This window comes from Puccinia triticina, chromosome 2A (genome assembly GCF_026914185.1).
Source record: "Puccinia triticina chromosome 2A, complete sequence".
In the NCBI taxonomy this organism is placed as follows: domain Eukaryota; kingdom Fungi; phylum Basidiomycota; class Pucciniomycetes; order Pucciniales; family Pucciniaceae; genus Puccinia; species Puccinia triticina.
The window spans coordinates 2340773-2412186 of NC_070559.1; the positions used below are offsets into that span (position 1 = coordinate 2340773).

Sequence of the window (71414 nt, forward strand, 5' to 3'; positions counted from 1 at the left end):
CATTTCATCCTCCACTAACTCAAATCATCCATTGACAAACTCAACAACAACTAACAACATTCTCATTCTTTTCTTATCCTATCATCTCATCAAATGTACATAGAATTAAATCCCTCTTGCGCGCGGCGAACCTGAATGTAGCCTAAGCAATGCAAACTCAATTTGGTTGCTAGGCAGGAAAAAAAACAATATTCAAATCCATACAGCCAAAATGGGTATGAAAAAAACACATTTGAAGGTACCTAGCCAACGAGCCGGGATGAGCCCACACATAGAAACCGGCCCTCAGAGCCAAGCGACCAAGCGTGATTCCTCACCAGCATGCCGGTGGTGCTGGCTGCCCGCCAAGGAGAAGGTTTCCTGAGACAGCCGGGTATGTATCAGGCGAGCGGGCACACCCCGTACATAGCTGCTCTCTGCAAGAACTTACGATGATATCGCCGAGGAGGAGGCCTCCGGCGAGCGGGTCTTTTGACTGCTTGCTGTGGAGGAATCTTCCTCGGAATCATCCCCGGCGAGCGGATCGCCACTTGCCCGTGAGGATTCCTCCTACGCGAGCACCTTGCACCTGCTTGCCAAGAAATCTTCCTGGACAAGCAGGTACAAGTGATCCGGGGCAATGGAAGAATATTCATTCCGGCCGAGTACAAAGGGCGCCAGTGGAAGAAGCCCCAAGTGTATGTATAACATGTATCTGCTTGACCAAGATAATTCCTAGACCTTGGCAAGCAGGTGTCATTTCCACATCCAAGGGCAAGAGGAAGCCTGCTGGGCGAGCGGAAGGGAATCCATCTTTGCCGAGTGTGTGCAAAATTGCTTGCCGAGGTCCTCGGCAAGCAGGCACTCATTACTCCCGGGGGCAAGCCAAAAATTTGTCTCCACCAAATAGGTACAAAGGTGTTGCCCGCTTGGTTGGCCAGGGACCCAATTGGGAGGTTCAATAGCTGAGGTTGATCCTCCATCAAGTGCATATCTATGGTGGATTCTCTCAATCCAGAATTGTTTAGGTTAGATTCAACTTGCCTTGCGCGCGTCCCTCAACCAAATCAACCAAAAACATCAAAAACAATCCAACTGCGTTTACCGCAGGTATGCCTGTCATTGTTGTCATTATATTAACTCATCTTCTTATTTACTTTCTCATATTTTTTTCTTTTCACTCTAGGTGTGTGTGCTGAGAGTCATTGTTGTCGTCGTTTATCAGAGAGTGTCCATCTTATCTTTGTTCTTCATCTTTAAGGTTAGCATAAAAAGAAATCAATATAACGCGTTTACATTATTTACTCGTGAGGAAGAGACTAAATTAAATCCCTCTTGCGCGCGTTCCTCAACCGAATCAACCAAAAACATCAAAAACAATCCAACTGCGTTTACCGCAGGTGTGTGTGCTGAGAGTCATCGTCGTCGTCGTTTATCCAAGAGTGTCCATCTTATCTTTGTTCTTCATCTTTAAGGTGTGTGTGCTGAGAGTCATTGTTGTCGTCGTTTATCCGAGAGTGTCCATCTTATCTTTGTTCTTCATCTTTAAGGTCCTCATCAAACCTTCAACCGTTGCTGTTCAGATTCTGTCAATTATTACAGCGGAAAGTGACTCACAGATTGTGAAGCACATGATGAACAACATCTGGATGTCAACCAAATGAGTTGTTAATACTCAGCTCTCAAAGAATCTCTTTTTCATTGAACAGAAGTTTTGTTAGCAACTGATCACAATTATCCCTTCCTCAGCTGTTGCGGGAAAGAATAATATCACATTTTTGTGCCAAATCCAGCTGGGTGTCCCAGAAGAGGTTGACCGGTCATCGATTGGAGGGTCCACTCCAATTGATGACCGGTCAACCCCTTCAATTGATGACCAGTGTTGATCGGTCATTGATTGGAGGGTGTACTCCAATCGATGACCGGGCAACATCGGTCATTGATTGGAGGGTGTACTCCAATCGATGACCGGGCAACATCGGTCATTGATTGGAGGGTCTACTCCACTCAATGACCAGTGTTAGGTCATTGAGTGGAGGGTATGACCAGTCATCCTGGTCATTGATCGGAGGGTGTGTAATCCACTCAATGGCCGGGATGAGATGTCATTGAGTGGCGGGTATGACCAGTCATCCTGGTTGTTGATAGTGGAGCGCACACCTTCCAATGGATGACCGGGATGAGTGGTCATCAATTGGAGGGTGTACTCCACCCAATGGCCGGGATGAGCGGTCATCAAGTGGAGGACTTGACCAGTCATCCCGTTCATTGAGTGGAGTGTATACCCTCTGATTGATGGCCGGGGTGAGTGGTCATCAATTGGAGAGTGCTCCACCCGATGGCCGGGATGAGCGGTCATTGAGTGGAGAGTCTGACCAGTCATCCTGGTCATTGATTGGAGGGTGTGTACTCCACTCGATGGCCGGGATGAGATTACATTGAGTGGCGGGTATGACCAGTCATCCCGGTCATCGAGTGGAATGTATACCCTCCAATTGATGGCTGGGGTGAGTGAGTGGTCAGCAATTGGAGGGTCCCAAGTTCGCACCCTCCCCACCAAGGAGAAATGGTTTCTTGAAGCTGGAGAAACAGGGGGACACCTGTTTCTGGAAACGCTTGTTTTTTGATGAAAATCTATTCTGGAATCTACCCAGAATTTGTGTGCTATGGTACGCAATTCTGATTCAAAATAGATTCTCGCAAAAAAAAGTTGAAACTCGCATGAGAATCTATTTTTTTTTCCGCTATGGTACGCAGCCTAAGTTTTCACTTTGTCAGTAAATCATTCTCCATTGGCCTGTCACAAGTTTTCGCAAACCCTTGATCCGCCAGCGTCTTGAAGATGTTTTACCTCAGTATTGTGATCCCGTTCTACATAAGAACTTGGATGGGACATTATGCTGGAGTTAACATCTTCTACAGCTGGTGTTTCAAGGGTTCATGGCTACATAAGCATTCTAACATGCTCACTCCTTTTTCATCTAGCTGAGTTTTCGGGTGTGTCACCACTAACAACTTCTCTCTGAGTTTTTGCTCTAGAACGTCTAAGCCCCCAGATAGCTCGCTTAATTTATTGACACATTCTTGGGATTTAATCCGACCCGCCCGATTGGAACAGCTGTACACCTCAAACTCAAGCTCAACCCCAAAAGAAGTCGAGGTTTCCAAACACAGTTACTCTCGATGACCACCGTCTCACCGGGGCTAGACCATTGCAAAATGGGTCATGTGACCCAGATGAGGAGATCAGTGCAGATCAATGACTTGGCTGGTCAAACGGTGCCAACAGGAGAACCACAAGGGCTTTGGCTTTGTCAACCGTGACAACAATGAAAGCATCAACTCAGATGAAGCTGATGGCGAACTCGATCAGCCAAAGAAGAGCTCAAACAGGAGTCTTCTTCAGTCGCTTCACTCTCTTCAAGGATTTTGGACGGTGAACTTGGAGTCCTAAGTTTTTCGTGCTGAGTGGCGCCAACAGTTTGGTCCCATCTGCTCTTATGCTCTTGTATGTTATCTCCAGTTCTACACACTACTCGAAGGCCCGATACTAACAACTTGACCAGTGCCATGGCAGCATTCTCACAAGCCATACACTGTCTTGTAGGCCACCACCCATCGGACTTGTACAGGACAATATGCGCGCGTGGATTTGTCTCATCACCTTGCTCGGCGAAATCACCCTTCTTATGTCAGTCACCAATGCAATTCCACTTGGGAACGTATCTACGAGCTATCCTCAACCCCCGCGCCACCAGGATCAGTTTGGAAGCGCACCTGCGAGCTATTGGAACTGCTAGAAAAGAAAGGAATGAATAAGCTGGAATATCACTTGCCCGAGGCAATGCATGATTTTTTGGGTCAGTTGATTTACTCTTCAAGGTGGTCTATTGGTTCTCCCCACGGCCATGTTGCTTTGACTCTTTGTGAATTGATCTAAGCTCTCAGTTCTGATTGTCTGTTCCTCATCCCTTCCTCTATGGCTGCTCCGACCTTGGCAGCAATGCCGGATACAGTGTCCATCAGCCACCGCTCCAGAATTATCAAGGCCCACCTCTCCTTGTTTCAGCCTTAGAGTCAACTCAGCTGACCTAAAGTCTGCCTTTATCTACTTTTTACATATGAATTACTTTGTATCTTTTTCATCTTGTGAGATAACCTTGTTTTGAATTCATATTCTGTTTCCCCACGCAATTTTAACCCTAGTTACAACTTACCAATTCTTTGTAACTATACTCCTTCCCTGAGTTATTGAGTTGTGGCGCGCACGCGCAGTTGTGACGTGTCAGCGCTACCAGGCGCGCCAAACCACATGTACATATGTAAATTACATAAGCAAACTGTGAAAATTTTTGTAGTCAGGATCCCCCTTTCCTGAGGCGGATCTACAGACTTCAGCACACCAGAACCACACCCCAGATAACCCCAGGATCACCACCAAAGAGTTTACAACACTCCCAGTATACCTACCGTCACAGGCGCCTAGGATATTGACAGTAAGTAACCTCTTTCACTGAACCTTGTTTATCTCAGAGGTACAACTCTGTGTCTTGCTTGATCTGCTCTTTTCTGCTGGCCTTTGCCTCTTCTTGATCACAGGGCTGTCCCTACATATCTGCATTCTTTTTCTGTGGTTTTTGCAAGAAAAAAACCACATAGGTTTCCCTTTGAAGAACCTTGACTATCCAGAAGGAAGCTAAAAAATTGTGGCTGGATTAAACTTATCTAATCCCTCCACGTTTCTTTGGTGAGAGGAGGCTGTAGCACTCTCTAGCACAGCTTGGCAGCACTCTTCTGAAGAGTTAGCATTGCCAGTGTACGTGCATTCCCACCAGAATAACCTTGAAAATCTGCTTATCTTGATCTTGCTCAGTTTCTCTCTCTTTTTCTCTCTCTCTTTTATATTTGTATTTTCTTTATCCAAAGAAATCCAAATATTTCCCCCTTCTTTCTTGTGTCCTGCTGTCACTATAGAGACTCAGGCTCACAATTGGGGGCCTCATTGGGAAAATTACTCACCTTTTCATAATTCTAGACTGCTATAAAGCCAAAGGACTGATCATCCAAGTTTATTAAAGACACAGTTTTATCTGAATTGTAAAAAAAAAGATCAAGGGTTCCCCCTATAAAATAACAAAAGAGCAAAAAAAAATCAAGGGTTTCCCCTATGTAAAACTTCCAAAAAATGACGGCAATAATCTCCATACAATAATTATTCAAAAAATAAAATCTCGACCTAGCCCCCCAACAACAGCAGAGCTGTGTACTCAGGCTCACCCCCCAGCCCGCGTCTAGCGCGCGGGTCAAAAGGGATGGACATGAAGGCCCCCGGCCAGCAGCTAAGGCTACGGACCAGTGGGGGGGCCACTCTTTGCCCCTCAGACTGCGCATGTGCAACAGCGGAGGGGTTGAGGGTGATGGATAGTTGGAAGTGCAGCGTTTCCAATTGCCCTGGGGAATCAATAATCTCAAACGCTGCCTCTCTTTTAAGCAGTTTGTCCTTCGCTGCGTTGCTGGACTCGCCGCCGCCGTTCTCTCAACTCGCGCTGAATCAAATTCACCGTTACCCTCGCCACGACGTTGTACATATCCACCGTCGCTATCTGCAACCCACCGCCACACCACCCTATCATTGCTGTGCACTAACAAACCACAGTGGCGCAACCTGACTCCAGGGGCGAGGGGAATTTGTGTGAGCTATTATTGCTGCTATCAATGCCCATCTAGCATAATATATGTGTCGCCTTATTATCATCCTCAAAGAAAACATTGCCCATCTTTGCACCAGAAATAAATCCAGGACATGGGGAAAAGACGGCTGGAAGAAATTGGTGGTCTGCATCGTTGCGGATGGGCGGAAGGTCATTCATCCACGAGTTCTCGACTGGTAAGCTCTCCTGGTCACCGTACATACATAGTCCTGTCAGCACTAATACACGGTTTCTTTGTGCTTCTCGAGGTGGGCACCAAACCGGGCCCGCGTAGCTTGTACCATCTCTGGAAATGCATGGATCTCAACTCAAACGTTGGTGGCGCGTGTGGTGAGATTTGTGAAATGAAAGGCAAAGGCTGGCTTGGACTACTCAACCTGTAGTTCAGAGAGATCTTTTGTTTTTAATTGCAAACTCTTAAAAACCAGTAGTAGTAAAACTAACAAAAAATAATTGTTAATATCAAACAATAAGAAGGTGAGAACAGTGATTGATTTTACCTATTGACTTGAGTTTTATTAGTTAAACAGGCTGTTGATGATGGCGGTGAATGAAGAGAGTATGTAGAAACTAAAGAATAGTAGAAACATTAATATGATAGAGAACATGAGATAGAAAAACAACATCAAGTGATTAAGTACCTCTCCTCCCCCTGATCAATTATCCTCTGATGTCTTGCGGATTTCACCTGAGTTTTGTCTAGTTGCACTGATAATGGTATAGCCGGATGAGTGTTGAGTTACAAGGGCTCGGTGATGATGACTTTACCTTGACTAGCGACGGGCAAGATTCAGTTGGTCGGATGAGAGGTGTTCTTGATGGTTCTGGATGAGTACGCTCAGAGATCTTGAGTTCGGGGATTGTAGGATCTTGAATTCGAGAATTTGAAATTACTAGAACATGTGACATGTGGTGGACATTTCATCCAACACTCCCCCTAAATGTCACTCGCATGCACCATGTGAAGTTGATTCAAGGCTGCATCCATTTTGTTTGGTCCGAGTGCTTTAGTGAGAACATCGGCTGTCATTTCATTTGTGGAGACTTGCTTTACTTCTAGGCGTTTCTTCTGAACTTGATCCCGTACGTATTGATATCTTACTTCAATGTGCTTCGAATTCGGATTTAGCTGAACTTCCTGACTGATACAATTCGCCCCTGAGTTGTCATTGAAGATTATCGGTGCCTTTATTGCGATCTTCATTTCTAGAATAAGATTTGACAGCCATTGAATTTGTTTAGCGCATACGTTTATTAAAATGAATTCAGCTTCTGTGGTAGACTGAGCAACAACCGGCTGTTTCTTTGTGAGCCAGCACACCGGGTTTCCTAGAAATTCCACAAAGTATCCAGAAATCGACTTCCTAGACGGTATGATATTAGCGTAGTCCGCATCCGCCCAGCCAACTAGATGAGATCCACCCGAGTTTGCCGGAGTGGTTCTTCGGATGTGTAGTCCAAGCGATTTAGTTCCCTGTAGATACCGTAGCAGATGTTTTACTAGAAACCAATGCGTGCGTGTTGGATTAGAGGTGTATCTGGCCAGTTGATTCACCGTGAACTGGATATCCGGCCTAGTGTGTAGAGCAATGTGATTTAAGCTTCCAACCACTCGTTGCATCGTGGTAACATCAAACGGAGGATCGGGCTTATTAAGGAGTTCGTGAATATTGGTCGGTGCCGGCGTCTTGACACTCTTGCAGTTCTTCATGCCGAAATCTTCAATTATTTGATGTATCATGTTTGAGTGATGCAGTACCAATTCGCCGTTGTCTAGCCACTTGAGTGTGTAACCGAGGTGTTGAGTCGGTTTCTTGGTAATCTTGAGTGTATACGTCTTCTGGAGATCAGTCAGGAACAACTTGACAAGTTCATCCGTTTCTCCCACTAGTAGACCGTCATCTACATGCATATGCAGGAAGAGCGTTTTCTTTTCATTTGCAAACACAGCATCATCAGCATTTAAAGGGTACATGCCAATTGAGCGAAGTGTTTTTACCAAATGAGCCTTCCAGCAACGCGGGGCCTGCTTTGTGCCGTAGAGTGATTTCTGGAGCTTCCATACCCAATTCTCCTTCCCCGGTTCTTCGAATCCTTTGACTTGTTGTACATACACAGGAGCATCGATTTCTCCATACAAGAAAGCTGTCTCGACGTCGAACTGACAGATCTTCATGTTTTTGTTGATCGCCAAAGAAAACAAAATCTTCAAGGACTCATTTTGGCCCACCAACGCGTATGTGTCCCAGTAGTGTTTTTGATACTCTTGATTATTCCCGAACGTAACCCATCGAGCTTTATGCTTGTACACTTCATTGTACTCGTTGCGTTTGCAAGACAAGAGCCACATGCCGCCGATTATCTTCTTGTTCGCCGGCAGAGGCGTAAGACTGCCCGTGTTGTGGAATGAAAGGGATCCGAATTCCTTAGACATCGCTTCTTCCCAGATTGGTCGTTCCCTCTTGTCAGCCAAAGCTTTTTTGACCGCAACTTGATCCACCAACGCAATGAAATGGCATCGCTCATCGTCTTCTCCTTCTGGGATTTCTTCATCAGCCGTAGCGCCCGAAGGTATGATATTCTCCTTTGAGATTTTACTGCTGATCTCCTTAGGAGCTTTTTCATTAGGATCACAGACAACGTACTCCCAGTTTGGCCTGCAAGAACGAGGAGGAACCATAATTAGATCTTTCAGGGTTGCTACTGGCTTCGGTTGAGAGGATCGGGTGACTGGTGGTGGAGGAGGTTGTTTGGCTTGACTGGGTTGACTAGAACCTGCTTGCGAAGGATTCTGAGCATTCTGAGCGTTCCCCGGAAACAAGCCTGGGAATACTGGAGTGTTTGTGACTGACGACTGAGAATTTCCGACAAGAGGTCTAGCGGGAGTTGCTGGAGCCGGTCGGTGAGGCAAAGGTGCCACTTGTCGTTGAGGTGGAGCTTCATCCTCATTGCTTGAGTTCTTACTGGACTTAGGATTAAAAGCAGGCAGGGTAACCCATTCAGACGTGTTGTAACTGGATTTTTTCGCCGTAGGAAGATCTTCTGCCGTCTTCTTGGATGAATATAAGTCGGATATACTCTTTGGCGCAACTTGAGTGTAGTCTTGGCTTAGAATTACACGTCCGGTCAATTTGTCCCAGAACCTCATAGCGTCTGAGAAAGGCTTGAAACCAAAACAAACCATCCGCACACCTGACGGTTGAATTTTCGATTCTGTCTTTTGGTGTACAAAGGTGATGGCTCCGAAAGGTATCATTTCAGCAAGATTACGCTGCGGCTCAATGCATGAGTTTGCTCGAGATAGGAGTTCGGTTGGAGTTGCCCATTTGAGAGTCTTGTGCGGCGAGTTGTTGATAAGAACCGTCGAGTACAGTGCAGCTTCATGCCAGTAGCATAATGGCACATTAGATTGAGCCAATAAGCACCTCATCTTGACAAGCAAGGTTTGGTTGAATCTTTCGGCAACACCATTTGTTTGAGGAGAGTAAGGAGCACCTCGTTCCAGCGTCATTCCGAGAGATTGGACGTTTTCCAGGAATTGTTTTGAGCTGAATTCTGAGCCATGATCGCTGTGCAAATACGCAGGATACCAATTTAACTTGCTGTGTATTTCTTCGAAGAAGCTCATCAGTTTTCCTTCAATCTCGGTTTTTGATCAAACCACATGTATTCGCACGTATCGACTGAAGTCATCCACGATACCTAAAATGTACCTAAGACCGTATTTGGCAGTAGCATTGATCTCCATGGTGTCAAAATGAAGCTTTTGGAATGGTAAAGAAGCGGACGGTATGTGATTAACATGGGGGGCTTGCTTGAGTTTGACAGCGCGACATACATCACAATACTGTTGCGCATCAAGAATATCACTCGTAGCTTTCACACCAATCTTCTCCAGGATGATCTTCAAATACTGATCAGACGGGTGCCCCAGAAGAACGTGCCAGTCTTGTCGCTGCGGAGGTTGGCTTGATTTTGGTTGAATGGCGTTGACGGAGACGGTTTCACTGGATCCGATGTATAGCCGACCTCGACGTTTGAAAGATTTGACAACTGTATTTCCACGCTTTAAGAGAAATAGTCCTTCCTCGTGTACCACACGTAGTCCATGATCTTCGGCTTGAGAGCAAGATAACACATTTACACTCGCTCCTGGGACGAATAGCACCGGAGATATGTTCATGTCACCTAATCTGAGAGTACCCGAGTGTGTAGCGAAGAGAGGGGATGAGAAAGTAGCTATCTTCTTGTGTGGAATCTCTTTAACATCCAACAGCATCAATAGGTTGCATACAGCCGATCCCGTAGCTCCGGTGTCAAAAATCAGTTCTGTGTCTCTGACGGCTCCAGAAGTCATAATCGTCTCAGGATCAATGTCGATGTGAAACCAGGATTTGCCTGCATCGTAGTTATCGGACTGCGAGGTAGACCCTTGTTGGTGTTGGTCATCCATGATGCGTACAGAAGTATTTGTGGAGATTTGACTTGCTGCAAGAGCTTTCTCTAGGTACGCCAGTTGTTGCTCCATCAATGATCCCTGATTGGCATGAGTGTGAAATGTAGGAGCCACTCCGCGAAAACCTCCGCGCCCTCGTGAGCCACCACGTCCGCCTCTGGACGATCCAGAATTAGATGATTGCCCTTTCCCTTTAGATCCGGCAGTCAAGACACTTTCTTTGTCACCTCCACGACGGATATGTTCCATACCAATACGTTCCGACACTGTTGGTAAGTCGAAAGGTTTGACATCGTACAGATTTTGAACCAGAGCGGATAGCTTCTCGTCCTGTTTGATGCTTCTGAGGAAAAATGCAGCTGAGAGTCCGGAAGATATCTGCATGAATTCCTTGTTTGATTCGGTGAGAACCAAGAGTTCCGTGTTGAGTGTCTTGAAGGCGGCAATGTGAGATTGCAGAGAGGAAGACGGGTCGTATTCGAGGGACAAGAGTTCAAAGAGCTTTTTGCAGATGAAAACTATTGAGTCCTTTCCACATGCTCGTGCTAGTGCGTTCCAAGCGTCAAGGAAGGTGGAGTGAGTGCGGATTTCAGGGTTTAGCTCTTCAGAGACCGTGCTCAGGAGGAGAGATATGCCGGCCGAGTTTTTCTTTTTGTATTTCTTTGGCACGGGTTTCTTGTAGAACTTAGTATCAAAGAGATCGTCATCGCCACGTCCATTTAGGTATTGCTCCAGATGATAGCACCACGCCGCGTAGTTTGTGCGACTGAGTTTTTTGATGCGTATTTTGCTTGGAGAAATCGAATCATCGGAGTCGGACGACATCGTATAGCCTGTACCTGTTTTCTATCTCTGGTGGTTATGCAATTATTTAACTCTTGCTACCATGTAGTTCAGAGAGATCTTTTGTTTTTAATTGCAAACTCTTAAAAACCAGTAGTAGTAAAACTAACAAAAAAATAATAGTTAATATCAAACAATAAGAAGGTGAGAACAGTGATTGATTTTACCTATTGACTTGAGTTTTATTAGTTAAACAGGCTGTTGATGATGGCGGTGAATGAAGAGAGTATGTAGAAACTAAAGAATAGTAGAAACATTAATATGATAGAGAACATGAGATAGAAAAACAACATCAAGTGATCAAGTACCTCTCCTCCCCCTGATCAATTATCCTCTGATGTCTTGCGGATTTCGCCTGAGTTTCGTCTAGTTGCACTGATAATGGTATAGCCGGATGAGTGTTGAGTTACAAGGGCTTGGTGATGATGACTTTACCTTGACTAGCGACGGGCGAGATTCAGTTGGTCGGATGAGAGGTGTTCTTGATGGTTCCGGATGAGTACGCTCAGAGATCTTGAGTTCGGGGATTGTAGGATCTTGAATTCGAGAATTTGAAATTACTAGAACATGTGACATGTGGTGGACATTTCATCCAACACAACCCCATAGTGGCCGCTCAAAACTTCGAATATAAAATGTCAAGTGAGCACGTTATTAGGCACTCACACCTGCGCTATGCCTTGTGAGATACTGATGATGAGAATGGATGACTTCCCGTCATCATTTAGAGAGCTCTATATGCCTCTCTAAATCCTAAATTAAGATACCTATCAAAAACTCAACCAGTGCACATGGAAGTAATGAACTGTAGGGCTAGGAAAACATTTCCCTTTTTGTCAAAAATGAGGAATTTGGGTGTATAAATTGAGATCTGGGAGGCTCCCAGACTCGACGGGAAGTCCTCCAATGTTGGTTGGTCTTCTAGACATCTTGGATAAACCAACGGAATCCGTATTTGCCTATATATCTGTTCTACCCGGCGCATTCTCAGCCTATCAATACATTGCACTCAAGAACGATGAGATCGGGCGAGGACCGCTAGCGTCGTACTTCAAGGGCAAAACGCTTGCCGGTCGGGATGCGGATGTGTTTACGTCAAACATGTATCTGGCCGACAACCGGATCCTGTGCTGAGAGCTGGTGGCCAAACGCGGGCACAACTGGGTGCTCAAGTACGTCAAGAGCGCCTGGGGCGAGACCAATGTGCCCAACGAGGTCCCAGAATTCATCAGTCAGCGCCGTCATTGGCTCAACGGAAGCTTCTTCGCCGCTATTTATTCCTTGGCACATATAGGCCAGATGTCTCGCACCAAACAGTCCCGAAAGAAAGCTCTTGCACTCTACTTTGAAGGACTCTAGAACTTTTTAAATCTTTTATTTGCTTGGTTTGGATTGGCAAACTACGTGAGCATGATCTCTCCCCCCCTCTCGGCTTTTCTCAGTTATTCCAGCGTGAGCTAACATACTGCTGTCCTACATCAGTACATTTTTTTTGCACTACTATCATCCTCACTCGAAGACCCATCTCTGAAAATGCCCAAGGCGATCACAATTATCAATACTTTATTACACGTAAGATTACTTGCTCGCTTTAGTCGCATACGAGAGTAAGATGATTAACATGTGTAGAATGCTATTGCTTACTATCTCTATACTGGAACTTTGATAGGGTGCTTATTATAATTTTGCTATCCATGGGAAACCGGCCACAAGGGTCAGTGAGGTGACTTTCAGTTACCAGCCTGAAAACAAATAGTTGACTTTCATTCTATCCTTCCCAGGGCCAAGTGGAAATATATTTCTGCTATGATCATTTTTGGATTCCTTGCACTCTACATGTTGGTCGCGTGTGTGTTGATAATGAACCTGAAAACTTGGCCGAAATTGGTCAAAAAGAACCGGTCGGACAAGGAGAAACTACATATTCCGAGAAGGAGCAGAACCACCAGGAAGCAATATACAATCTGATCCGGACGGAGGTGGTCTTTGTCGAGATCTACTAGATCTTCTCGTAGGTGTTTTACCGTGAGCTTGAGCTGCTGATTAGCGTGCGAAGGGTGCCGATCATCTTTGAAAACATTGAGGAGATTTTGCTTTTCCGGAAGCCGTTTGTGAGCGCGCTGGAGGGCCGCCAGGCCCAGACGGCCGGCGCTCAGTCACTCCCTCGCCAACTTGAGACTCCAAATCCATTCCGCGCGTGAGGTACTATCTTCTAGTACTCGTGTCGAAGAGGTAAGAATAAAAACAACTTAAAAATTTTGTTGTAATTCTCTTTTAGTTTCAAACTCTCTTCTAGAGTGAATAGGAAATGAAACGTTTAAATTTTCCTTCTCAGTTCACTCGAGTCTAGGGAAGAAATTGAAGCCCCGTTGTTTTTGGGTTCAATTCAGGCTAGAAGTGTACGGTGCATCTCTTAGTTCTGTTCGTGAATCTAAACCAAGGAGGGTAAGCAAGGCAAAACACCCAAAACCCTCTGAGGTTTTCTAAATTGAATACCCTCCCCGCCTCCAAAAAAGAAAAACTTGGGCGGGTGGGATGGTTTTTTTTTTTAAATTAAAAAGATGTTTTTATGTCCGCTTGATGTGTCGGAGATAAAAACAAAGATAGTCGTGTAAAAGGACTGGAGTGGAGGGTGATGGAGGGGAAACTTGTCTGACCGAAGTCTGCTCCATATACCTCTCACTCGTCCCAGTGCTCTAGCAACCGCACGGGCCTGTCACTATGTTTGGTCCCTTGGTTTGCTATCAACCAGTCCGTTTACTCTAACGCTCATGGACTTAAGTACTCTCCTGCGTACCTGGATCGCGTACTCTCAAACTCCGTCTTTGACCCGCTCAATGGTCTCAAAGTTAAGGGCCTCGACTTCAAGCATTAATTGCTCCAGCCTATGTAGAGGAGAATTGCACACTACCCGCTGCTGATTGACCAGTTAAGCAATGCCTTACTCTTCCATCCGCCTCCTCACCATCTAATACTCAGAGGAATCCCTTTCTCCTTGTGTCTATCCAGGTCACGAAATGGATGGATGAAGGATTGTCAGAATACAATTGTCTGGCTCTGACTATTCCCCTCTGCCGTTCCTCAATAGGTCCTCCATCAGACTCATCACATAGCCCCCCCTTCCTCCCTCCAAAAAACAACACCATCTTGTGCCAAATGCTATACACAGCTGGTGTTTTGTATACTCTCTGCATCCCTACCCTCATATTTATTTTTATGTGTTTTTTTTCTCTGTTACTTTGCTGGTTGTATCTCCCTTTGGTGGATCATGGCGCCCGCACAAAGGTAGATTCCTCTTGTTTTATCTCTGAGCAGAAGTAACAAACACATATTAGGCTGCCACAAGCCCTCCATTCCTAAAATTTCATTATGGATCTAACCATATTGACGCTGCTACTGATCAAATTTTGAATGCTGCACTGCAGCACAAGACTGAGTACCCACAAAAAGCCTTGTATCTGCACAAGACTGTGAATGAATATGATTAATAAAATGGTGTTGGAAGCAATCTGTTGAATGTGATAAATCCATGCAGTTAGTTGAAGAAAATATTTGACAGGTTAAGTCTACCTTAAAGTTAGGGTTCTTCAAAGTTTTGACATACCAGCACATTTCAAAAAAAAAAGATCTTCTTTCCAGCAACTGTAAACTATTTGCTTATTTAATCTGTTTACTTTCCTGAAGAGAAAGTGATTACATTAGGATTATGCCACAATGTGAGAAGTTTATACGTTTTCAACTTTGAGAATCCAAAGTGACAACACCAACACATTCAGATTAATTCATTTTCCATGAATTTTTTGTTTGACAGATCAGGATTAGAAATTGAGTTGTTTCAAACAACAACATACAATAATTTATCTAGCTAAAATAAAAATCAAACTGTGAAAGCATGCTCTGGGGGGTTGCAGAGGCGCAGCCGCCTTGGACTCTAGTCCTGACTAAATCAAACAAAAAACTCTTAAAATTTGAAAAACTCACTTTAATTTTTTTTCTACATATCCTACTAACGCTAAAATTCTTCCAAAATTATCCAAAATTGCTCTTATATTGATAAATTTCCTAACTGAACCCTTGAAAAAAAAAACATGTCTTGTGTACTCGTGAAAGTGCAGAATTGCAACTCTTCCGCACCACTATTTATCCCTTCGTCGGACTTATCCTCCCCAGAACCCTCTATATCTTTGGATCAAGAAGAGATAGTGAAAAACGGAGTGTGCTCAAAAGATTCTCCTCCTTTTGAACTACAATTACCGCAACTGACAGTAAAAAAAATTGTGACGGCGCAGACTAGCGCAGACGAAGAAAACTACGACAACAGAGTAGTAGCAGATCCGTGTAACAGCAACTTGATTAGTAGCACCTTGTGGACCCCTATTGCTACCGCAAAAGCGCCAAAAACTCGCCGAAAGAAGACTATAGCTCCTGTTAATATAGCCGAGTGGACCTCTAATTCCACAGCGAAGTCAAGCGCAAAAGAAATCAAGAAAAAATCATCTTCTACTACAAGGAAAAGCAAAAGAATTTCTGCTAAATCTAAACCTTTAGGTATTCAACATTGAATAATTCTTAATCCTCCCACTTTCCCGAGTGATTATCCTCCTTCTTACAAATAATCACTATGCCTCCCCACCTTAGAAATGGCAGAGACCTCTCAGAAGAATTGCGCCACCGCTACCGCCTCAGCCCAGCCGCAGAAGAACGGCTTCGAAGAGCTAGAATCAACCTTGCCGCCTCTGCAGGAGGATTTCTTCAAGCTCCCGGAGGAGGAACCACTTCCCCCAGACACAGGGATCCCCCCGGCGCTATACCAGCCGAGAGAGACGTCCATAGCCCTAGCGTCGAGCAGATCCACGCCAGTTCCACGGCCTATAGACAGGGAACACATAGATCTTACGGTGAACCTTCCTCCGACGAGTCAACCGCTCTCCCAGCCTACCAACCCCGAGGGTATGAGACCCACGGCGCCGCCCAACCTAGCCCTCCTTCCGTACACTCAGAGCCCTCGACGAGAGGCGTCCTCAGGGCCTATGGATCTTATCCTGGAAAAGGAGGAGCTATCCAGCCTCATCAGTATGTTCAACGAGCAATTCGACCTATTTGTCCGCGCCAGGGAGGCGCAGAACCCATTAACTATGAGGCGCCTCCTCTCCCAAGCCTCTCTGACACAGGAAATGATAATAGAACTGGTTGGAAGGAACGACGGTATCCGTCTTTGTCAAGAATGGATACCCAGGGACGAGCTACACAACTTAGAAGCTTCCCTAATGACTCAGAACAGCGGCCAAGGGCCGCGAAACTTGACGGCGCAGATGATCCGACCTCCTTCGCAGATAGCAATGGTGCCGCACGCCAGTCAACAACCCATTCTAGCAATGCCGACGCCAAAACCCACGGGCTCTCAACTACGAGCTATGGCGCAGGACTTCCAGGGTCCTATCCCCTCCAATCAGCCTCAGTTTCAGCCACAGCCACAACAGCCGCGCCTAGAGAGCCAGAATTACCAAGGACCTCCAATGGCGCCACCGCCACCGCCGCAGACGCTCCAAGTGAGGCCGCCACCAGCTTCTATACCGCGAGAGGTGGTTCAGTTATTCCGCCCCAGCCCGCATCTTCAAACTGGCGGGTACAATCCACACCCTTATCCTCACATGCCGCAAGGATTCGCAGACCACAACCCCCCCCCCCCCCATCCTCAAAACAACTGGAGAGCATCAGAGAGGAACTGGAGACGCCCACGGGACAACACTCAGAGGGTTCTAGAAATAGTAGAATACCTAATGAGAGCCACACAAGGAGTGAGGAGAGGCTATGGACGTGGGAGAGCCAGGGGGAGAGGCCCTTATTAGATGAATCTTTGCGAAAAAGTTCCTTAAGTAGTGATTCCCCATTAGGCCTTAGTTTAGATATTGACAATCTCTCTGATCCTTCAAATAGAGAATTTTTCCTCAATAATCTCAACACTGAAATTGTCAGCCTTAGAGTCAACACAGCTGACCTAATGTCTGCCTCTTTTCTACTTATTACATATGAAATTACATCATATCTTTTCCATCTTAAGAGATATCATTGTTTTGACTTCATATTCTGTTTCCTAATGCAATTTTAACCCTAGTTACAACTTACCAATTCTTTGTAACTATACTCCTTCCCTGAGTTATTGAGTTGTGGCGCCCATGCGCAGTTGTGACGTGTCAGCGCTAACAGGCGCACCAAACCACATGTACATGTGTAATTACATAAGCAAGCTGTGAAAATTTTTGAAGTCAGGATTCCCCTTGCCTGAGGAGGATCTACAGACTTCAGCACACCAGAACCACACCCCAGATAACCCAGGATCACCACCAAAGAGACTCCCACACTCCCAGTATACCTACCGTCACAGGCGCCTAGGATATTGACAGTAAGTAGACTCTTTTCCCTGAACCTTGCTTATCCAGAGTGAAACTCTGTTGCTCTTAATTGCTTCTTCTTTTCTTCAACTTTTCCAATCTTAAAAGATCAAAAGGTTATCTCTGGTTAAGACCTACAAAACCAGAGCAGAGTAGTAACCCTACTTCTGAATCCCACCAACTTTTCCTTGTTGTGAGTGGAGGCTGTTGCACTATTTATTGACCTTGCACAGCTGGCATCCAACTTTTGCAGGTTGAGAATAGCCCAGATCAATTAATTAAGACTTAAAGTCTAGGCCTGATCTTCTCTTTCTCTCTTTCTTTCTTCTCTCGCTGTTTGTATTTCTTTATCCCAAGAAATCCAACCAGATTCCCCTCATTTTTCTTGTGTCCTGTTGTCACACAAGAGACACAGGCTCACAGAAATGTCTAGAAATGGTCCTTTGTTTTTAGAAGAAAAATTACAAGTCTTGTTCTCAAAATTTCTCTCTGAATTATCTGGTACTGTTGAAACCATTCCTGGTACTCTTCTTGAATCTTGTGTCAGCAATTTTAAAGATGTCTTGAATCATTCCATTCTTGATCTGTTTAAGAATGAATTCATTCCCTTTTTACTTGACCAAATCCTGAACAACATAGGTGAAAGTGCCAGAGAGAAATCCACAGTGAGTAACAATGTGTTAGAACAACTGAAGAAACACATAGATGAGAAATTTGATTCAGTTCAAGATTTGATTCTGGTAAATGAATCTCAATGCCATTCCAACATGGATACAATTGGTCAAAATCTGAAATATTTTGAGGAGAAAGTGAGCAAAAATCTTTCATCCATTGGTAATCAGATCAATGATCTTCATGCAAATGAGCACAACAGATTTGAACAATCTAAGAGAAGATTCAGTGACATATTTTCTGTAGTAAATTCTGTGAGCTCAAAGCTAGATTCCTTGATAATACCAGATGACAGAGAACAACCCCCACATCTCTTATACAATAATCCTTTTCAGAATGTCCATCATGAGCAACAACAAGAACACAGAGCCCCTCCTGCTGCTCCTACTCCTGAACCCCAGAGACCATCAAGAGATAACTTCCCCAAGCCTGCAAGCAATACTCCTGATGCAAATGCTCAAGAAGAATTCCCCTACATTAATCATGGATCAGTAGACTTTGAAATGAGTAAGGAATTGTGGAAAGGCATTCCTAACAATGGAGACTGGGAGAAATTTTCTGGAGAATTGCCTTACAATCATGAACTTTGGATTAAAAATGCTGATATCCTTGTCAGAGACTACTTGATGCTAGATAATATGATAATCAGTAGATTAACAATCTTGTTAACTGAAACTGCAAGGAATTTGTACCTAGGCATCAGAGATCAGTATGGAAACAAATCTTGGGCTTGGTGGAAGAATGCCATCAGAAATAAGTTTGGCACTGAGAACTGGAAATGGAAAATGCAACAGGAGTTTGAGAATGATCACTTTGCCTATGATGGGAGAAAAATCCATAAATGGTTTGGTAATCAGAGAGAAAGACTGAAAGCTTATCAACCTGAACTCAGTCAGTATCTTATTTGTGAGGAAATCTTAAAGTAATGCCCTCCAAACCTTGAGCATGCTATTAAAAGCAGATATAAAAGAGATGCTACTGAGATGAGCTTTGAGGATATGGTTATAATTGCTGAAGAAGTCATAGACAGAGTCATGAAAAGGAACAAGCCTGTGAAAAACAATTATAATGCTCCAAACAGATCCCAATGGAGAAATAATCCTGCCCCTGAGAAAACTGATAAGCCAAATGACTCCTCTACAAAAAGGAATCATGTCTCTGCCCCTGAGAAAGAAAAACTTATATGCCATTTCTGCAAACAAACTGGCCACTTCTCCAGGGAATGCCCTAAGAAGAAGAACAGGATCAATAATGTAGGAATGGATGATGATGATGATCCCAAGAGTTACAATGGGGAAGATCAAGGTGAACCACAAAATTCTGAATCAAAATTAGATGAAGAAGAAGAGAATCATAGAACCAACCACATGATCCTTGCCATGGACAATGGAAATGGTACTAATTATGATCCTTTAGTTGACTTTGATTTTGGAAAACATGCTGTAGAATGTGAGATAAACCAGGACTTCTCCATTGCTGAAATCCAAGCTGAAACTCATCAACCTCAGACCTGGGACAAATCCTTCCAATCTTCCCATTTAGAAGATGCTAGACTGATGAAATGTAAACCTGATAGAGGAAAAGCGCATCTTACTGGAAAAGCTAATCTCACTACTGTCCTCATTGAATCCAGAGAACACTCATGTCTTCTTGATAGTGGAGCTTCTTGCTCAAACATCAGCAACAGATTGCTAGATCTATATTTTCTGAACTTTTGTTGAAAGATGCTAAAGATGCCCAGCTGCAAAACTCTCTACAAGATCCTTGGAGAAAGCTATATGATGAAGGAAGATTCTCTATATTTGATGGCCTCATCTACTTCAGAGAAAAACATAATTCTGTCCTAGTCCTAGCTGACAAAGAAAGCATCAACACTATCTTACATGAATGCCATGATAGTGTATACTCTGGCCATCTTTCTGAAGACAGGACTTTGGAGAAAGTAGCTGATACTGCCTGGTGGGCTGATTGGAGACAAGACACTGTTGAATACTGCTCTTCCTGTGATAGATGCCAGAAAGCAAATAAAGTCACAGGCAAGAGATTTGGACTGCTCATGAAAATTGAAGAACCCTCAAAGCCATGGGATGTGATTAACATGGATTGGGTAACTTCCTTGTCTCCTGGAGGAGCTGCTAGTTTCAATGCTTGTCTAGTAATAGTAGACAGATACTCCAAGACCCCCATATTTGTACCCTGCTTCAAAGATGACTCTGCCATGGACACTGCCATACTGTTTTGGAACAGAGTAATGCCTAGAACTGGCATCCCCAGAATCATCATCTCTGACAGAGATCCCAAGTTCACATCTGAATTCTGGACTGGTTTAAATAGTATGCTAGGAACAAAACTCTCCTTCTCCACTGCTTATCACCCCCAGACTGATGGATTAGCTGAAAGAATGATCCAAACACTTGAAGATATGATCAGGAGGTTTTGTGAATATGGTCTAGAATTCAAAGACAATGATGGATACACTCATGACTGGGTTTCACTTCTACCAATCCTTGAACTAGCATATTGCACCAGCATAAATTCAACCACTGGAAAACCTCCTCCCATCCTGGAAAAAGGCTGGATCCCAAACCTTCCCAGAAATTTCTTGAAACAAGACTCTGTAGACATTCATCCTACTGCTCTTGCCTATGGGAAAATCTTTGAGAAAGCAAGAAAACATGCTGAAAAATGCATAACAGAAGCAACCTCTTACAACAAAGAAAGATGGGACACGACTCACAAAGAACCATCCTTTAAAGTTGGTGATAAAGTCCTGATATCCACAGCAAACTTCAATAACTTGTCTGGCCCCAAGAAGATGAGAGACTCCTTTACTGGACCATTCCTTGTGAAAGCTTTACATGGGAAGAATGCTGTAGAAGTAATACTGACTGAAGAGTTCAGCCGGAAACATCCTGCATTCCCTGTCAGTTTAGTGAAACCATACAAAGACCCCAATCCAGAAAAGTTCCCCTTGAGACAGAAGGTTAAATTTGTCATTCCCCCCATAGATAAGACCCCTCAGAGTAAAGTAATACAGAAGATTCTCAGAGACAAAAGACTGAGAGTAGAGAACATAGATGTTATGATGTACTTGGCTAGATACAAAGGCATGAGTGCTGATCATGATGAATGGCTCCTTGAGAAAGACATTCCAGACTCTGCTATCCTTCTTAGGAAATTCAGAAGTGAGAAGAGGTCTACCCCTGTGGTTTAATTTCTTACAGAAATCCAACCCTTTTTGGTGGTAGGGAATGTCAGCCTTAGAGTCAACTCAGCTGACCTAAAGTCTGCCTTTATCTACTTTTTACATATGAATTACTTCATATCTTTTTCATCTTAAGAGATAACCTTGTTTTGACTTCATATTCTGTTGTCTCACGCAATTTTAACCCTAGTTACAACTTACCAATTCTTTGTAACTATACTCCTTCCCTGAGTTATTGAGTTGTGGCGCGCACGCGCAGTTGTGACGTGTCAGCGCTACCAGGCGCGCCAAACCACATGTACATATGTAAATTACATAAGCAAACTGTGAAAATTTTTGTAGTCAGGATCCCCCTTTCCTGAGGCGGATCTACAGACTTCAGCACACCAGAACCACACCCCAGATAACCCCAGGATCACCACCAAAGAGTTTACAACACTCCCAGTATACCTACCGTCACAGGCGCCTAGGATATTGACAGTAAGTAACCTCTTTCACTGAACCTTGTTTATCTCAGAGGTACAACTCTGTGTCTTGCTTGATCTGCTCTTTTCTGCTGGCCTTTGCCTCTTCTTGATCACAGGGCTGTCCCTACATATCTGCATTCTTTTTCTGTGGTTTTTGCAAGAAAAAAACCACATAGGTTTCCCTTTGAAGAACCTTGACTATCCAGAAGGAAGCTAAAAAATTGTGGCTGGATTAAACCTATCTAATCCAGGATCCCTCCACGTTTCTTTGGTGAGAGGAGGGTGTAGCACTCTCTAGCACAGCTTGGCAGCACTCTTCTGAAGAGTTAGCATTGCCAGTGGATGTGCATTCCCACCAGAATAACCTTGAAAATCTGCTTATCTTGATCCTGCTCAGTTTCTCTCTCTCTTTTATATTTGTATTTTCTTTATCCAAAGAAATCCAAATATTTCCCCCCTTCTTTCTTGTGTCCTGCTGTCACTATAGAGACTCAGGCTCACAAGCTCCGCCCGCTATCCCGCTTGTCACTTTCCCAGACTCCGCTCCTCTCCGACGCTTGACCTCCCACCTTCCTCTGTCTAGCCCCCGTCAGTCGGTCTCTTGCCACCGCCTCCACCCCGGTTCCACCCGCTTTGGCTGTTGTGGCTCACCCGCTGACGCGCCGCTGCTAGCAGTCCACGTGTGTAGCTCTGCCGCAGTCCAGCCCTGTCTTTTTCTGCTCTGCTCTGAATACCCAATCCAAAATCCGCAATCCGCAATCCGTGCATTCCAATCCGCGCGTGACTTTCTGTAAGCTTTCTTAGTGTGCTTTCCTGACATCATCCTCAGTGCTTATGTCACCGGAATGCATTCTGCCTGAGAAGCTTTGTGCATTCCCACCTGTGCTATCCCCGCGTGGACATTCTACCGCGCTTGACTATATAAATCACCACACCAGTCTATGCCGGTCATCAAGAGGAGTGTGTCTCTCAATGACCGGTCTATGCCGGTCATCAAGAGGAGTGTGTCTCTCAATGACCAGTCTATGCCGGTCATCGAGAGGGGTGTGTTCGCTCGATGGCCGGCCTGTTCCGGTCATCAATTGTACATACTGCCCTCAATGGCCGGCGCAGACCGGCCATTGAGGGGGGGCTGGTTTTGGTGTGGCAGGGTGTTCACTCCATACCAGCCTGGAGTGCCAGGGTGGGCACTCCAAATGGGTGCTGGTTTTGGAGCAAACAATCCTCCACTCCAAAAATCTTGGAGTGGTTCGGATTTCACGCCTTTTTTGGCGTGCATCCGGCATTTTTTTGGCGTGCCTAAAGCCTGACCCTTAAAATAGGGATTGTTGATCTAGACCCTGGTACCAACCGGTACCTGGGTACCCCCTTGTTTTTTGTCCCACATCAAATACCTAGTACCGCACCCGGCACCGCCTGGCAGGTACCGCTGGCGGGTACCACAGGTACCGCCAACACCGCAACAACTACGCTATGCAAAGCGGGAGCGTAGCGGAAGCGTAGCAAATTCCAGGTCAGCTTTGCTGCGCTGAGGGAAGCGGCCATGCCGCTTTGGTTCTATGTTCAGGAATAGGGGGTGGGAACCCAGATCATAATAGCGCACTATTTGTAGCGGCAAAGAGCGGGCCACCGCTACGCTAACCACTATAATAGCAGCAAACCCGCTAGATAGCCGCTTTTTAGGCTTTAGCGGCTTGGTGCCGCTGAATAGCAAGTTCAGAGCGCTAGTGCGCTTTTTGCTATAATAGCATTGGGTGCAGGGGGAAAAAACATTCATTTCAATGGGCAGGGGGGTAAAACTGTTATTTCATCTAAGGGGGAAGGAATAGTATTATTTTTATTTCTTGAGGTCAGATTAGAACTTGGGATTTTTGGCCGCCGCGTCCAACAATGAGGGTGGTGCATCTTGTGTCCGATCACACATGGATTGGTGAGACTGCGCCGCGCGCCCAGGATGCACTTTTCAGGCGCTGATAGCGGTAAAGCGTGTTTTCCCCGCTAACAGCGGAGAATAGCGCATTGGTGCGCTACTGCGCTACAGCTTCGCTATTTTATAGCGATAGCGCAAAAAATTCGCTCCGCTACATGGAGTTCCAATTTATCATAGCGGGACTGTCGCTACGCTACCGCTGATAGTAGCGACAATCCCGCTCCGCTTTCGCTATGCGGTTGTAGGAATAGCGGGACATCGCTACGCTACGCTATAATGCCGCTTTTTGTAGCGTAGCGTAGCTGTTGCGGTGTTGCTGGTGTGTAGTAAGGAGTGAGGGGGGACGAAACATAGTGAGGGATGCGGGATGATGAGTAATCCATTCTTGGCCTTTGCCAATGAAAGCAGATGCACTGAAATTTTCCCAAGCTTCTACTGATGCGAGTTAAAATTTAACCGTACATGATTTACATTAAAATTTAACCGTAGATACGCATATGGACCATGACGCAGATCCAACCGCAAACCATCACTGATGCAATTATATCCTCGAAAAGCTTCTTTGTTACGCGCGGTTGATCGTTTGCGGCTATGTTGGTGGCCATACCAGCTATTTGCCTTTTGGCTGACTCAAGGTCCGATTCAGGTATTTCTTTTCCTGTGACGACCGCTCGTTTACATTTCGGGCATTGAACCTTTCCTGCGACGCAAGGTATGTGGAAATCATGGGCACACGCGATACATCGTCTGAGTTCTTCACCTTGAACGAATGCAACCCGACAGACTGGACAGCTCTTCGTTGAACCAAGATTTACGACTACTTTCTGTTCGCCGGGTATACGTATACGAATTTCGCCATTGACCCCTGGATGAGATGAACTGAGGCTCACAGCTTCTCGGCTTCCTTCTGAATTCTATAAACAATGGACCATAGTTCAGTCGCAAGGAATCTTTCATTGGGGGAATCGAGGCCTCCAACTTACCCCACGATTGGATGGCCCAGCTAAATCCGTGACTTCGCGACCGATTCCAAAACGATTGCTCATCGCGAAGCATCTGCCAACGAGAATCTATTGAACATGAAATTTCGTACATTGTCTTAGACGATAAAAATCAAAGGAATGGTGATGAACGGTCTCATATACATACCAGGCAAAGAATTAACCGGGCCGCCATAGGGGATATCGAAACACGGGTATGGCGCTGCCAAATGGTTTGGGATGAGAGATCGGATTAAAAGCTAAGACGATTATCAAAAAGCGCGGGGCGCTGTTGTGAAAACCTGGTGCTCGATTGCTAGATCAGAAAGCGGAGTGCTTGTGATTGTACGTGTTGGTTCCTGCGAAAGACAAGGGATATTGGAACGAGGACATGCTTTCGAGGCCATTGACCTTCCTATCTTTTATATCGGTGCGTCAGGATAACCCCACGTGGAGAAGGCGCCAATTTCTTGCAACATGTTGTACGTCTGATGAAAAGTATCATTGAAAAGGGCTTGGATGGATGAAGTGATGTGTAATTGAACTACCGTGAAACCCTAACTTAGCAAGTCCCTCCTCCTCGGGGGAGCGAAGCGACCTCGGAAGGAGGGTCCCTGCGGGACAGCGTCCCCCCTCCACATAGAGAGGGACTTAGTTAAGTTAGCGTGAAACCTGTCTTCATATGGACCACAAGATGATTGTACGTTCCTGACGGATCTTCCTTTGGCCCGGTCGTCAAACCGGACATGACATATACCCGGCCGAAAATGCCGGGTTTTTTCACTGATGACACCCCTATCAATACATGATTACAATGTTTGATATTGATTAAAACATGTTGCAAGTATTGAACAAAAAAGGAAGAAGTGAATAAGGGCAAAGCTGGCCAGAACTTCTTTCACAAATCTGGATGTGTTTATCGAGCTAGCTAAGGCTCTACACCATCATCATCAGATAAAAAAAAAAGAAAGCGGGTTGAAAAAAAAAAACCATCATAGCTAATGGATCACTTGATTAGTTTAACAAGGTTGGTCTGTCTAGACAGAAATAAAGAAACAAAGAAATATCGGACACTTGGTGCACAGAAAGAAGAAAAAAGGGATTATAATATAAGCGGATGGAATTGAAACAAGAAAAAAAAAGTAAAGAAGACGAGAGAGTATTTTCAGGAGTCCCAGGTAGAGCTGACTCGAGACCTGCGGCTACGCGGGGTGAAGTTGATAGCGCGAGAGCCATCGGTAATGGAGCGCGTCAAGGAGGGGCCAGAGTCGGCGGCCTCTTCCGGGGTGGCGAAGGTGCCGTCCTGCTTGTTTCTTGAGAGGCTTGTTTTCATGGAGGGGTCGATGGAGATGGCGAGGGTGTTTGGATTGAAGGGTTGGCTGCGCTGGGTGCGGAGGCCGCGGACCGAGGTGGGGCTGTCTCCTCCGGGCTTGGTGGGGACATGTTTCGGCGGGGATACGGTCGAGGCCGAGCGGCCCAACAAGACGGCCTTCCGATTCGCATTCTGCTCCGACGACGAGTCCGTCGGCTTGCTGCTGCCCCCGCGAACACTCGATTGTTGGAGCAAGTATTTCTGCAGCTTGCTGTGCGAGCCCGGCGAGTGTGGGTCAGGGATCACCTGCAGGTTCGCCGACAGGATCCACTTCGGAAGCCAGCCCCTTTCGCCACTCGATTCGCGGAGACAATACACCCAGTGGAAGCGCGTCTTGTGGTTAAACACCCGGATCTTCTCGCCCTGCATCACGTTCGTGAGCTCCCCAGACCAGGTGGTGGGCTGCGATTGGAACGCGACCAGCAAGACTTTGACCGTCGTCAGATTCTCTAGATCGAAACATTCACTCGCTCCATCCAACGGGCTTGAGATCAGGTGCTTGAGCGAGGTTCCGTTGGCGCTCACTGTGCGCATCGATTGCGTACTTTCCAGAATGCAGCTCTCGGACACCCAGCCGACGTTGTCACTGGATGACTCATTGACGAAGCGGGTCGGGGAGGGCGAAGGAGTCACGTGTGTGCCCGACAGAGGTGAGCCGAGAACATTGCTTTCCCTCTCTAAATAGTATCTGCCTTTTGACTGACACCCAAAGTACAAAAAGACAGCATCAGTTATCGCAGCCTCAAGGGACCCCTCACATTAAAATTGACTTACATGAGATCTCAGTTTAAATGACTCCCCAGCTTTGATGGTCAACTCTCCTGGAGCCTCGGCTTGGTAGCCACAAATTGCTAGACCATAAGCCAGGGGTTTGGATTCGGTTTCCGGCTTCTTGTTTTCCCCATCAGGCCCGGACTTGGAATCATCGGGAGTGAGCTCCTCCTCGAGGTTGAAGCTCAGGTTCTTCTTGCGGCTGTTTGCGACCAGTCTCAACGGGGAAGGGATCTCTTCAATGGAGCGGATCGCGAAGTCGACGCCCTCGCGGGATCGGAACGAGCGATAGACTTTCAGAGGGATGTCGTCGTAGCTCAGACAGTATTCCTTGACGTCGTTGATCCTGAGTAGCAAGACATGCTTTGCCCATGCATGATGTTCATCAGCACAGAAGGCCGAAAGGTGATTGGAAAGCACTTCGATCACTGTCTGCTCGGTGTTTGATTTGACCCGCATACTGGTCTCCGTGTTGAGCCGCTTGAGTCGGGAGGCGGATCTGGGGTCGGAGCTGTTGAGCGTCTTGAGATTCGACGTAGAGGCCGATCGGTTGATGGACGACGGGCTCAACGGATTGAGGTCAGGCCGTGCAGTCGAAGGAGGCTTGGCATGGCTCTGCTCTTCCAGAAAGCCAGTCAGGATGGTCGTGCTCGAAGACCGTTTCCAGACACCACCAGCCCGGTTTTCGTTGAGAGCACCTCCGCTGCGCATCGACCGTGCACCAATCCCTTGTGCTGGCGGCCCCACTCGCCGAGTCACCAATGAGGGCTTGCGAGCCGTGGTATGAGGTGTTGCTGGTGAACTGGATTGCGAGAGGGATTCATCGGGCTTTGGGCCGGAGAATTTCCGGCGCAGGTCGGCCAAGCTGTGGATGGATTGATGCGAATTTCGAGAAGCGTTGAATGCAAAAGGCTTCTTGGGCGAGTGGGTGTTGGGCGAAAAGGCAAGGTTGTGGGGGGAGACCCCTGGTTGAGGAGTTCTGCTGTTGGACGAGGATGAGCTTGTGTCGGTATACGAGTCATCAATTGCGCATTGCGGCGAGGAAGGGCCCTTTGCCAGCGCCTGTTTCTTGGTGGATTTGATGGGGGACGCAAGAGTGAAACGATCCAGGCCGCCAGTAGGGTGCTCTACTGAATCATGTAATTTGGTGGGGGTGTAATGCTCGACCGCGGAATCCGACTCATTCGAAGTAGTATCCTGCGCCTTGTGATGGCTAGAGGTCAGACAAGTGATAGCCGTCCGGATCGACGACGCCGTGGTGGGTGGAGTAGAGTTTCCACTGTCAGCCGACGGTTTCGACGATTGCAGAGCCAACGAGTTGGGGCATGAATGCATCGCCCAATTCTGATAAAATTGGTACCCAAGTCAGCCTCAAATGTGGGCGCTGAGAGCTAGATGACCTTATGAGTTGAGTGCTGGACTGACCGTATTGAAACTACTCAAACTATCGGTCCGTTCCCTGAGGAACTTGGTGGTTTCTTTCAGATTCCATACCTGATCTTCCAAGAGTCTGATTCGGTCACCTGCAAGACGCGACAGCAAGGATTCCGATCAGCCCAAAGGAAACCTTTTCAAGAGTGGAAATTCGAGACTTACTTTGGGTTTGGACACAAGTCCACAGGTCACATTCTAGGTTTATTTGGTCACCTGCGAAGGCCAATCAAGTGGTTAGCCGCCAGCTGTTGTTATAATGTTGAATTTACCAAAGCACGAACCCATCATCTTAGGATTACTATCGGCCAAGTCGAAATTATCGGCGAGACCGGTAAGTTCATTGATCAAGCGCATCAGGCGCAATCTCTGGCCCACTTTGATGAAGCCCAAGTCTCTCAGGCACTCAGAATCCAGGTGGATCAACACGGTCCCATCGATTCCCTGCTCTGTGGAAGGGGAAAGTTGGTCTGATTCAGTTCCTTCAATCATCACAAAAAAGGTAACCAGCCGGACTCAATTCCACTCACCTTCGCAGATGTGTGCCAGTTCGTCGTATCCCACCGCTTGGAGCCACCCCTTGACATCTTCCTCGGACCAGTCAGGCACGGGCGTGACGTTGTTAAAAAAGTTGATCGAGGTGCCGGGCATGTAGCTATCGGCGTGGTTTGATGCGGATGAGGAGGTGGACATCGGCTGTGAGCTTTCTCCCGAGGGGCGCATGATTTCCGGGCAGTAGTGATATCTAGGCGACGTAGTGCAAAGCGTCTATACGAGCTGAGATTCGGTCCACAAATGCACAACGGGCACGAAATCGGGTCGAGATGTCCGGCGGGAGAGGTTCGATAGGCGTTTCTTGGTGGCCGGCTGTGGAGTATCTGGCCGGGCTGAATTTCTAGCGAAATGGAGAAAAAAAAAAAAAAAAAACACAGCGAAGCCAGCCATCAATTAATCTGCAATCTGCCGAGCACGTAAATACAATGTCCCCACTGATGGGTAGACTCTGACATCATCCGAGGGATGAGCTGGAACCATAATCGGTAAAAGTCTCTTTCGCCGATGCGCATGTTTTTGAATTGCGAGGACGAGCACCCAGTAACTTACGGATGATGAGTACCAGGCAGTTGAAAATATATATATATCTGATATGTTTATAGGGCAAGGTCCACCGTTGTGGGATTTTTTTCTGAAAGAGGAAGGCTGATATGGGGTTAACTTATTTAGAAGATATATAAATGGCGGATTTCCCGGGTGGTACCCAAAGCAGCGTGGATGGAGGGTTCACGAGACGACGGTTAAGTATCTGATTGGCGGGACTGGGAGGGGTCGGTGCGGGCGGCCGGGAGCGTGTAGGAAGACAGGAGCTCAGATCACAGGGTCTTGAGAAGGCAAAGAACTCGAGTCATAAGCCGAGCAAGCCTGGGCTGGGGGATGGCGAGCTGGAGGAGAGGAGGCGGGGGCGAAGGTGAGTGGGAAGTCACTATACGGCTATCGAAGAGGTTCCAGGCAGACTGGACTAAACAAGTTGCAGATTGCTGGGCTCGGGTTGGCTGGACTGGATGGTGGTCGGAGAGGAGATGGATGGAATCCGATGCTGATGATACCGAAAGCAAGCTGGCAACACCTCCTTGGCTGTTCATCCACTGGAGCGAGTCTTGGAAGTGGTGTGTGTAGTAGTAGTGGCCGGAGTCTAGGCCAGCAGCATGGCTCAGGCTACATGGGAGCTTCCTCATGGCGACTGCACTCCGCCTCGGTTGCCGCTGGTTGGGCTCGACTCTCAAGCGATCCTCCTCGGCGACGACGCGGAGCCAGGCAGGAAGGCTTTGGCTCTTCATGAATCAGCACGTTGTTACCAGCTACGAGATATCTTTACATACTTGCTTGTTTGTACTGCGCTCATCAGTGCGGGGCCGACACCGCGTCGGCTTCGGTCGCCGGCGCGAGGTAACCAACAATACTCGGCTGCTGGCTGAGATGGTGTGAGCCAGGGCTCGGGTCTGGCCATCAGCTCATGGACAGTTACCCGCTGGGCAGGCCGGTCTCCACTGTCCACAATCAAGCGCGGGAAGGCCGACTCGAACTTCCTGGGCGCTCGCTTTGGTTTGAGGCCGACTGACCCCACGGGTCGCCGCGGACGGCAATTGGAGATGTCTCGGGACATGTGTTCTGATGTCCAGCGCTGCATCGGCTGGATGACTCTGCTTGTTGGATTCTGGACGTTTCTCCAGAATGCACCCGCCGGATGCTCTCTGGATGCCTCACATGCCTCCCAGCCCGAACTTCCACTGTCTCCGAGCTTTTCTCCGAGGAGGCGCGAAGCATCTCCGAAGGAGAGGCACTAAAGACACGTTCTTCGCCTGAGGCTGACAGGCTTTTGCGCAGAAAATCATAAATTGTGTATTTACATCTTTATTCCCTCTCTCTCTCTCAACTTTCAATTCATTGCCCCATATACCTGGTAGTTATAGCCCTCAATCTGAGCTGTCTTGTACATAATTTTTCAAGTAAAACTATCAAAAACTTGCTCCTCAGTGTCCATTCTTGGGAGGGCTATTCCTGAGCCTTCCTGAGCAATGCGAAGAAGCCATCGGATCATCCGAAGGGGTCGGACACGCTCTCACGGTTTTTTCGAGTACATAGTTTATATTTCAAGTTTAATTGGCCAATTTATTTTCTGGATCCTTATAATCTTTGCAATTAAAACATACTGGAGTTCTATGGGTTGAAGTTTTGTACAAAAAGAACCCAAGATACGAATTTGCTTGCATTGGTGGGAATTCAAACTGCAAGAGCCTTATCTTTGGGTGCTTGGGATCCAAGCTGAGACCAATATCTGCACCGCGGAGTCACGGCATACCAATCACGGCATACCAATCACGGCATACCAATCACGGCATACCAAAGTGACTATGGTGTCGTGTTGGGATTGCGCAGTCGTGAAGCGGGCATGATATCCGGGTGTGCTTTGCTGCGGCTCTTGCGCCCGTCCGCTGAACTCAGCCTGGCGGCCCGACCCCGACACAAGGAGACATAAACGCAGTGATCCATCATCGGCTGGGGATTGCGACTGAAAAACTTCAAGAAGCTCCTCAAACAAGCACCCAGTCCCAGATACTCATTCTAGTCCTGGTGTACCTCCCCCACGGGATGCATTCTCTGGCCCATGTCGCACTACCAACCATCCAGTATGTATCGAACCTTCAGTGAGGGAATATCCTCTGTGACATACACAAAAAAAACTCCGCATAGCAACAATCGCAGCTGTTGTTATCAGCAGGGGTTGCTTACTGACTTTATGTATATGTTTCTACTTCTCTAGCCGGAATGTAATCGTGGGTGGTATGTCAATCGGGTTCGAATGCTGAGCCTCTGGACGGTCGGCGGAGGCCGGTTGGGTTGGCTGTTCTCGGTTATATCCTCGAGAGAAGTGAGAGACCACAACTTCGGCGAATACAGTCCACGATTTATAGCCAGTGTTTGCTGGGGACCCTAATACGTCAGGGCACCACGGTCCACAAAAGAATAGGGAATGGTGATTACATGTAAGCCAGTCAAGGTAGATCAAGCGCACCTTGCCTTCAGCCCTTCGCAGGTCACAAATTTTTCTGCTCGCTTCCTCACGAATTCCTGTGCAAACAGATCGCCTTGACGCTATCGCAGTATTCAAGTGAGTTTAAGAATAGGTCCAGAGCACTGCCAAAAATAACTGTTCGGGCAGTCCGAGCAGTTGTCGGACAAACTTTGCCCAACGAGTTCTGCAGGGTGCTGGGTCCAGATTGTCGAACTCGTTGGACAAACTTTGTACGATAACTGCTCGGACAGTCTTGCCCAAGCAGTTAGCTCACGCAGCAAAAGACGTACCCAACTAAAACCACGCGGACTCTGGAAAGAAAATCCACAGGTAAACTAGAACCAATGGTTGCGTCAAAAGAAATGAACCTTCGTAGATAATTGGTTTGTTTATTCTGGAGAGGAATTCTAAGCTTTATAACTTAGCTGCTTCAACGTCGGGTGAGGTGCCCGAAACCATCCTATCATCATGGTCCGTAGTTAAGGCAAACTTGCAATCGCTGAGAGCCGTGGCCGTGAGTTCCAGCGTAAAGCTTCCGGTGGGCTTCGCCTGCCAACTCGCCCTGCATTGTCGACCAGAGCTGTACTCCATCACTTTTCCAAACCTCGGGTCCGCTTCTGTGCTGTATCATCATAATGTCCCATCTCGCACCATCATGGTCTGCATTCTTGATAAAGTGGGGTTTGGGACTGTGGATGCTTCACGTCTGCAAATGGAAAGAGCAGAAATCAAGCCGGAAATCGCTAAGGGTCGTGACCTTGATTATCGGCGTGGAACTACTGACGGGCTCAGCCTGCCGACTTGATCCGCCTGATCGACCAGATCTTTACTGCATCATTTTCGAAAGCTCTGGTCCCGTTCGGTTTTCTTCCAAAATCTTAACGGCCGAAAACCACAACACCTCCGTGCAATTAACCTGATCAGAGGAAATGTGAAGAGGTAAGCGCACAGTTGAACTATCCCGATGGCAGCTGGATAGGAACACAAATTCAACTCGCCATTAAATAAGAAGCGCATGATATATTTTCGTCAACAACGCTCAAATGAACGTGAGTTAACTAGGGGGGAGGACACAACTGGCATTAGTTAAGAAATCCCAAGATTGAGAAATGAGCAAGACTTGCGCTTACCAGATAGAGTATTCTACAAAAGCGCGAGAAAAGCCCATCCATTCCCATTCAACGATTATCAGCTGTTACCATACTTGCCTATGTTCGGGCGCCAGAAGCTGCTTCATTGGTTGAATCGCTCACCTCGCCTAATGCAGATGCACTGCTTCTAACAACCCAGTCCTGTTTCTTAAGTTTAAGACGAAAACAGACTATGCTGAAGCATCAACACCGGGTGGGCATCTTTTCTCGCCTTTATTGATAAATCAGTCTATATGAGCGCGAGGAAAGTCCATCCACTTAATCCGACGATTCAGGGAGGTCGGTTGTTGAAAGACTGGAGTTGCTGCTTCGTATGTATGCCTTTGATCGATCCCTAGAGCCCGCTTCTTCGGGTGGATGGCTCACCTTGCCGGACGCAGACGCAGTGGTTTTATGAACCTAGCCATGTTCCCTAAATCCAAGATGAAAACAGACGATGTAGAATCATTCACGGGGGGTAAGCACCTTTTCGGTCCTTCATCATACCCCCCAAGTAATCCTAACATTGAGCAAAAGATCACCTCGTTTAGGAGCCATGCATATTGCATTCCTTTTCTTTTGGTCTTTCCCTCCTAGTCGAAAAGTAATGTAAAGAGAGTTGAGTAGCCTAGCTGAGATTGTTGTGGTAACCTTCTGGTGCGAGACGTCCTGTTGACCACAAAGAAGTTCTCAAGCAAGCTACTCTTGCTAAACAATGACTCTGGGGCCCGCCTCATAAGTGGATACCCAAAATACATACTTCCCTTTGATTCAACCGAGTTGGCGAGTTCGCAGTGTTGCAGGAGGTGCTTAAAAGTCGCTACCACCTCTAAAAACATTTTCCCCACCCACCATCCAATCCATCACGTCGATCACATCCTCCCATCTATCCCATCTATCTGCCAAAAAAAACCTTCTGGAACTCTTCAACTCTTTGCAGGTAAGATCTTCAATTGCAATTTTTCATCTAGCTTCTCAATATCACATTTTCAGACAGATAGCTCAACCCAAATCAAACAGTAGTCCGTTGAATCAAATCATTATCAATTGATTGGCAACATTTCGTGACCGTTCTCTAGTCTATCCTCCACACATCCGTCTTTGTCTGTCTTGATTGATACTCTCACCTCAGACCGGCCTCTTTATCATAGCTCACATGGCTTTGTATGCTTACTTTCGTTGCCCTCATTCTACCTTGCGTTAAAATGGATTTAGGAACAGACAATCATGGCACAAGCATCCTCCTCGAACACAAATGTATTCGGAAACCGGAACACGTCTGAGGACGCATTCAATGTTGGGTAGGTGTTGTCTGCGTGTTCTATCTCGAGAGAATTGAAAATTAAACATGATCACCTACCTTCCAGGCCTTCATCTACCAACATGGCTTCCTGGTCCGCAGGAACAGCATTGACTGCAAACTATCTAAGCGGTGAGCTAGTCTATGCGGCATACGGATCAATTACTTCAAGTAACACTAAATTATTCCCCTCTTCTTCTCTCTCGCCGCGAAATTCTTCTGAATGCAAAGTACCGAGCACCAATCCAAACCCCCCGATCCCCTTCTCCTACTACAACGCGCCTCAGCCTTGGGGGACACAGACGTGAGTCCTTTGTTTTCTCATGGAATATCGAGAGTGCTTCTTTTCTTAACTTGAGAACTTGTTTCCTTGATACGAAATACTGACTAAATAATCATTCAGCTATAGCAGCTCATCGGCATACACAAACGCTGTACCATACAGCCCTAATCACCAGGATGGTGAGCTTCTTTGTACGGAATTCATAATTGCTGAAGAAAGTTTGGCTAATGTTTCTCTCTCGTCGCGAAATTCTTCTGAATGCGAAGTACCGAGCGCCAATCCAAACCCCTCAATTCCCTTCTCCTACTACAACGGGCCTCAGCCTTGGGAGGAACAGACGACTGAGGACGCGTTCAATGCTGGGTAGGTGTTGTCTTTGCGTTCTATCTCGAGAAAAATTGAAAAGTAAACATGATCACCTACCTTCCAGGCCTTCGTCTATCAACGTGGCTTCCTGGTCCGCAGGAACAGCATTAACTGAAAACTATCTAAGCGGTGAGCCAGTTTATGCGGCATACGGATCAATCATTTCAAGTAACACTAAATTATTCCCCCCTCCTCCTCTCTTGCCGCGAAATTCTTCTGAATGCAAAGTACCGAGCGCCAATCCAAACCCCTCAATTCCCTTCTCCTACTACAACGAGCCTCAGCCTTGGGGGACACAGGCGTGAGTACTTTTCTTTTCTTATGGAATATCGAGGATGTTTCTTTCATTAACTTGAGAACTTACTTCCTTGACACAAAATCCTACCTAACAAATCATTCAGCTATAGCAGCGCATTGTCATACACAAACGCTGCACCATACAGCCTCAACAACCAGGATGGTAAGGTTCTTTGTAAGGAATACTTAACTGCTGAAGAAACTTTGGCTAATTTACCAATCAACTTTATCTACAACTTTCAATTTGTTACAGGTGTGCACTCGGAACAATTGTCAGTCACGGTCTCCTTTTGGCAAACGTGTCATATTTTAAATCAAGGGAATTGGATATTAATCATGATTTTTCAAATTTCAGGGTTCCTTTCACCACCGATAATCATTCTTATGCAGCACCAGCACTTCACTTGGAAAACTCAACCGGTGAGCCTCTTCATGCAGCCTTATGACTAATCACTTTCTTCAACACTAACTCATTCTCCCCTTTCTCTTGATCACCGGAATGTTTTTTTTTGCCCATAAAGCACCAGCAACGTATGAAACATTTGCATCAGCGTCTAGCTCATACGACAATGGGCCTTCAAATTTGTGAGCACTTTAGTTCCGCTTGGAACAATAAGGGTATTTCCTTTCTTAACTTGAGTGCTTGATGTTGCAATTTTGCTCCTTTATTGATACGAAACAATCACAACCAAATCATGCAACTTCCGACAGCCAAACCCCGCTGACCTTATCCTCAGGAACACCCTCAAGCGGGTACAATCATCCATGTAAGTTTTTTTTTTGAGGAACACATAATTAGTCAGGAACTTTTGGCTAATTCATAAATCAATCTTATTCACAAATTTCAAACTGTTGTAGCTACCAGCTCGGGAGGACGGTGAGTGTTGATTCCTTGTATTGGTAATCGCTTGAATTGACGACTGAGAAGTATTTCAATATTCTATTTCAACTATTACTCACACCAATTGTCCAACAGAAACAATGGTCAAAATGATGTGTGAGTTGATTCAGGACATATTTTCTGGGTGCTTCATTGATTGAAAATTGAAGCTTATTGTTCCTCTGTTAATTAAATCCAAAATAGTAATTCCCCGCAACAAACCGGAACAGTACCGGAAAGCCTAGCTGTCGTATCAAATCCTGAACCGGAATCTCAGCTTCCAGGTCACGGCTCTAGCAAGCGCCAAGGTGCGCTATATTCAATCAACAGTCAAACAGGGATGTTTGTATGCACATTCCCTGGTTGCGGGAAGCAGATGTCCAGGAAGGACAATGTTAAAGGGCACTGGGTCACACACAACCCGAATCAACTTTGTAAGCTTTTTTTCCCTCCAATTATCTTGCGCAAAGCCTTCACTTTTCACCAAATTTGTCTCATTATATCGGAGAAAATGCTGACTACTTTCAAAAAAAAAAAACAGTTGCCTGTAATTACCATGCCGTGAGAGCGGTGCCAGCTGGGAAGACCTTTTGCACTAAGAAGTTCAAGAGGTTGGCCGACCTCAGGAAGCATGTGAAAAATGTGCACAGTGCACCGTGGGACATGGCATTTCTTCGACAACAAACAAGATCAGAAATGGCCCACCAAAATGCTCTCCGGCTTAGGTAGGAACAGTGACGCAGTGAAAGATCACCACAGGAAAACAACGGTAGCGGAGAAAGAAATCCCATAACCCCTTCCTAACAAAACAACCTATGTATAATTGTTAATAATAAATCTGCCTTATCACATTTATTTTTTTGTATGTTGTGTGGATGTTGTTAGATGACCAAAATGAAGTGTCTATGCTCTTGTATTATAATAAGAAATGTATAATAATTTTTGAGAACACTTCAAGTTCCAGTATATATTGCATTAATATTGGCAGGTCTCTTGAGTGCATAGTGTTGTGGCAGGTTGTGGCACAGGGACTCGGAGACACAAGATGGTATGGATTGACAAGCTCACAGCCTGGACTCACATCCAGGATGAGGAAGATACCACAATTGTGGCGAGGCTCAGAGTGTGTAGCCCCTTTGGGCTACAACACATAGGTAAGGAGTCCCACAGGTTTTGATGTATGACATCTAACTTTACTTTCATGTGTTTAGGCCGGACTGGCTATCCGGTCTACATCAGGCCAGAGGTGGAATTTTTACATTATTTTATTTTTTTCAGGGGAAGGTGGTAGGTGTTGTTTTGGACTGCTGAGATTATGTAGAAATGGAAGAGGATTATAATGGTATGGGAGGCTGTGAATAAATCAGAGGGGTATGCGGTGATATTTGGGTTGGAAGGCATTTTTCAAAACATTCGGCTGGGCAGCCTCAAGCCAAATGCAAGCGGGAGGGTCCTTGCGCCCCGCGAGCACAGGGAGGGACTTGTGTTAAGTTTGGGGAGGAAGGGGTATCTCCCCAATACAATACCGGGACGTGTGGACTTGAACTCCCAACACAACCTCCATCTTTGCCTGCCACAAACAAACCCTTGCAAGCTTGCTGCCACAGGCAAGAGCCATGCAAGATGCACTTCTGTTGAGGGGTGGTGCTGCACTCCTCTACAAGTTTCACTTGGTGGCCACAAGGGGCAAGGTACTCAGTCAAGTCAGACACCCCTTGTAGACTTTTGTTCAGCTTGCAATATACTGCAAAATTATCACCACAACAAAACTCTGTGCATACTATATAAACATAACTGTGAGATTTCACAACAATCAAATTGGAAATTCAAATGGGGTCACTGTCAAATCAAAAAATGCTGAATTCTCATCTTAGAAGTGTTCCTCAAATCTAATTTGATTAATCTAATCACTTGAGTTACACATGAAACCAGTTAAAAGAATTGTTTTGTAGGTTCAGAACTTGAATTCTTGTAGTTGGAATACAAAAATATGTGAGAATAAAAGGATCTATGAGAAAAATGACTGAAGCGTTACAGATGAAAGAGAGCATAGGGCATTTTGAAACACAACGGTGGGCCAGCTACGCTAACATTAGCGCTAGCGTAGCGTAGTGTTAGCTTTTTGAAGCTACGCTACGGTGGCGCTAGTGTTAGCGGCCGGATTTTCCCGCTAACACTAACAAGATAGAAGAATGCGCTTGTGTAGCGCTAGCGTAGTGTTAGCGGTTGTTTTTTTACAGCCGCTAACGCTACAATTTTGTCTGGATAGCGTTAGCGTAGCGGTGCTAGCTTAGAAGAAAGCTACACTAGCTTTTAACGTAGATTTTGTGTATGCTAGCGCCGCCTGAGGAAAAAACTGGGCAGAAACAGCCCAATTTTGTCCCCGCGCAACTACAGAGATGAAACTGGGCAGAAATAACACTCCATTTTTTTTCCTGCAGTCACGCAAATACAGGAAAAAAACTAGCATGTCATTTCTGCCCAGTTTCTGCCGCCCTAGCGTAGCGGGAATTCATTGCGCTACACTACCGGGGGAGCAAAAATCCGTTAGCGCCTATCCCATTACGCTAACGGTTAGCGTAGCGGATTTGTTTTTGCGCTAACGCTAAAAAAAGCGTTAGTCCAGAAAAAAAAGCTACACTAAAGCTTGGTGATAGCGGAGTAAAATCCCGCTAACACTACAGGAAAACTGGCCTCCTGTTAGCGCCGCTATGCTAACGCTAAGTGCCCCTGTAGCGTAGCGGCCCAGCGTTGTTCATTGAAACATGAAATAATATATAGTTTGACTCTGAGTTGCTTTCTTAACATTCACGTGAAAACATATAGTTTCTGAAGGGAAATTAAGTGATATTCACCATGAAAAAAGTGATGTGAATAGGTGTCAGGTGACATGCAGTAACATGTGGTGAAAGTCCAGTGATACTCCAACAATACACCCCTTGAATAACAATGGCCCCCTTGTCATCATCAGGGGATTTCAAAAATTATTCCTAGGATTAAGGTTGGAATAAAGGCTGGAATTAGCTTCACATCACCTGAAACCTAGTCCCCTCATTTTTTTTTTGTGGTTATAGTCCCAGAGCTCAGACAATACATGATTTTCAATTTTATGTTGCTTCAAGAATCATAATAAACTGTAAAGACTTAAGGGAACAAGTCATCATCAGACTTGAGCCCCCTCTTTGAAATGCAGGTGAGCTTAGGTGAGCTATGCAGAGAATAAATTCAGTAAAAAACAAGCATTGTGAATTGTTTCCATCAATTTGCTGGGTGGAATGAAAAACTATTGGTTGATGTTAGGATTGGCTTGCTGGATGTTTTTGTTTTCATTGGTTCTTTCCATGGAAGTAGTTGATGTGATTTAAGTTGAGGGGGAACAAATCTGAAATAAAAAATTCTTTCCATTTTTCAAAATTAAAACTTTTGTAGTATGTTCCAATCAGACGCACTCCTGTCTTGAATAGATACATTTCTTCATACAAGCTTGTCTTGAGGTTGGTTGACTGTTCTAATTGATTAATCATTTCCTCAAGATCTGTAAGCAAAACAGTTTTCATCACATCATATTGGAGATATCTCTTGAACAAATTCACTGCACAACTGTGGTCTTTAGGAAGACTTTCTGGGTGAAAATTTTCTGCCTATTTTGCATTCATGAGGAATTAAAAATATAGTTGCATCAATTTCTGCTCCTTTAAGAATGGTTCTTCATGAATTTCTGCACCCAAGAGTTGAAGGATTTTTCAGACCCTGTTTGGACGTACTGGTATACGTCATAAATGGGGCAAATTTATGACGCACAAACTGAAGTTTTCCCCACATTGCCACCAATATTTTCAAGCCCCCGGGGGCCCACATCATAAATTCACCCATTTATGATGTATAATGGTGCATACAAACAATCCTTAAGCAGCACCAGGTGTTGAATAATGCTGATGCATTATGGAAATGTTGTTTCCAAACCAATCAAAGTCATTTGCATTGGATTGGCAGGAGTTTCATGCATATGTGATGAAAATAAATAAAAAAACTTGTCTGCAGGAATTTTCAAACTGGGAACAAGTCAACTACGGCTGCAGGGGGGAAAAAGGGATCAGCTTGGTCTCCCCGTGTGTCCCCGGGGGGTTTTGTTTTGTTTGCAATGTCCACCGTCATTCTCGGCAAAACATGAGGTCTCGGCAAAACATGAGGGGAGACATTTGCAAGTGGCTGCACTGCCTAACTTACTACTCAGACAGTCTTGTCCAAGTAGTATTTGGACCGAGTTCGTCCAACAACTTCCAAAATAAAGACCCAACAGATTGCTGAAGCTGTTGGACAACATCTTTGTAAGAGCTTCTTGGACAAGACTTTCCGAGCAGTTGATTGCTGCAGTGATGATCATGTACACAGACTCAACGAACAACATGTGCTTTTGTTAAGCTGCTAAAGCCCCCACCAAAAGAACAGTCCAGCACATACTGGCCATCCAGATGCACATTTGCAATCTGGGTGGCCAGTATAGTGCCCACCAAGGGCTGGCACAATGACCAGCATGTGCTGGTCATCAGGCCAAGGCTTCTCCTACTCAATGGCCAGGATAAACTGGTCATTTATGGTGTTCAAAGTTGATTTATGCATGCATAAATCATAAATTCAAAAATCTTTTTCAGGGGGATTACATAATCAAATCCGTGCAATCCCCTGCAAAGAAAAGTTTATGAATTTATGATTGATGCATGCATAAATCAACTTTGAACACCACAATTGAGTTGGAAGAGGCCGCGCTTGACAGCCATAATTCCCTTGTCATCAACCCGCGGCCTCTCCAAACTCAAATACAATGACCAGTACACACTTGACATCAAGAAAAGGAAGCACTAGGCGGATTACCAGCACATGCTGGTCATTGATCTGGCCTTTCCGAGCTTGGGAGGCCATATATATTGGCCACCCAGCTTGCAAAAGAAGAGCTGGATGGTCAGTATGTATTGTTCATTGTGGCAGTACTTTCCCAGCGCAATGTATAGTACATACTGGTACTTGAAGCTAGGAAAGGCCCATCTCAGTGACCAACATGTATTACTGGTCATCAAACTGGCTTTTTCCCAGCCCAGTGACCTGTACTCAATTGGATGGTGTCTCCACTCAATGGCCTATAAACACCAGTTACTGAGTGGAGAACCCCTCTGCTCAATGGCAGGTACACACCCGTCACTGATTGGAGAATCTTTGAGCTAAATGACCATAAAACCAGGATCATTGAGGGGAGGATGACTCCACTTGATGGCTGGTACTCTACATGTGGCCATGAAGTGGACACACCCTCCACTCAATAGTTGTCCAACATTCATCAAGTGAAGGGTATCTCCACTCAATTTCTGTACAACAAGGTCATTGAGTGGAGAGTGTCTCATCTTGATGGCTAATACACACCAGTAAGTGTAAATTCTGGGGTGTACCAGGCATTAAGTGAAGGTAATCTCCACTGAATTAACAGTGTGCACAACCTTGATTGGATCAAAGATCAGTCTTAGTTCCACATAAGATCAAACTCCTTGAAGCCTGCTCCTTGCATGCTCACACAGATGACATCAGCTAGTGTCACCAAAGAAACATATGGTTTGGCACTCTCTAGAGAGTGCCACACATCCCCCCCCCGGTGAGACCCTGGGGTCACTTGAGGTTTTTCAGGCGTGAAGTTGGGAAGTTGGAGGCGCTCAGAAAAGGTAATCTTGAGGGCAGGGTGGACACTGGACAGCTTCAGGGCGGAAAAATAGGGCTAAAGATCACTGAATTAGGTTTTTACCTGGCAAATCACAGGCTGTTGAGGCTGTTGAAGGCGGGTAAAATTCTAGTGCGTAATTTAAATCTTGGGAATATTTTTTTGGGCGGAGAAAGAGCTCTTTTTATAGCCTAGGCAGGCCCCAGGGGCTCTCAGGGGACGGAGGGACACTTGTGGGCGCATTATGAGGCAAATTGGCTGCGCTAGAAGGCGCTTTTGGTTGTGGAACCTTGGTGATTGGATATAAGGTTTTCCAAGGACCATTTACAGAGGTTCTGTGTGATTTTACACATGCTTTACCATGTAATAGGGGCTGGTTGGGAGGTTCTGTGACACTTTGAGGCCCCCGTGCACCGCGGGTTCCAGAATAAATACATGTCACACCTTATGTAAGCAGCAGGACTTATCATCCCTGTTGCCCCGTGCCTTACAAGCTAGGTTAGCATTTCCTTTCCCCTTCTTCTCCTTTTCCCTTTTCCCCACCTCCCTCCTGGAGTGCATATACTGAGAAGAAGACTGGACCTTTTATATTCTTCTCCAAGCTAGCTATTGAAATACAGCCCCAAGTACTAGAAATTGCGCTCCTTGAGCCCACTCAAGACTGTCCCCAGTGAAGAGATCTTTGATCTCTCACAAGATGTGCCACAGAATGTACTAGAACCAGTTCTGTGGGATTGTACACGTGTAAGAAGTGCTTTAAACAGATTCTGGAGGCGCTTATTTAATTCTCCAGTTTATTTGACCCCTTCTACATACTTACTACAGGTGTAATTTACGTGTAGTGAGGCTTAGGGGGAAGCTAGGATGCTTTCTAGGCTCTCCTGCACACGCTACACGTGTTCTTCTAGTCCTGGATCACGTGGGAAGTATTTGTATTAGATGACATGGTAATTAAATCTCATTTAATAGTTAATTACATGTGTATAGTACATATAACACATGTAATATTCCTAGTGAGGTGTATTCTGGCCAATTCTTACTTACTGGTAGCCCAAGCGCTTTGTTTGCGGGCTTTTTTATTCATTATGCATATATGCACACCATGCGCGCGGGCTTGAGCTTCCAGGCAACAGAGCACGCGGGCTTGGATGCACCACGCAACAAATAAAGCCATCTTCTAAACTGTACACAACACCTCAGTTTTCACTGAAACTGGGTATCCATGTTTTTTGCGCCCTCTTGAGCTGTACAGGTTTGGAGCTCCAGGCGCCAGGGGGTTTCCCTTGGGCCTAGCCTCTTAGGAGAGTCCGGGCCACCTTGGGTGGGCCCCAAACTCCCCAATGTATGGGTCGAGGCTAGAGAAGACCCTCTTGGTTGACGCCGGGTGGTTTCATCCACCAGCATGCCCGCGCTCTGAGCGCCGTGGGCGCTGGGGAGATCTCCTCTGCGGGACAGCTTTTTGAGAGCCTTCAGTGCCTAATGTCAGCCCCCACAAAAAGGGAGGGCGGGAGGTAGCAAAAAATAGTTTGGCCGGAGATGGAAGAGACTTCAAACTGAAGTAATTGCATATGTTAGAAAAAGAGATACAAAGTGAAGACAAAAATAGAAAGAGAAGGAAAAGTACCTGAAGACAAACACAACAAAGAAGAGCACGACAAAAGAGAGATGATACAAGAGATAGGAATAAAGATCAGACTAAAAAGGAAACATTGTCATTCAGGGCAAATGGTTAACAAGAAACAAGAGCGCAACATACAACCAAAGAAAGATTTGATTGATGAGGTGATTGATTTAGCTTGAGGCTTTGATGAGTTTGAAGACCAATTGGTTGTTTGTCTTCTGGAGGAACGGATAGTCAGAAAGATGAAGATTGTGAAGTGACAAGACTATTGAAGATAATGTTGAGAGATGAATCAAGCAGGTTCCCCAGAGGAGGCAAGAGGAATGAGGAGGCTTTGAGTTTAAGTATGTTGAGATTGTTGGGTTTGTTGATTGAACTGACTGAGAGAGTCTTTCCTGTTGAGTTCAATGAGCAGAGACTTGTATTGGAGACAAAGGACAAGCAAGACGAATTGGATTGACTTGACCTTGAGAATAGGTTGAGCGCGGGAAATTTGGAGACTAGAGGAGGAACCCAAGAAATGTACATGTCTTGTGATATTCACAGGACATGTCCATTACATGAGACAAGAGCTCAAGTCAAGGCACAAACTTCACTCTCAACACAAACAGTTGACTGAGGTTGGATGACGGGCAAGAAACCAATCACTCTCAATAGGGTGGCTTAAATACCTGGTCTTTTGCCCTTCTGTTGCGTGCTCAACAGGCTAATCCAGGGGACACTGCCTTAGGGGCACAACACCTTGGCTCCCTAGACCGTAATGTGTCTGAGCGCTTTACTCCTTGTAGCTCTGAGGATCAGGCTGGTTGTGGTGAGACACGGGCTGGCCTCTGTCTATGTGAACCATGCTGATTGGCCATAGCCGTTGGCTGGGGCTCTAGTGGGCACTGTCCATGGACCTTGGCCACCTCCACTGCGCGCCGGTAACCCCCAATAAACATATGTAATTGGCACCAGGAAAAAAAAATAGTCACTTGATGGCAAGTGACATGATGCAGCTTTGGTTTCTGCTCCAGAGCTACTCCAGCGCTGCTCCAAGTCTGCTCCACCAGCACTTGTAGAGCTTGCAGGACTGCACCAGAGCACTCAATGTGGCACAGTCAGCTGATCCTAATTTTTTCCCAGGAACAGCTGATGCTCATCATAAGCTGAGCAGTAGGCATTGACTGAGCCTGGCCCAAAGCTGAGCATTGGATGAGCCTGGGCCACAGCTGAGCATTGGATATTCCAAGCCTGATACAAATTCAAGTGTCAGCTGGACCAAGAATATTCCAAATCTGAGCATCAGCTTAGCCAACAATGGTCCAAAGCTGAGCATCATCTTGGAAAAGTCTTGTGCAGAGCTTAGGATCAGCTGGGACAATACTGTTCCAAAGATTAACACCAGCTGGGCCAAAACTTTTCAAAAGCTGAGCATCAGCTGAGCCAATTCTGGTACAAAGCTGAGCATTGGCTGAGCCAAGGCTATTCTAAAGCTGAGGCCCCGTTTGGCTGCCACGTTATATGTCATAAATGGTTGAATTTATGACGCCGCGACCCAAAGTTCGCCCCCCGTTGCCACCAAAACGTTGAAACCCCCGGGGGTTGCGCGTCATAAATTTGACCATTTATGACGTATAACGCGGCAGCCAAACGGGGCCTGAGTATCAGATGTTTTGAGACTATTCAAAAGATTAATATCACCTGAGCCAAGGCTGTTCCACAGCTGAGCCAAGGCTGGTCCACAGCTGAGCATCAGCTAAGCCAAGGCTGGTTTTAAGCTGAGCATCAGCTGAGCCAAGGCTGGTCCACAGCTGAGCATCAGCTGAGACAAGGCTGGTCCACAGCTGAGCATTGTCTTAGCCAAGGTTGATCCACAGCTGAGCATCAGCTGAGCCAAGGCTGGTCCACAGATGAGCATAAGATGTTACAGGAGTGGTCAGACTCAGAATCTGAGCATTGGCTGGGCTGAGATTTATCCAAAGCTGAAAATCAGCTGAGCCAATACTGGTCCAAAGCTGAGCATTGGCTGGGCCAATGATAGTCCTAGTATGAGTCTAAGATGAGCCATGAGTGGAATAAAGCTGAAACGCAGCTGGGCCAGGACTGGTTCTGATCTGGGCAACAAAGCTGAGCATGAGCTGGGCAAAAAAGCTGAGCATAAGCTTGGAGCTAAAGCTGAGTATCAGCTGACCAGAAATGGGGATCAGTGGTGCCCAGTGAAAACTGAGGATCTCCTGTGGAAATTCTGAAAGTGGTTAGATGGTGGGTAGATGGTGGGTAGCTCGCTGGAGCTGGCATGATGTCACTTGTCATCAAGTGACTATTTTTTTTCCTGGTGTGGGATATAAGAATACAGGTGCATGCTCACAGGACATGGGGCACCTGCTGAATCTTCAAAGCTAATTTACACAAGAAAGGAACTATATTTAGGGGCACAAGTAAGTGAGGTACCCTAGGTTATTTTACCTGTAGAGTCAGAATACAGCTATTACTTATTTAAGTCTCAGTAACTAAGTATTTTGTATCTATATACTAATTTTTATGCATAGTTTTACATATGTAAGATTAATAATGTCTTGTTCATATGTAAAACTACTTTTTGTATTTTTATTATATATTTTTATGTCACGGTGACTCTGCCATAGTAGCCAGCTGAAAGATCTTCAGAGAATTTGAAATGTAATATCTTTCAATGTTCCTTTGACCTTCAAAACGGATTCCTTCAATCAGTTTTGAATTTTAGTCCTCAAACAAACAGATAAGGGTGTGCATCAGCACCACCCATAGAACTTTCTACTCAGATTTCTCCCTACATATTTTGTTGATTTTTAAAATGTGTTTCAAAAATCCTCCCTTTGTCTGCAAGCTTTCAGGTGTTATGCATAAGCCTCTCATAACAGAGAGCCCTCCATGCAGGTTCCCCCAAGCCCTCCATTTGAGAGGCTTAGTTGAGCTAGGGTCAGGGGGTGGATTGGCTTGTCTTTAGCAGACTGAAAGCTGAGGATGTCCCAACCAATGTGTCACAGCAGTCCATATTACAGACTGTTGATTCAGCCAGGGGTGGATACCACCCTGCCAAAGAAAGCAGCCAAGGGTGCCTTTTAGCAGAACCCAATCATTTTGGCAGCAGATCTGCCAGTGTAGAGGAAGAGAGTGGTACCCTCACAAAATTGTCCGCGCCACTCCTCCGCAAGATTATCCCGGAGAAAGCTGGGTGATTCAGAGAACTCCGCTCCGCAGCTCCGCCAATGTTGTAGGGCTCTGAGCAGGGTAAATAAAGTAAAGCAAATTATAAATCTCTGCAAAAGTAAACCATAAAATAAATCTCCGCTGCATAAAGAAGAAAACTCCGCCACAAAACTCCGCAAAACGCAAGAAAAAAGCCATAAAGCAAGCACAACCGTGACACATAAAGCAAGTCCGCAATGTACGCAAAAGTAACAGAAGCACAATAGTCTGCAAAAGTAAAGTAAAAACCACAAAAGAGAGTCTGTGGGGAGTATGTGATGCAGAATCCTCCCTCCCCCACCGTGGGTTTATATAAAAGAAGAAAGAGAACTAAAAGATATCCTCCGCCCGCCTCCCACGCACACCATCTGCCAACTCTGTTCACACGTGCGCACTCGTTATTCACCAAGCGCTATACACACGCACACACGTCATCTGCCAAGCTTTGCTCTCACACTAAATCCTGTCGTCTCCACTGCTTGCCTTCAACCAACGTCAAACCCCTTTCCCTAGCTTAATTCCACGCCCCTATATAGACTATGATGTCAGGATCACACACGCCGCCTCCGCCCCAGCTACGCCTGCTGATGTAGCCCGCTTTGGCTGCCACTGCTTCCCCCAATCACCACCTCTGCTAGCCATTCCGCGCTGGCCTGCTCAGTTTGAGTCCAGCTCCGCGCGCCGCCGCCTTTAGTTGTGCGTTCCGCGTTGTCTGCGCTCTGCATCACCCGCACTCCGCACTGATTGCTCTGTGGACAATTTGACATGTGTTCCAGAATTGATCGCCACACTGGAGGCTAAAAAAACCGTCCAGCTTGGCAAAACTGGACTCAGGCCACGCAAAAGCAGCTCTTTTGGAGATCCTCTTACACTGTACCCCCCTAACTTAACACAAGTCCCCCCTTCAGAGGGCCCTGGTACAGCCTGGGCTGGCGCGAAGCGCCCTCGCGCGAAGCGCGACCTCCGAAGGAGGGACTTGGGACTAATGTCCCCAAACTGGGCTGAGAGATTCCCATCTTCCAAATTTTTTTGGTGGGGATTTTGTGCCTTTTCAATTTAGACCGTGTTCCCAAAGGGCCCCACGCATGCCCTTTGGACCAGGAGACTCGTCTCACCCTTCCCCATCTTTTCCCGCTACACACACCCATAGAAGTCAAACCATTCACGCTCCATGACCCTTCAAACTTATGGATTTTCAGGGCTCCTTGAGCTGTACAAATGCATATATTGAACTAGTGTGACACATCTTCCAGTAGCTTGCATACCGGGAAAATTCCATTCCTGTATGAAACATGTTATAGCATATCCGCTTATCTGCGTGCACAGGTGCACATAACCAGTCATAACAGTATAAAGTAGTTACCCAAACCGTTGGCGCAACAGTCCGCATCCAATCATCCCGAGTGCAGTTGTTAGATACTTACCTTCTACCCCGATCACATTTAGTAAAACAATGGAACCACAAATCACCCCAGACCAAAAGGTAATTGATGTCTGTGAGGTACTCCGCAACCTACCCCACAAAATGACCCCGAAGCAGTTTATGCTTCACTACCTCACTTCACCAAATCCTCAATTGGCTTATCTGCGCTGATATTGGGCTCAACCAACAGGAATTGAGTCCACAATGGGATTTCTTCAGGAGCTGGGAGTGTTCATGAAAAGATCTCCTACAGGCAGGGAGGCTTGGAAGGAATTCATCCAAGGCGAGGTATGCTCATGTTTATCGCTGGTTATTAATCAAGTTTGGCTGCATTTATGAATATATCCTTGAATCCAGGCAATTGAAATTCTTCGTCACGAGGAGCCTCCCAGAGGAGCCTATCCTCAAGGGTTGTTCCAAAGCTTGACAACAGTTGCAGCAGATTTCTTCTCTTCTGAAGCCCGCGACCGTCAAGATGCAACACTCATGACCAACATGCCGTTCCTGACAAATGTTTTGATGGGGATGCATCCTGCACCGAACCGACAAAATCACCGGGGTAATGAGGAAGAAGAGGTGGCTCCGCCTGATGGCACAGGTCCCAACGCCGCCAGTGTCAACCCCGACGATTCCTCAGATGCCACTCATGTTCCTGATATTGTTGGATACGAGCCAAACCCCAACAGACATGATGCTGCGACTATGCGCTTCCGTAGGGTGAGCAATTTTGGATTTGGTCACCCTCAGCTACATCCTTCCTCAAGCTGACATCTCCCATTTAGATTGTCCTGACAGTATGCTCGATGATGGCATTTGCTGTCAACCGCCGGTGCAACTCATTGCAGCTCAACAATGCGGTGAGGCTCATGGCTTGTGGGATTTCGGAACGAGTGCAGGAGTACCTCAATCACGTGGGATTGAGTGCTTCCCGACGGTCAGCCTTGTCGGCTATGAGTTCCCTTGCAAGACAGGCCGCAGCTGACCTCAAAGTCGCCATGAGCCTCAACAAATCTGTACCAATTGCGCCGACTATATGCATCGACAACATTGACATGGAACAACGGGTCCATGAACCGTTGGTCGGCCACAGGTCTCACACATTTAGAGGGACCTGGGGTTATGTGCATGTGCCACATCGCGAATTTCTCTTGTCGCTTGATCAGTCAGACTTGACCTTGCAGAGCTTCCAAGCTTCAATTGACATGGTCAAGTCCATGCCCATTGAACCTCGCATTTTCTTGCCGACGCCCGTGGAGGATCAAGCCGACGCCATGGTTTGGAAATCGCAGATTGCAAAGGTTTTATTTGAGTACCTTGCAGTCCCTAAAGATCGAGCGACTGCAATCCCAATGTCCCCGCCGGTACTCGAGCAGATTGAACCCAAAAAACCAACACTCCACATGCTCAAGCTGATGAATGCATCAGACAACTCAGCCGAGGGCGTGGGGCAAGTCTTTAAGTTGATCATTGGCCAGTCCGGCCTTTCTGTTGAAGATTTCTTTAGCCGCCTTCAGCCAATGGATGGCGACCTCGGAACCGTCCAGAACTTCAACTGTCTGAAATCTCAAAGGTCACCTAGTGCGTATCCTCAGGACCAACTGAACAATGTTTACTTCCAGTTAGGGGCATCACATACCCTATGGAACATTGCCACTGGAATATTTGCGCATCACTTTGGGAATGTGAGTGACTCAAAGGACTGTGGGGCCTGGCAATATTTGCAGGCCTTGGGTTTCCCCGCCGAGAAAGCCATTCAAAAGAAAGACTTCACCTTGATGATTAATCAGATGGAAAAAGTCTTTGAGTCCATGCTGTATTATTGCTTACGGTTCGTACCACATGACTGCTCCTGATTGTTTGTCTGATGTAGTTTCTAACATTCAAAATCGTATGTACTTACATTTGGACACATAGTGTGATCATGAAGACCGAACGCAAACAATTAGGTTCAGATCGACCGGTCATCCCAACCGACCAATGGAATGCAGTTGTCAATCAGTGCTACGATCGATATTGCTCAGCCCAAGCACGCAAAGATGCTGATGCCCGGGAGTGTCCCAAACTCCACAACATGCTGATCCAGCTACATGATTTCTTGTCTGTGGTGGAGGCCAAGAGATCTATGAAGGCAGGCGATGTTGGGAGGTTAATGATTGTTTGGAAGAAATGGTGTGTGATGTCTCAGTCCATCAGCAAAATAAGAAACTACTTGACGCACCTACCGCGAGCAGTAATGCTTCTCACTGGGGGCCTGAACCGGTCTCTAAGCAAGTATCTTCGCCACAACCTCCTCGTCACTCCCACCGGTCGCCCCAATCATTTTGTGCCCAAGGATTTCTGGTTAGAAATCCAGAACTACAGGCTGAAATATTTCCACAACAAGAGTGGGATTGGCACTCAGATAGAACGCCTGCAGGAAATCTTCTCGCCCAATATCCTCATTGTACGCTGGCAAACTATTTATCAAAACTATTATAATAGATAATCTAACTGATCTTGCATTTCTACCAGCTTCAAGAGATGTTGCACTCCCTGAATATTGAATGCGGCTCAAAGGTCATTTATCAGTCTCGGGAAAATCACCTCACCGAGAGATCCGTTGAGATGTTAATATTGATGGCCAACAATCGAGACATTTTGGATCGATTTCCAAAGAAAAAAGGGAAAAAAATAGACAAGAACCGTAACACATATCTAGATGGAATGTCTAAATTTAAATCTATTATCCGGAGCAAAGATCCTCAGCTCAACCGCTTCAAGAAACACTTGAGCACAAGAATTGAGATGAATAATCATGATGGGGATCTTGATTCGGAAGACGACGGGGAAATATCGGATAACATGTAACTTCCTAAGGTATTGCTTGCTGCTCGCCCCTCCGCCATGATTGCCGCGATCTGAAGTTTTCTTTTCTCTTTCATATCCATCTCTAGCTTCGTTGCCGCCGTTCTTTCCGAAGAAATACGCCGCCGCTCTAGGGTTTCCGCTTGTTTTTTAGTTAGCTTCTTTGGTGCTGAAATAGATGTTGATTCTTGTCTTGTTACCGACGGTTGGCCAAGATCTTGCTCTTGAACACTAGCTTTTACTCCTTGCAGCCTTGGCTTCTTAGCCCTGGTAGCCTGGCCCGTCTGAATTTCATCCCGAATCACTGCGTTGTAGATATTGATTCGCTCCATCAACCAATCCAACTGCCCGTCAAAGAATTCCCCGCCAATTATAATACGTAGTTCTTCTTTTGAATTGATTTGATGTAAGTAAGCCCCAATTGCCTCGGCGTCAATCTTGCCAAAGCGGTCGCTTGCCTGGACCATTGCTGAAGTGGGGAACCGCGAGTAGTAAAGTGCGGCAAATTCATCAACCAGTTCCCTCTGGAAAGCCTCCAGTGCGCCATTCTCAGCGTCAGGAACCTTCCTCTTTCTGAATATTGATTTCTTGACTGGGAGCTTTGACGTTGGATCTACTTCTCGAGAACTGTTGTACTGATTGCTCCAGAGATCATCAAAGTTGTGTATGTTTGCAAAGGGTAAGTTTCCCATGAGTCGAACTGCTGCTGGGCCATCACAGTTTGAACAGCAGCAGGGTTCAAACTGTTCTTTTTCCTCCCGTGCCTTTTCAAGCAGACAATTCGGGTCATCAACTCAGAGGGGAATATATCCTAGCCTATAAACAATCAGATATGAGCCGATGAACACGGTATACTGCGGTAAGCTTTTTTGAAGATGTGTACATACAAGTTGTCAATCGAGAAAGCAATTCTCAAGCAAACAGGCGTTATTGCCAGGGCATCCATCCGGTCATTGTCCGACTGGGTGGTACCCTCTTTGAAATCGGCCACAGAGTTCTTCCCATTCCGACGGAACTTCTCAACAAACAGAATGGCCAGACCAGGCCTCCCATCACGACCACACCGTCCAACCATTTGAACTATCGAAGCTGGATCACCCCTCCCCATGTGGACCACCATCCGTACCCGCTTCCAGTTCTGCCCCAACCCCAGGGCCATTGTGCAAGAGACAATTGGGAACTTGCCAGTCGAGAAATCCTCCACACAATCAAGCTTATCTTGATCTCCGGTGCACGAGTGATATCGTCGAGCGCAACCACTTTTCGGATTTGATGATTCACTAGGAGTCTCACGGGCCATGCTAATAACATCCAACGCTGTTAAGGTCCGGTTGCGTGAGCCGCTGTAGACAAGAGAGGGCACCAGCTCTTCGTTCGTGACATCATTAGCTGAAGGGAAAACCTTGACAAGATCATGACAAGAAATCATAGAGTGTTCCATCGGAACACGGATAATTCGGATTTCTGGTCGTGTTAGCTCGCCACGTATAATATCAACGTTTGAGTCTTCCAGTTTGAGGCTCTTTTTGATGGCTTCGACAGCGATAGGGCGGCATGTAGCCGACAGCAGTAAAATTGGCTTGTCATTTCGAGACAGGAGATGGCCGCCAAGGAGCCCATACAACGGTCAAAAGATCCCAAAGTCCTCGAGGCAACATAAAATTGTAGCTAGATGTCTTCCAGGTCGACTCTCAACAAGGCCCCATATGTATATCATGTGGGCTTCATCCACAACCACTAATCCGAGTCTGTTTTGAAATTCCGAGCTGAAGTATACTTCCTCCCACAGCTTACTATTCAGGAAGATTTCCGGGCTGAGATAGACAAATTGGTAGACACCTTTAGATATATCCTCGGCAGTTTGTTTGTTGAAGTTTAACTTGTTCAAGTTTATTGCCGTAAATCCAGCCTGCTGTTTTTCGTAGACCTGATTGTCACCTAGCGAATCCAAAGGGTTCAAGGTGAGGATGACTGATTTCTTCTTCAGAGGTATCATGCCGAAATAAATTTCGGCTATCCGTGATTTTCCGAATCCTGTGCCAGCAAGCACAAATGTGTTTCGGCCCGAGACTAAGTTGGCCACTGCATCGATCTGCAAGGGTTTTGCCGGTTGACCGTACTTTTTGAGAGCTAAATTGCCGATGTGGGCCTTCATATTTTGATCGTTCATTCCGAAAACCTTCTTATACACATTGATACCTGTTGGGGACCAAACTCGATCTGTAATGGAAGAGACTTGCTTTGGTTTTGCCTTGGGTAACATTTTCTATTCCAGTTGAGGCTCCGTTTCAGTATGGACCAGCCGATTTCTGAGATGTGGAAGAGGCGGAGTGAAGCCTTAAATTCTCAATCTTGGCTGTTACTTCACAACATAACACCCTTACGGGTCCACAGACATTATGTGGTCTAGTTATATTGACAAATACATAAGGCCTGAAAATCCATACTGATTTCCGCCACGCATAAGCGTGGCAGAAAGCAGTATGGCAAGTATGGAGTCCCCCAGGGACCAAGCTCCAGCTAAGATGCCTTGGCCACTTGAGCTCAGTCATCCAAATTAGAATGTGAGGAGAGGGGATTGTAGCCAGGATGTTCAGCTAACATGTCCCCTCAGGGCTGCAGCAGAGGTTGGATAATATCCTCTGTGTGGAGCGCTAGAGGCAATGATGGCATAAAAAGCCACAAAATCCCAGAACTCTCAGGCAAAAGGTACGACATAACTCATAAGCCTCTCCTACGGAGAGCCCTCCGGGCGGGGTCCCCCGGACCCTCCGTTTGAGAGGCTTAGTTAGGCTAGTGTACCCCCCCAGATTGACCCAGCAAGAATTCCACATTGATTATTTTTTCATCCATTTATGTTCACAGCTGGTGAAAAAGTGTGGTGTTTTAGGGCTTGTACAGCTAACCCAGGAGAGCTTGCAACTTGGCGCGCAAACTCCGAGACTTTGTGCCGCAGCGGCCAGACTTGTCCGCAGCTCCAGACATCCGTGCGCGCGGACCGTGCCTGGGGGAACCCGGGGGAGGAGCCTGCAGGAGAGCTGCCTGCCGCCGACCCAAACCCTGCCTGCCGCCACCACCAACCCACCACCCACCACCGCCGAATCCATCAACCCCGCCACCGCCACCCCCAGTAAAATCAACCCCAACGGTCCTTTGGAACCATTGTGCCATTGGGGAACAATCCAACACGCGTGAGTTATTTTGGTTTATCATCATCATGTGTGGGCCTTTTCTCACCACGAACTAATTTCTATGCCGCAATTGATCATTTCCGTAAAAGTAGCAGGTTCGGGATGGACAATAACTCCCGTTATCGTTCAGTTTCACCGTCCGAATACCGCAAATGGTTCCACCACCCACTGACGCCGCCTGCCGACAGACACGTGCCCTCGCTTTTTGATGGCACTGCTCACTTGGTCGCGGATCGCAACCGCCGCCGGGACGCCTTCATACGAAGCCAGCAAAGACCGTCTCACGTCGACCCATCACTCTCGGGCTTACCTCCAGCTTCACCAGCCACCAGCCGATCGAGCGCAGCCACCAGCCGATCGAGCGACTTGATACTATCTCAATCATTGGCTACCAACTCTCAACAACACAGCCAGGCACTTCCCAATCGTGCAGGATCCACTTCGGGCCGCCCTGAGGTTCCCATAAGTATTGAGTTCATCCTATTTACGCCCCTTCCCAAACCTCCTGCTGCAAACCCCCGCAAGCAACGAAGCCTAGCTGGTTCCATTGGCCCCCAATACAATAAAGTCGAATCAGAACCTGGCAAGCTGATGATCAACTGGGACACTCACAACTACGATCTCGAGAGTTTCAAAGCTGCGGCAATCAATGAGATTGAACACAGCGAAGACGAGGGGCTTGGATTCTTTGCCCGAGCCCAAGCTCTGAAAGGTAACATTGTTTGGAATGCAATTATCCCAAATGGACGCGTGTTTTCAGCAGCCCAAAAAAAAAGAATCGATTCCGATGAGATATTCACCCAGTTCCTCCTGGTTGCCAAGGGCACTCCGGAAAGCCGCCAGATTATATGTTGCTTGGTCCAGAAAGATCCGATAGTTGTAGCTCAGGTAAGTGGCTTTTTCCTGTCCACCTCAACCCAGTCGGAATGTCTCATTGACCTCATTTTGTGTGATATTTTAGAAAGAATCTGCCTACAAACACCTCAGGACCATGCATGCCGGTCCCAGCTCTGAAGAAACTCCATCCGATGGGCCCTCCGCAGGTGCACAGGAAGCGGCTTCCCTCACGGACTTGGTGCAGCAACTTGGCTGTATCCACGAACCCGCTGAACACCTGACTAGAAGTCACGAGGTCGGCGTGTTCATCAATCCCGAGAACCCCAACGAGTTTTTCAAGATGACTCCCAAGCGAATTGCTATGTGGGCCAAAGCAATTGTGAGTGTGTTCTATTCCCTTTATTCCCTTGGGATGTATGGCTGAGGATCTGATCTGACTGCTCATGAGATTCATAGAAGACCAACCCCGGCCAAGTCACCCTCCGTGTTCCCCCAAAATCGGACAGCTTTCAATTTCAGACCAAGGAGGATGTACCGCCGCCTCAAGCTCCAGTTCACCCCACACTTCCAGCTCCCGTTTCGGCCGCGTTTCAGTATCCAACAACGTCGGCCGGATTCCAATATCCAACACAGTTTGGATTTTCAATGCCTCCGGGAGTGTTCTTGAACCCAATGCAACTGGCCGCCTCGCAACTGGCCGCCTCGAACTCAATGACCGGCCCGACCGGCCCCAGCACCCCAGAACATCCCACCCGGGCTTTGTCACCAATAACCCCTCCAAGCGGCGAGGACCACAGCCTCGAGGATTTCCTCGAATTTGCACACGTCAATCCAGATTCCCCCGGAGTCATTGAGGGGATCGGAACCCTTGGGATCACTCACTGGACTATGTTCAAGTCCTTCAGTTCTGACGAGCTTGCCAGCAGAGGTATCCCCGAAGGCCCCGCCCGATCCATTGTCTCATCTGCAAAGAAATATGCGCATCACTTAATGAAGGTTTCTAGAAACCAATAAGTATCTTACTCCCCCGATCCATTCTTATGTACTCCTTTTCCTTATTGTTTCAAAGTCATCAATACATTGTAGCTCCAGCATTCTAGCCTCCTTCCGACCATCTCTTTATGTAAATTCTAACCTCCTTCCGACCATCTCTTTTTGTAAATAAAACTGGTTAACGTTGTTATAATCGATAGTCCATTTGAAGGAGCAATCAATAGTCCATTTGATTGGTCCAAGATGAGTTTGCGCATCACATGGGTCTCTTGGAATGGGAGGATCTCAGCAGACCCGTTTTCCCAATGAAGTCTCAATCTTGTGGTGGATCTCAGCAGACCCGTTTTCCCAATGAAGTCTCAATCTTGTGGTTAATTACATCCGGAGTCAGATAAATATGCAGAAAAACCGAATGTTAAGTCAAAGAATCGAGCACATTGATTACAAAGTAATGTTACAAAGAATTGAGCAAGTTGTTTATCAATACAAAAAAACGGGCAGCCGGTAGTCAAAAAAACGGGCAGCCGGTAGTCCGGGGATCCATTAATCGGTGTAACCAGACCCTCGGAACAGGCCTCGCATGAGTTCGTCGGTGAAAACAAGCCTTGCAAAGGCCTCGATTGCCTCCCCATCGGTTTCGCCCCCATCAAGTTTGCCATATTGTCTGAGTGATGATTTTAACACACTAAAACCCTTTTCAATTGGGTTCAGGTCGGGGGAGTAGGCCGGAAGATAGATCAGCAGACAGCCGTGATCCTCGACTATGCGTTCGATGTTCCCGTTGTGATGGATTTGCGCATTATCCATCACAACGATGCTTTGGGGTCCTGGGTATGGATTCATATTTGGAAGCTTCAAAAAAAAAAGTGGTCAGTTAGGATGCTGCGCGCAGAATCCATCAAGCTACTCACCAACACATGCTCTAAGTATGTCTTGAAATCGATTCGCTTGACAGTTTCAGACTGTATCATCACTGCAACCAGCCCGCTCAGGGCCACCGCTGGGATTAAATTGAAGCGGTGGGTAGCCCGCGCTACCGGGAGCCGTGACGTCCTCTCACCCACTTGAGCCCAACCCCGAGTGCGGATCACTGCATCCAAACATACCCCGCTTTCATCTTTCAGAGAGGGAGGGTGTTAGCTACTATATACAAATAAAAATTCAGAGAGAGAAGAAATAAAACTGACCAGTGAAGACAAGGCATTCAGGCTCAAAGTTGGCCATCAAAAGGAGGTACTTGGCTCGTTGAGTCCGGTCTTGATTCGGATTTACCTTACGCATAGTTTTTTGACTCATTTGGAGGCGTCCATGAAGCTCGTTCAAGATGGTTTGGACTGAGATTTGGAGGTTGCATTCGGTGGATAGTGCCTGCTGAATTTCTTGTAGGTAGATCGTTGGGTTGTCGGTGACTAGCTCCAAGAGAAACAATCGTTCTTCTTCACTGAGAGCCAAAGGGCGCCCCCTTTTTTCGTACGTTTTGGGATTGACGACAACCAAACGAGTCTTTTCGTATAGAACACACCACCGTCGGAGGGAATCAGAACTAACCTCAGATCCATTTGCCGCGTTGATTTCGGCGAGTGGTTTTCCATCAAGGGCTGCCCAAACAACAATGAATTTGAAGGAGGCTGAATACTTGACAAACATGGTGTCTAGAGGAGGGATCAGCTTTGTGACATTCAAGGGAAATCAAATAGGAACATACCTGTGAGAGAATCCAAGCTGCAATGTCAGTGGCGACTGCTGGGTTTGATGATGGTGGTGGTGGCTGGATTCAACAGCGGCGGTGGATGGAATGGACAACGGGGATGGATGAAATTGGTGGCGGTGGCAGGCTGGCGTCGCTCGGCAGTCGATTCGGCGGTGGTGGGTGGTGGGTTGGTGGTGGCGGCAGCCAGGGTTTGGGTCGGCGGCAGGTAGCTCTCCTGCAGGCTCCTCCCCCGGGTTCCCCCGGGCACGGTCCGCGCGCACGGATGTCTGGAGCTGCGGACAAGTCTGGCCGCTGCGGCACAAAGTCTCGGAGTTTGCGCGCCAAGTTGCAAGCTCTCCTGGGTTAGCTGTAGCATCCTCTGAGAGAAAGCTACACAAAAATCCAGAAACAAATTTTTCACACAAGCTGCAAAGTGAAGCATTCAAGTTTACTGCTGCATATAAACTCAGCTGTTTGTGGATTATTTTGGAATTTCTGTGTGTGGCAGGATTTTCATGGACCAGCTCAAATTCATAGGTTTTATGAAAAAAATCAGGCCTACAAGCTGAGCTATTTTATTCTAAAAAAATTATTTGAGGGTAAGGAATTGTATGCAAGGTGTGGGAATCGCCTTCACTGGAAAAGGCAAGAGGAACAAGGAAAAGGGCCAAAGGGTGTGAAGACAAGTTCTAGGACCAACCAAAGGGGGGCTTGGATTGCACTGGCTCAGAGACAAGATTGTCAGTTCTCAACTGAGATGAAGAAGGAAAAGAAAGAAGGACAATAGAAAATAGGAAAGAGCTTCCCTGGCTCAGAGAGAAGAGTGTGAGACTGTGTCTCTAAAGTGATAATAGGACACAAAGAAAAAGGTGGGCACTTTATATGGTTTGTATTTCTGGGATAAGAAATACAAACAGAAGTAGAGAGAAAAAGAGAGAGGAAGAGAGAGATGATCTGGACGTGGTCTATCTACTCAACTATGTGAGGATCCTCTGGTTCAACTTCAACAACCTGGAAAAGTTGGAGGACTAGTTGTGCAAGAACAATGCAACAACCTCCACTCACACCAAGAAAACAATGGTGGCACACAGAATTAGTAGAAATAATATTCTGCCTCTCCACTGATCTGACTATAACAGAGAAAACAACTCCCACAGTGCACAAAGTAATTCCATTAAATTATTGCATTTGATGAAATGAGGGCACAAGCATTCCTTGAACAATATTGACCAGAAATGCTAAGTTTCTCCTCTAAAATTTTTACTCCTGTATCCCAAAAGAGTTGATCATCCCAAATTATTTTTGTAGATCTATTTTTCATTTGGTATTTGCACCAATAACCCATCAACAAGAGAGATACTTCAACCATTTTGGAGTGTGATTTTGAATCACTAAAGTAATCAATGAGGATGAGTTGAACTTTGGTCAAGTCTGAAGAGCAAGGTGGCTCTTTGAGAATATCCCGATTATCCAGTGTGAATTCACCAAATATTGGTAATCCACTGTTGGTTTGTTTCATGAGGAGATTGCTTTGGATGCATTCAAAGAAGGGCTGTCCTTGGGACTCTGCTTCCAGTATGATTTCCTTCAATAAATCACTGCTCTTCAAGGCAATATAGCATGCTTTCAAGTTGACCATCAATGCAAATAATTTGCCAAAAAGATGTCTGTTATCAGGGATATCTCCTGTATTCATCATTATCCAACTGAATCCTTGGACCCATTTTTTCTTTTTGTTTTTCCTGAGGTGTGCAAGCCCAATTGGAATTACTCCTGCCTCATTCTTTATGATCTTCCTGTGATTTACTTTTTCAATTAAAAGCTTTTGAAAATTATCTAAAATATCCTGTTCCTCCTGCTCAAATTTTACTCCCTGTTTGATCCAGAAGGATCTGGGTTTCAGTTTGTTTGAAAACCCATTCCTTAGCTGAATCTTGAATTTTCCCAGGTTTACCACACTTTTATCTTCATTGAGTTTACCATTTTTAATATCTTCTTGAATCATGATATTTTTGTGAATTGCTTTTTTTATTAAAATTTCCAGTGCCTGTGACTCATCCTTCCTCCCAACACTACTCAACTGGGTAAAAATTTTGGGTTGGAATCTTTCATAATAAAACTTGTTTATCAATAAATAATTTTCTAGTAATTCATTCGAACTCGTCATTCTTGCTTGGTGCTTCATCTTTTGGGTTAAGCACTCCAATAAAATTGACTGGACTTGTCCAAAAAACTTATTATTGATAGCTGCTACATTGCCAATGATAGGCAGGTGATTTTCTCTGGGATTGAAAGCCTCTTGGAAAATGAAATCAACTATTTTTCCATGAGACTTGTATTCCTCTTGAAAATTCCTTTCAGTTGGTCCAAATTCTATAAAAATGATTGCATTGATGAAAATGCTCCATCTAATCAATTCCTTGAACTTTCTGAATATTTCTGTGCGGGTTCGGAATTCTCAAATGTATCCTTGGCTTTGATCTTGATCTGTTTGCCATTCCCTTGTAGGCCTGATTGTGTACAATCTATCCACAACTCTTCTGATTATCTTGACCGGATATCCTTTCAACAAAGGCAGATTAATTGTTTCCCCAATTGGCCTTTTCTGATTTATTTCAAAGATTTTTTCTTGGAATTTCTTGGTAAATCCTGCCAAAAACCAATCACTGATATGAGTTTTGGCAAGAGTTCTGCAATTGAAAAGCTCATGATTGTTGAGATGGCCCTACATCTCCATTGTGCATATCATCATGGGCTTTTTCCTTGGCATCAAACCTATCCATTTCATCAGATTTTTTTCTTTGGATTCCGTGAAAAAAATCTTGAGAGCTTTCCACAGACATGAAAACCCCTGGGAAAAAACAGGCAAAGATTTTGGAAACATAATTAGGTGTAACCTTACATCAGACCCATATTCTATGATTCCTACTCACTTTCATTTTGATTCTGAGGGTGATCCTGGATTTCAATATGATTTTTAGGAGGTATAGAATCTGTTTCATTTGAGCCCAAGTTTTCTGCCCACATTTCTAAAGTGGACAGCCATTGTGGATCAAGATCTCCAAATACCAATTTTGGTTCTGATAGGCAATGTGTGTATTTGTCATTCCTGTTGGTTTCTTCGTGGCTGGATGCCAATTTTGAAGGTAAGAAAGTGGAAGCTTCTAACCCAGGTAGAATTTCAGGGTGGATGTCATCATGAGATTCTGATGGCACAATACGAATGTGTGATATTTGTGTTGGCGGAGATGGATTGATAGCAAAGTGAGCATTGAAGGGATCACTTCCAAAGTTCTGTGTCCCTGGTTCCAATTTGACAAAGCTGTTAACAATACTTTGGAAAACCCAGAGGAATAAAAGATTTGAGCAGCTTTCCCCAGAGTGAAAAATCTATCTTACTTTCATTTTGAGTGGTCAGGGTCATCTGAAAATGACCACTGCTACCACCAGTATAGGTGAAATAGGGTTTAGAACTTGGATGTGAAATTGTCCCATCATGATCATGTTGTGAATTCTTTTGCCTTTTTCCGGAATACAAAATAATAGCTGTTTCAAGATCCCCTGATGAACAAAAGAGGCGGAGAAGAGCAGCTGAGAACAATCTAGATACCTACACCCAAATCACTATAAACGTGGCTTGACTTACCAAAATCGCTATGCATGGGGTCGTACAATTTTGGATGATGCGCTCCAACCGCTGAGTTGTCTGGCTGGAAGGAGCCCAGTTGATTTTCCAACGGAAGCTTCCCTTTGACCATTTTTTCTTGGTTTGATAATTCGGACCAGATATCTTCTTGATCTATGAGAAGGTTAGATGGGCACCCCCAATTTGTTGCTGAATCCGGAAATCTTAAATAAACCAAAGTAGCTCTGCAAGCCAAGTACCCGAGCGCGTATTGGGCAAGAGGGTAACAATTCAAAAACATTTGAATACAATGCCTTGAAATAGTCAGCTTTTGGGTGGTAGTTGTCAGTAATTAGCCCTACGTGCATAAGTCAAGGACGAAAATGGAAAGTCTTCCAGGTTTTCCCGTCAAACAAGACTTGAAGTCGCGGCTTTGGTCCCGTAGAGTAGTGTCAAGGACTCGGTGAGATGCTTGCATGGGAATAATGCTTGATGTGACGCTGCAAATTCTGAAGTTTGAGACGCTGCAATGTTGCCAGATTATGGAGGTTTGTTTCAGATACATATGGTTGGGTTGACATGATTCAATTTCAGGTGTGTCTCCTTACACTTATCGCATTGCATCTCCTCCGCCCGCGCAGGGAGAGGATAGATAAGCTAGGTGCATGTACGTATTGGAGGAGTGAAGGACTTCCCATGCTGGGACACCCGCAGATGTTGGTTCAGACCCAAAAAGTCTAGATTCTTACAGGCAAGTCTGGCTTTCTGGGCTCTAGATCACTTCTGGGAGGCCTGCAGATCTTGACAGGAAGTCGTCCAGTTGGCCGCTAAAATGTCCCGTATCTATGAGGAATTGAAAAGCAAGGAAAACTTCATGATGGAAGACTTTCCTTCATCCAAAATTGATAACCTAGAGAAAAGGGCTGAACCCTACTTGCCTGTGAAAATTGATTGAGATTGAGCTTTCCCCTGTAAATTAATTTTATCACGCCACGTAGATGACAGGAATCCCTACAATAAAGAAGACCAGTTGTCAGGGTGGTTATCTAATCTATGGTAGCCGCGCCCTGAACATAAAGCTTATCTATGGCCAAGGTTTCAGTTGTTCTCAGCTTTCACAACCCTATTAAAGGTTTGGGCCCAGTCTTAGAGGGGTAATTAACCACTTTAGCATCATCTCCTGCAACAGACGCACGGCATTAATCTGGTTTTGGGTGTAGCTAGAAGAGAGTATATCTCTTGGCATCACCATTGCTGACACTAGACTGCCGCCAGGGAGGGACTTGTGTTAATTAAGTAAGGCAAGGTGTAAGTTGTGTGCACTTTTGCAAGTTGATGTTCAAGTTCATTTAGGGTTCTCAAAGTTGAAAAAATACAAATTTGACATACTGCCATACACTCCTTTTTTGCAGGGAATCATTTGACGGTCCCTGCAAATAGGGCTGTATGTTTTCTTGACATATGCCGCATGTTGCAACTTTGAGAACCCCAATTCTTGAACCCTGAGTTGCAAAATGGCATGCAAGCCATTCATGTCACACATACTGCACCCTCCAAACCTGCTTGATTTGTTTTTTTGAAAGTGGGTGTTCAAGAGAAGCCTTGAAACCCAACTTGCAAAAGTGCATGCAATTAGTTGCACAGGGCCAACTTTGAATCCCGATTTAAAAGATCTGCTAGAAAGAAACAGATGCCTACCTAAAAAACAACTTATAATCATTTACTGGATTATGATGGCTTGCTGTTGGCATTTAGAGAGCTCTAGATGCCCCTCTAACTCCTGAATTAAGACACCTACCAAAACAACAAACAGTGCACATGAAATCAAGTACGGGCTTAGGAAAACATTTTCACTTTTGCTGAAAATTAAGGCCCTGTTTGGCAGCGTGATTATTACGCAATAAATAATCTTGCCATGTCCCCCTACATTGTGTAAGACATTACTTTTCCGCCTGATCTTTTGGAAGTAAACTACCAAGCCTTATGAGGGTTTACTTTCAAAAGATTATCCTAAGAAGACATGTTTTACCATATGTAATGTAGCATGTTTCCTATTATTACGCTGTGTAATATGACGCTGCCAAACAGGGCCTAAGAGTTTGCGTGTGTACACTGAGATCTGGGAGGCTCCCAGACTTGAGGGGAAGTCATCCACTATCCTCAAATTGTACAACTGTCTTGTCAGTTGTCACATGTGGTTTATTATTTCTTATGAGTCTTACACATGACGGAAATGAATTGTTGATGCTTTGGTATGAGAGTCCAGTCTCCGCTTGTCGAGTGTGCGCACTTGCGCCGTCCATGAAGCGCGCCCGAGCTGAGGCATGGTAAACACGCTTGATTATGTATGGCAAGCAGCCCCGCTCAAAGGCATCACCACTTGACCATCATCTTCAGCCGGAACACACATCCAACTCTCGACACCAGAATACTCGCGGAAGCAGATGGAACGACTCGCCGAGGCAGAGCAGGCCTTGACCTTGGCAAGGTCGTGTGATATCGATCTGCCAGTCACACTCAGGATGTTGAGTACAGCAAGAAATACTCCTAGATCAAAGAACAGTTGACTGATCGAGACCTGTATCTGGGTGTGGTAGCTCGCGAATTGAAGGCAACTACCATAGCTCGCAGGCGAATTGTTACTCGGACGTCCGCCCCAATCAGCCTCAGTTAGGTCAATTTCACCTCGGTTTGATGTGCTGCAAACGTTTGGTCAAAGCGGTTGGTATATGCACATTAACTGAAGCCACATTTTCTTGGAAAACATCAAGGTTGCCCGACCTTTACGTGGCCGTACAGCTATGGGCTGAGAACCGACCATTGACTTTGCCTTTTTACACTCCTCACAAGAACTTCTCAGCCTCTTTCACGTTTGTCCAATCGTTTTTTCTAGTCCTCTTGGACCCCTCCAAACCTGATTGGATCCAACTAATTTGTGTTTTCTATCTAGATGGGCGACCCCGATCACTCTACCGATAAAGTACCGAGATCTGCCACACTCCGCTCAATTAGCATTCACGATACTGGATGTCAACCTTCCAGATTGCCTTAATCGCACTTCTCATACTTCGTCAATCGACGATTCACCCACGTCAATCGCCCAAACCACCACGGACGATTTCTTACTATCAAGTTCCACCGTCGTGGGAGGCACAACACTCGCGCTATTTGGGAAAAAGCGGACGTTAAGGAAAGGAAAGCAACGGTGTTTCGTCCATGTCCGTCAGAACGTTTTTCTTTCTCTGTCGGATTGCCCAACAAACAAATTGTTCATCTGCCCTATTTTAGCGTGACCGAATAGCAGATGGAAATGTTTCTTCGACGACACCTAGCAAGTTTGTAATACCTTCCGAGAGTGATCCTAATTCATTGGAGGTTCCTGAGGAAAGTGACCAGCTGGGCAGACTCGAAAAAGTTAGTAGGTAAAAATACGCAGCAGTCTCATGTCTCATTTCTTTATATTCTTTGTTCCCAACAAAATCCGAAGGTTTCCTGACTGATTTGTTCTCGTTTGTTTCTTTCAGCTCGTCAAGAAACAAGAACGCGGTGATCTCCCTCGACTTGAATGGCTTGATCAACTGGCATTCCGGCAGATCGAAAAAATACATGCTGTAAGACACGATTGTTATTCAACTATCAAACTGCTGTTGAATTGATGAGCTGAACTTGATCTCTGAAATCGTGAAGCAAGAAACGGCAAAAAGTCGGGACATGTACTTGTATGTCGACTTGCCCAGATTTGATTTTCCAATCCTATTCAATGAAATCGAGCTTCCGGCCCCAAGTCTCCCCTCAACACTGTCGACCGTAGCGCAGCCCGCCGTCGGCAACACTTCTGCGCTTTACTCTCCTCATCACCTGGCAGATATCTTCACGGTGGTCGATCCGGACATGGTACATGACAATCCAATCGAAAGTAAGCACACCAGACTCCACAGAAGTCACCGAAATGGTCCATTAGATCGTGAATTGAGGCCCGAAAAAAGCGTGCGGGATGTTCTGAACGTGAGCAGGCTGCCCCTGACTGTCATCTTTTGATCGTTTGGCCCAACTGTTTATGATAACTTTTCCCGTTGATCTCACAGAATATCTTGAGTTACCCGCCTACCAGGGCACTGACACGTGATGAGAGGGACCTTGTATGGCGTTTCCGGTTTTACTTGTCTCATGACAAGCGAGCTCTGACGAAATTCCTCAAGTCGGTTGTGTGGTCGGATAAGGGGGAGGTTAGTCAAGCGATTGGTAACCTCTTACCGATCTGGTCCGTAATCAGTCTGGACGATGCGCTAGAGCTGCTAGGGCCATCAGAAGATTACCGGGAGCCACGAGTGAAGCAGTTCGCGGTACAACAACTCGCCCGGGCCGAGGATGATGAGCTGGTGCTCTATCTCTTACAACTAGTCCAAGCGTTGAAGTTCGACCGGTCACCTTCAGTCAGCACAGCTCATAACAAAACCAGCCCATCGAGTACAGTCACCTCTCCGATAGCCCAATCCCAGCGTTTTTCTGCTGGTCCGTCTCAGCGCGTCAGTGTTGGTAGTAGCAGCACCGTGTTGGGAAGGGAGAATAGGTCCTCCTTTACACCGAGCGTGTTCGAAACCCCTCCTAGACGGGACTCACAAATCAAGCCGCTGAGTCTCGAAGACTTCTTGATCGACAGAAGCTGTGCAAACCCAACTGTTTTGGGCTATCAGTTCTACTGGTACCTTACCGTAGAAGCCAGCGCCGACGGAGACAAATCCACGCAAGTCATGTACGGGAGAGTCTTGCAGAAATTCTATGACAAAATGCGCGAGGTGAGTAGTCCAGCTGCACTCCGCTCTAAATGAAAATGAATAAGCGGGATTTACCATTGTTTTTTTTTTTTTTGGACAACAAGACGGATATGGGTCGATTGATGGCCGAGACTATCCAACGACAACGATCGTTTGTAATGTTTCTTTCCAAGTTGGCCAATGAGATCCGGACATCGAAAGACGGGAGGCCGAAGAAGATTGAAAAACTAAAACACGTGTTGAAGGATCCGGCGAAGCTAGCGCAACTGTTTTCAGCCGAGAGCACGAGTCAGATAACAGGCTTGCCCTTGCCATTAGATTCAAGCAAAATGATCGTGGGGGTAGACACGGAGTCTTCGACGGTGTTCAAGTCAAATCTGTTCCCATTGAGGTTGGCGCTCCGATGTTCAGACGGGACGGAGTATCCGGTGATCTTTAAAGACGGCGATGATCTCAGACAAGACCAACTAGTCATCCAGCTCATCAGCTTGATGGACCGTCTCCTCAGGAAAGAGAACCTTGATCTTCGCCTGACCCCCTATAAAGTCTTAGCCACCGGTCAGACCGTTGGCCTTGTCCAGTTCATCACCTCTAAAACCCTCGGCGAGGTCGCCACCGTCTATCCTGGTGGCATCTTGGAATACCTCAGGACTGCAAATCCCGATCCAAGTGGTAGTCTTGGTCATTATGGGGTTTTACCCAGTGTTTTAGAAAACTTTGTTAGGAGTTGTGGTGAGTCTCCTTTATCGATGTCAGGCTTCAATTTTTATGAGTATCTCTAATCAATACTGTGATGCCATTTTGAACTTTCTTTTGGGATTGATGCCGAAGCGGGATACTGTGTGGTAACGTATATTTTAGGAGTGGGGGACCGACATCTAGACAATCTGATGATTTCGCCTAGCGGGAATTTTTTCCATGTGGATTTTGGGTACATCCTCGGCCGGGACCCGAAGCCATTTCCGCCGTCGATCAAAGTGTGCAAGGAGATGGTAGACGGAATGGGCGGCGACAAGTCTTCACACTATGGACGCTTCAAACGGCTCTGCTACACCGCCTTTATCTGTCTCCGCAAGAGCTCCGGCTTGATCATCAATCTCGTGGGCCTCATGATCGAGGCCAACATCCCCGATATTAAGCTTGAGCCTGATAAAGCAGTCATGAAGGTCCGCCTATTGCCTTCTCCTTGCTTTCCCCTCTCCCCGAACACTTATTTTCCTACCCTCCGCTCTCGTTTATCTACACCCCCATGTTTAGGTTCAAGAAAAATTTAGATTGGACTTGTCTGAAGAAGAAGCAATCAAACATTTCGAAGACGAGCTCAATGATACTTCTTATTTCACCGTCGTCTTCGACAAGTTGAGTTCTTTTTTTTCTCTTCCTCTATTTTTTGTCGAGTCATGACATTTCCTCACATGTTTTTCTCTCCGTTTGTTGGCTCAAACTTGAATTTCCCTGGGCATAGAATCCATGCCGTAGCTCAATACTGGAGAGCTTGACAACCCCCGAATATCAAATAGATTTGTGTACTTTTTGTTATTTTGTTGTCTGTTTTTCACTTTTATGTGTTGTAAAAAACAACGGACCAAGCCGGAGTAAACATATGATCTCTTGGAGAGGCAGTTGTCCTCATTGCAGACCCTGGTGTTTGGCGTAAGGCCGTGTTTGGCAGCGTGATTATGACGCAATAAATAATTACTGCACATTATGTAAAACATTATTTCTTGGCCTGATCATTTGGAAGTAAACTGTCAAGCTTTATGACAACTGACTTACAAATGATTATCCTAAAAAATGTGGTTTGGGTACTGTGTTTTCAACATTACGCTTTGTATGTAACTGCCAAACACAGCCTAAATGATGGTGTATTATCAAAATGTAGTGTAAATTGTGTGCATGTATGATAAAAAGGGCATGTTTCATCTTTGCATATTATTTACCTAGCTAGCCAGCTCAGTGACTTTTTACGGTACGCAAGGTAATGTCTTGATACCACTAATCCATCTCTGATGACTCATTCACTTATGCTTGAAAAAACAAAATATGAATTGGTTACATAGTGAGGTTCTCCAGATTTATGACTCTCATCTGTAAATTGATCTTGGGGACCAAGTGGGCATGATGAATGGACAGCCAAGCTTGAATTCCAATTAGCAGGGACCCGCAGTGACCTCTTAACAAAATGCTTTTTTTTTGACCAGATCTATTAAAATTCTGAGCTAAGAGATAGCCAAGGTGCCAGAGAATCTATCCATGCTTGGGAATGCATATGTGGCTTGCAAAGCAAGCAAGCTACAGACTCCAGAAGCTGAACCACATACTTGTGAGATGCTATATGCACCCCCCCCCCCCCCCCCCAAGCAGTCCTAAGTGCCTCCCTGTGGCTGGAAGCACTTGGTTCATCACTCAGCCCCACATATGGGGGAATTTTTTTAGGGACTTGCAAGCTATGTCACCATTTGGGTGGGAGAGCACCCACCAAAAATTGATGGAAATTCACTTTTTCAATTTTCCAGCCTGAAGCTTCAATGCTTTCCCTCCAATTCATATCAGGAGTTAAGGGGATAAAGATGTTTCTGATTTTTCAAGCTCATCACCTTATCATCAAAGTTCAAACCATCAAGGTTTTTTGTTGATGGATTTTTGAAAAGGCAGTAAGCCTCAAGACTGTGTTCTTGGGTGGTGCCTGGCCCCACAGATCCAAGCAGGGAAGGCTTTATTTTCTATTTTTTCTCCTTTGCTTCATTTTTTGACTGACTCTCTTCAAAATCAGAGTCAATAGAAAGACAGACAATAGCACTGTTCACGTAAGTTAAACATCAGCAAGATTGAAATAAAGTTTATCCCATTGTGCCAGCCAATTTGGCTGGGAAAGTATGCTGATGTATATCTCTCACATGGTCATAGATTTCTTACGTGAACAGTGCTAATATGCATGTGCATCTATCCATGGTTGGCAACTTGGAGCCTCATGTAGCTTGAAAAACAGGCAAGCTACACGCTCTCAAAGTTGAATCAGTTTTTTGCCTGATGCTCTCAGGTGAGCACCCCAACATAACTAAGTCTCTCTTTGTGGTTGGTGGCATGCTCCCCACTCAGCCCCACAGAGGAGGGACTTTGTTAAGTTAGCTGGCGGCTTGGGGGAGACCACCAGCCTTGCTCAATTCATCACCTCCAAAACCCTTGACAAAGCTGCTTTTGATTATTAAAGTGGCATCTTGAAATACCTTGGTGCTGAGAATCCTGATTTGTGGTACATATGTACATAGTGTTGGTTATGGTTTTTCCCCACCACTGCTGCCATCAGTGTTTTGTGCATTCAATTGATGGCTGTGTTGGCTATGTGATCAAATGTCACAAAATATAAATCTGCAGAGAAGTTTTGGAGTTGTACAGTTGTGGATGGTATAGACCTGTAGTGCCCTGCCTGAAACTTGCATGGAGGCCCCAGGAGGGTACAGATTTGTAGAGTGCAAAAATACAAGCACTAAGAATCTAAGCCACTGGAGGAATTGCTGTCAATCTAGAAACCCAGATTTTCTCAGTTTTTGCAGGGAAATTTAGGCAGATCCAGGCTTTAGGAAAATCTAGACTAGATTTCCCTGTGAAATCTGGAAAAATCTGAATTTCCAGATTGAAAGGAAGTGCCCCAGTGGTTCATTTTTCTTTCTCTTGACATGGAAATTTTTGGTCCTTTCCCGCCATAACTATGGGATTATGGGAAAGATATACGTGGCTTTCCTAGTACAACTCTATATATGGCCTATATTGAGTGCTCTTTGGTTTTAGAAGGTAGGATTGTGCCCCTGGAGAAGTTTTTCCCTGGCTTTAAACCCTTTAGCGCAGTATTCTTTCCCATTTTTTTGCCTGAGAAATGGGCCTAGATACCTACAGGTCTACAACATACGCAACTGTAGTCAGAGCTTTCAAATAAGTTCGCAATGTGAAATGTCACCGCGGAGCACAGCCTCTCTCGTTCAAACCACCATAAAAATGTTCCAAGGAAGAAGTTTGATCAGCTGGTTTTATTTCCCTCAAAGTCATGAGTGTCTTGCAATAAAAGCTGCTTTTGACTTTGAGCCCTTCACGTCCTTCAGAATAGAGATCCTTCAAGTTATTTGCAATGGTTACCTGGTTATTATTCCTAATAGTTAAGCGCTCTTTATTCCCTTACGGCATGGTGATGTACTCCTCAAAACCTCTCCCTGATGAATGAATTTTTAGCTTGTTGGTTATAGCTCACAAGTGGACTCTTCAGTAGAGCTTGCAAAGTATCCAGATGTTGGACACTCTGGAGAGCCTGCTAGTGCCTCCAACATATTTCAACATCACCCAATTCAAGTTAACGTGGATTTGCCTCATGGTCAACCCCCAAATGTTTGTGGATTGTTCTTGCTAGATTTCCCATTGAATTCAAGTTTTCTGCAAGTTGATTTTTTTTTATGGTTGGGTGGGCAGCCCGAGGTCAATTTGCAAATTGGTGAAGACAAAAAGGCCAGTATGAAAGCTCCAGAACCTTCAACTTGCGCACCCACTGATATCACAAGCTACAGTGGTGGAGCCCTACATATTGAAATTCCCATTCCACTGAAGGAACTTGAAGAAGAGTGTCTGATTTGCACTGGAAATTTATCATCTCTCTATAAAGTGCTGCCGAAATGCAAACATGCATTTTGCGCTGAATGTATTGACACATGGTTCAAAGACCATTATACCTGTCCAACTTGCCGAACAGAGGATCCTGAAGCAAAATTTGCCTACAATGCTATCGCTGCGGCATTAAAAGAAGCAGAAAGAAATGCTCGAATTGAGGATATTAGATCACAACTGGAAGCTCAAGCAGTAGCACTGGAACAACACGAGCAGGAATTAGTGCTTCAGCAGCGGCAGATGAGGAACCAATTAATCCGTCTGGTTGTTTCATTGAGCTTGACCATAGGTGTTACTCTATTTCTAGTTATTTCAATGCTAAGACAGTAAGTTTTTGATTGGATTTTCCGGTGGAATTTCAGTTTAGACCAACTTTTGACATGCTTCTGATGCAACCCCTTCACCACCAGTGCTAGATATTTGAACCCCAAATAAAATTCCAAGCAGTAGCTATTACTATCCTCCTCATATGCAGCCATAATTTTTGGCATGGAAATTTACACAACTAGACTGCTTACCTCAGCCTATTTGACAGCTCTGTTTATGAAGCTTAGTGCAAAAACCCGTCAAAATTGGGGTTTTTGGGCCCTAGCACTATAACTGTGCTGATGTAAACACTGGTAATATAAATTACCAAACTTGTTATGTGGTAAATATGGCCACTACAAGGGTTTTGAACACTCTTTAAAAGAGGAAGATTTATTATGTAATTAATAATATATAGGCCCCATTTGGCTGCCGCGTTATACGTCATAAATGGTCAAATTTATGACGCGCGACCCCCGGGGGTTTCAAAGTTTTGGTGGCAACGGGGG

At 45.8% G+C, this 71414-nt stretch overlaps 7 protein-coding genes across 7 annotated transcripts; 3 read left to right on the forward strand and 4 right to left on the reverse strand.

Annotated features, from left to right (window-relative positions):
- Window positions 1-3162: 3162 nt before the first annotated feature.
- PtA15_2A234 (uncharacterized protein) lies at window positions 3163-3433 on the forward strand (the record flags this gene model as incomplete). The annotated part of the gene is made up of 2 exons (XM_053166234.1): window positions 3163-3207; window positions 3269-3433. 2 exons carry the CDS (start codon window positions 3163-3165, stop codon window positions 3431-3433), a joined length of 210 nt encoding a protein of 69 aa, XP_053017476.1.
- Window positions 3434-24134: 20701 nt separating this feature from the next.
- PtA15_2A235 (uncharacterized protein) lies at window positions 24135-24831 on the reverse strand (the record flags this gene model as incomplete). Its single annotated transcript, XM_053166235.1, has 3 exons — window positions 24135-24569; window positions 24639-24725; window positions 24805-24831. The coding sequence occupies 3 exons, from the start codon at window positions 24829-24831 to the stop codon at window positions 24135-24137; spliced, it is 549 nt and encodes a 182-aa protein (XP_053017477.1).
- Window positions 24832-25800: 969 nt separating this feature from the next.
- Window positions 25801-28932, reverse strand: PtA15_2A236 (uncharacterized protein; the record flags this gene model as incomplete). Its single annotated transcript, XM_053166236.1, has 6 exons — window positions 25801-26706; window positions 26782-28122; window positions 28204-28301; window positions 28375-28425; window positions 28494-28658; window positions 28740-28932. 6 exons carry the CDS (start codon window positions 28930-28932, stop codon window positions 25801-25803), a joined length of 2754 nt encoding a protein of 917 aa, XP_053017478.1.
- Window positions 28933-29579: 647 nt separating this feature from the next.
- PtA15_2A237 (uncharacterized protein) lies at window positions 29580-30214 on the reverse strand (the record flags this gene model as incomplete). Its single annotated transcript, XM_053166237.1, has 2 exons — window positions 29580-30030; window positions 30087-30214. The coding sequence occupies 2 exons, from the start codon at window positions 30212-30214 to the stop codon at window positions 29580-29582; spliced, it is 579 nt and encodes a 192-aa protein (XP_053017479.1).
- Window positions 30215-34137: 3923 nt separating this feature from the next.
- Window positions 34138-48762, forward strand: PtA15_2A238 (uncharacterized protein; the record flags this gene model as incomplete). The annotated part of the gene is made up of 15 exons (XM_053166238.1): window positions 34138-34211; window positions 34278-34514; window positions 34620-34672; window positions 34760-34856; window positions 34924-35160; window positions 35261-35319; window positions 35410-35428; window positions 35512-35576; window positions 35678-35741; window positions 35868-35923; window positions 36015-36033; window positions 36133-36153; window positions 36241-36344; window positions 48185-48282; window positions 48352-48762. The coding sequence occupies 15 exons, from the start codon at window positions 34138-34140 to the stop codon at window positions 48760-48762; spliced, it is 1614 nt and encodes a 537-aa protein (XP_053017480.1).
- A 2024-nt stretch (window positions 48763-50786) lies between these two features.
- PtA15_2A239 (uncharacterized protein) lies at window positions 50787-51530 on the reverse strand (the record flags this gene model as incomplete). The annotated part of the gene is made up of 1 exon (XM_053166239.1): window positions 50787-51530. The coding sequence occupies one exon, from the start codon at window positions 51528-51530 to the stop codon at window positions 50787-50789; it is 744 nt and encodes a 247-aa protein (XP_053017481.1).
- Window positions 51531-63618: 12088 nt separating this feature from the next.
- Window positions 63619-67448, forward strand: PtA15_2A240 (uncharacterized protein; the record flags this gene model as incomplete). Its single annotated transcript, XM_053166241.1, has 12 exons — window positions 63619-63698; window positions 63772-63843; window positions 63946-64044; window positions 64125-64392; window positions 64463-64588; window positions 64699-64785; window positions 64862-65179; window positions 65260-65970; window positions 66054-66681; window positions 66781-67115; window positions 67207-67307; window positions 67415-67448. 12 exons carry the CDS (start codon window positions 63619-63621, stop codon window positions 67446-67448), a joined length of 2859 nt encoding a protein of 952 aa, XP_053017482.1.
- Window positions 67449-71414: the final 3966 nt, after the last annotated feature.